Source organism: Vulpes vulpes, chromosome 1 (assembly GCF_048418805.1).
Source record: "Vulpes vulpes isolate BD-2025 chromosome 1, VulVul3, whole genome shotgun sequence".
In the NCBI taxonomy this organism is placed as follows: Eukaryota; Metazoa; Chordata; class Mammalia; order Carnivora; family Canidae; genus Vulpes; species Vulpes vulpes.
Genome location: NC_132780.1, coordinates 1,994,254 through 2,066,342, shown reverse-complemented (window position 1 = coordinate 2,066,342; position 72,089 = coordinate 1,994,254).

Genomic DNA, 72,089 nt, shown 5'->3' with positions numbered 1-72,089 from the left:
CAGGCTCCACGGAGGGAGCCCGACGAGGGCCTTGATCCCAGGATCCCGGGGTCACTCCCTGGGCTGAAGGCAGATGCTCAACCACTGAGCCACCCAGACGCCCCTAGTTCTTAATTTTTCTACTGAATATTTGCCTTCCTACTTTTGGTTTATAAACTTTCTCTCTCTCTCTCTCTCTTTGCAAGTTAGGGTTCTTCTTTTCTGTTAGGTTGGCGACATTATCTTTTGCACAGTTCATGATTTAGTTTCACTTTTACGTAGTCAAATCATCACATTTCTCCTTCATGTAAAGTTTCTGTTTTTCCTAGAAAGCTGAAGGGCTTACTGCATCTACCACATTATAGATTAGTCAGTCCCGTTTCTGTTCAAAATCAGTGAATTAAATAAATAAATAAATAAATAAATAAATAAATAAATAAAACAAAAAAAAAACAAAATCAGTGAATTCACGATCCAGCTTAACTGTCAGATGGCCGGTCAGTTACATCAACACTCTCCATATATTTTTCCTCTAGTATTTTATACTTAGGTCTATCTCAGGACTGTTTCCCACCAGTGGTTCAGAAACGTCTGTATGTGTTGTGCACCTTCCTTTTTTTTTTTTTTTTTTTAAGATTTTATGTCTTTATTCATGAGAGATGCAGAGAGGCAGAGACACAGGCAGAGGGAGAAGCAGGCTCCATGCAGGGATCCCGACGTGGGACTCGATCCCAGGACCCCGGGGTCACACCCTGAGCTGAAGGCAGATGCTCAACCACTGAGCCCCCCAGATGTCCCCTTATCTTCCGTTTTATTAATCCAGTGCTTCTCAATCCTTGGCGCTCATTAAAATCCCCTAGGAAGCACTTATGCGCCTCGAAGCTCAGGTCACACCTCGTCTAAACCACTGAGATCAGCATCTCTGTATTTTTTCCCTTAAACTCCAAGATGATGCCAAAGTACAGTTAAAACCATAATTTTAACTTGCGACCCTGTACCGACCGGCACTAGTGCGACCCCGTGTTAGTCACCGTAGCTTTATCGTGTATTTTACTGGCAGAGAGGACGAGCTTCTTACCACTCTTTTTCGTTCGTTCTGTTACTGTTATACGTCGGGTTGGTCTTGTAATCACCATAGCTGTTTCTGGTGTTTATTCTTGCAAAGAATGTTCACAATTACCAGTTTCCTAAGGGAAAATGAAAGTCCGACCTGGATTGTGCAGAGTTTATATCGTGAAGTGTAACTTCCTGGCTTCGGCAGGTTTACTCAACACCCTGGCTCAGCTTCTTCATCCGTTAATTAGGGAAGCCACAGCTCCCAGAACCTTCGATCCGTCGTTGTCCCTGGGCCACCGCGAGACTCAGGGAGCACCAGACACCCATGTGGTAAGCCTCACGCCGCGTGATGTGATGTTGGGGCGAGGCACGTACCCGGAGGTCCTTTATTCAATAGGACAGAAAAATCTGCTCTAGAAACGAAGCTCCGGCCGTCACTGAGCTAGGCCCGGGTGGTCGGCGGAGCCTGGAGAGAGAACTTGGAAGTTTGGGACGTTTGTAGAAAGAGCCTTTATACAAAAGGCATGTGCGTGTGCGTGTGTCTTTGGGTGACGTCGCTCTTGCACGTGCTTACGGCGGTAGATCTGTGCACGAAGGAGCGCTGGGCCTGCTCTGGCTCAGAGATGAGCCACCAGCGGCTTCCGTGGCCGTGACCACCGGGCGGAGGAGCCCGAGCCACTCCCGGGCTCCAGGGGGCTTTGAAGGCCTTTCAGGGAGGGAAGTCACTGTGGGCAGAGCTGAAGGCAGGTGGCCGTGGAGGCTGGGACAGGCAGAGCTGGGCTAGGCTGCGGGCGGGGAAGGGGAGGCAGCGGGGTCCCGCTGGGGCAAGGACAGGATGCAGGCAAGCCAAGCCGTGGTGACGTGCGGAGCGGCAGGGACAGCCAGGCCCGGCTGGGGGCTCACCTGCAGCAACACCAGGGGCCGAGCTGCCCACATCTGCTCCCGCTCTCGGGTGGGCGCCGGGATGGCTGGAACGCTGAGGCCGAGGCCAGGGCGAGGGCGAGGGCGTGCTTCCAGGGCCTCGGTCCTCCATCAGGGACCAGGTCTCCCCTCTGGGCCACAGCACAGGTCCCCCTTGTCCTCCGGGCTTCCGTGCCTGGGCTCCTCGTCGCTGCTCTTACCGTATGAACCTGCGTGCACGGCGTGGGGGGTCGCTCCTGGACACCCCCGGGCACTAGGAGCCTCGATGACCTGGACAGCCGTGCACGGCCCCAGGCCGGAGGGGGAAGCCATGTGGCACAGACTTGAGAGTTGTGACACAGCGACAGTCACGATGACACCTAGGAGCCTGCGTGTTGCAGGAAAAAAAAAATCTCGATTTTTAAAGTTTATCTCATGCTTTTGGTTTCTTTTCAAATTTTATTTATTTATTTATTTATTTATTTATTTATTTATTTATGGATTTTATTTACTTATTCATGAGAGACACACAGAGAGAGGCAGAGACCCAGGCAGAGGGAGAAGCAGGCTCCTCGATCCCGGGACCCCGGGGTCACGCCCTGAGCCGAAGGCAGCTGCTTTACCGCTGAGCCACCCAGGGGCCCTTATTTTTAATCAATTTTAAAAGGTATTATTTATTTATTTATTTGAGAGAGAGCAAAAGAGCGCGAGCAGGGGTGGGGGCGAGGGGCAGAGGGAGAGGGAGAAGCAGACTCCCCCGGTTTTGTATTTTTGAAGTGTGTGTGCACAGACACAGACACACGCAGGTACATGCGTGCAGGGGCGTGTACACACCCACACGCACAGGCCTCACACCGCAGGCCGCAGCTGTGCTCCCGAGCCAGGCCCTGGCATCCTCCAGACCCTCTGTCCTCAGGGCCCGTGGGCAGGGCCTGGCTGCTGGCCGTGCGCCCAAGGAGCTGCTGCCTCTGCTCCGAGTGGCAGGGAAGCAGGTCACGTTGATGGCCCTCGGGCGTCCTTGCTGGCACGGCTTCCCCCGCCCGGCTGACCCCCTGTGGCCTTGGGGCACGACACCCGTCTCTCTCTGGACCACTGTCTTCCTTTCTTCCTTTTACCCCTAACGCTCCTGTCCAGCCCGAAGCAGGGACCTTTGCCTTCTCCGAATACCTGGGTGGGGGCTGCTCTCCGCTGCCCCGTTTCCAGGGACAGGTGTCACACAGAGGAAAGGTGCAGCGACCCTGCTAGGACGGCGAGGCTCGGTCCCTGGCAATCTCCTCTGCAAGGCTCACGGTGGAAGGCACTCGGCCCTCCCCTGGGGCTAGCCAGGCCCTGGGCCTGCAGATGGTGGCCAGGGAGCCCCCCACCCTGTGCGCCCCGAGGCTGAGATGTGGGGGTGGGTGTGTGGAAGCCCACTGTGGCCATGCAGCTGAACCACGACCTCTCCTCCAGCTGCACCATCAGGGCCCCCGTGTCCTGTCCAGAAGCCCTTTGAGCGGCCTGGCCCGCCACTGGGCCCACGGGGCCCTGGGAGCTCAGACACACCTTCCTCTAGACAGGGCAGGGGTGGGAGGTGGGGGGGGTCCCCTGCAGGTGATGGATGTGCAGGCCTAGAAGCTGTGCCCCTCACCTGGACGAGGAACATCCCTGTGGGCCCTGCAACCCCCCAGAGCGCCCCCACGTGCTCGTGCTCCCGCTAATGCCAGGCGTCAGCCCAAACCAGATCTTGACGCGGCCCCTTCCCCTGCCCTGATCTGCATCCCTCCGCGGCTCACTGGCTTTCCCCGAGAGCATCCTTCCAGTGCAGCTCCAGCACCAGAATCCCCACCTCAGGCTCCACTTCTGGGACCCTGACCTGATGCACCAAGGGGAGTTTCTGGGTCCATCCTTCTCTGACGTTTGTACGTCCTGGCTCAGGACTTGGATTTGAACCCTCACAAATCCTTACTACTCACGTCCTCCGTTCCACCTCGGACTAGTCGCCGGGGATGTCATGGGGGAAGGTATGGGGCCGTCTTCTGGCTGAACGTGGGGCCCTTGTCCAGGCAGGCAGGCTGCGAGCAGCCAGGACGGAGGGCTCAATGTCCACGCAGCACAGCCCTGCTCACGTACCAGACCCTAGAACTTCCCCACCCCTGGCTTTGGGCTTCAGGTTTTAGGGTAAGGCTTGGGGAGTCCCACCAGGCACAGAGGAAAGAAAGCATCTGCAGCTTGTTATACAGGAGGTGGCACAAGCTGGGCACCTCTCCAGGCGCAGAAGCTTGACGGGAAATTCCTGCCGTAGGGGTTTTACAGAAGTTGTGTCCCCAGGTGAGCCGCCCTGTTGCGCCCCAAGAGGTCCCTTGCGGTGTCCATCAGACACAGGCTGCTGTGCCGTAGCGATGCTTCTGACCTTGCTGAGGGACCTGATGAGAAGAATGGGGGCTGTCCAACCCGGGCCACCGGGGGACCCTGGCGATAACGAGTGAGCCTTCTGCGTCTGCATCCAGATTTAACTATGAAATCATTCTCCTGCAGGCTCCCAGGCCTGGCCAAGACAATTTTACTCCCCAGCGCTGAGTTGCTAACCCTCTTGCATTTTGCGGTAACTTCTTAAAGCCAAAGAGGCTCTCGACAACACAAAACACTTGACCCAGCGACTAGGAAAATGTCAGACGGGGAGGAAATACCCACACGTACATGCATCATTCTTGAAAACGCACCTTTGTCTTTTCATTGAGAAGAGGCGGGTCACCTTGGCAAAGGACATTCCAGAATCTCTCCAGGAGAATGGACTGCTTTTTTTATGGGCATGTTTCTTTGGCTATTTTGATTTGCATATTTGAAAACAACTGAAAAAGCAATTAATTCAAATCTAAATAACTTCCATGCTCAGAATTATGTTTATGGTCTTCCAGCAGACAAATTTATGGGGACGTCTGGGGACCAGGCCTCTGACACAGAATAAGCATCAATCTCTCCTGGAGACCGGTCGCGGGTTTATTTCTCAAACTTGTGCAGAATGAGGGAGCGAATCTAGAGTGTTAAAGACCTACCGATAATCACACACTTTAAAGCATTTAAATCATGATGTTGCAGGAGGCAGCAACCTTGGCTTTTCTTAGAGTTCTAAGCAGGACCGTTCCCAGAGGATGATCCTCCTTCAGAGAAAATAAGACACTGAGTTGGTTACAATCCCAAGGAGGATTTCTGCACTGGAAGGAATTTTTTTAATACAATTTACACAGAAGGGGCTGGCTGCCAACGTGATAATTGAGAAACACCTGGTGAAAATGTCTCTCTATTAATTGACAATGGCTTTCTCCTCCCCGATCCCCCTCCCTTGGAGAGAAAAAAAAAATAATAAAGTATGAAAGGGGAAAAAAAAAGGCAAAAAGAAGAAAAAATAAAGGAGCAACCAAGAGAGCTCGTGATGAAATATATTACCCTCAAGGCCGTAAGGAAATAAGGCGGGAGCTGGGTGGGCGAGCATGGCCATGTTGGAGCAGTAGAGAGGCTCTGAAGACAGATGTGCCCCCCAACCCCCACTCCCGAGGAGGATTTCTCTTGGGAAAGTGGAAAAGGCAAGGGAATCCAGAATCACCGTTTTCAAAGGTGATTCTCTGAATTTGCAGCCAGCTTTCTGGGCAAACTTGAGATGGTGGCTCCTCCTTGGAAAGGGAAACGAATGGGCTTCTCAAATCCCCAAGGCTGCTGCAGTCACCCACCCGCTGTTCTGGGGGGTTGGCCACATCCCAACATCTGCCCGGACTCTGTAGTCACGACTCCTGGGAAAGCAAATTCCCCCAGAGCATGTCAGTGGCCATCTGGGTGCATCGTGCCTCACGTGGGCCGGAGCAGGGGTGGCTCTCAGGATGGAGCCCCAGTGCTGTGGACATTGTAGTCAAGATGTGCCTGTGCGATCAGCATGTCCTCGCTCCTGCAAAGGGTTAACTCAACACAATGTGAACTTGAGTCCTCAAAAGAAAGCGCTTGGAGTGCTAGGTTTGTGGCCATCCTTTAATTGCTCCGGTGGCTAACTTAATGTCCTGTATACAGTTGGTGCTGAAAAACGTATTCAGGTGAGAGAGATGAATGGAAAATAATTATTTTTTTCTTCAAACGTATTTTGGGTTTTGTCATTGCTGTTTGTTTGTTTGTTTGTTTTATAATTCTGGTTAAAATCCTAGAGCTGATCTAGGATCAGTTGGATCTGATATGACCTGGGGAATTCACATCCTCTGGCTCTCATTTTCCTCAAAGACAATGTAAGTGAGGAAACCAGGCTGCTGGTTCGGACTGAGATCTTTGGAATCTCAGTGGTTCCTCAGAGACGCTTGGCCTCAGCTGCAGAAGAATGCACAGCCTGTGCCTGCCCCTTCCCCTTAATTAGCAAACGCAACTATCTCTTTGATGATGATGATGATGATGATGAATGTTTGTGGTCTCAGGACAGCCCTGTATTTCACATTCACTTGCTACTCGCTTCCCCATACTTTTATTTTATTTTATTTTATTTTATTTTATTTTATTTTATTTTATTTATTTTACTTTATTTTATTTTATTTATTTATTTATTTTATTTATTTTACTTTATTTTATTTATTTTTATTATTGCTATTTTCGCTGCAACATCTAGGCAACAATTAGTCATGACTCAGGGAGCTAGACACTAGTGTGGATAGAATGAGACCACCCCACAGTCAGTCCCGCTACTCCAGAAAGATGAGGGTTATTGGTTGGCCCTTAGCGAAAATGGAAGACTGGAGACCAAACAGAAGCTCCTTTACCTTTTCCATCCCCAGCTGAGACTCTCTCTTCTCTCTCTCCTTTCAGGTTTCTTCTGTTTCCGACGCTCAGTCCTCTACTACAGTCTCCACCTGTCTTTTCTCTTCAAACTCCAGTTTTATTTCTGAATTCTCACGTTTCATCCAGGATCTAACCTTCTTCTCACTCTTTTTGGTCCCTGTTCTGAAAATAATATCTTCATTACTTATTGAAAAATAGTTTTCCCCCATCTTATTATTTTAATCATATGTACTGAGTATTATTTATATATGGTAAAACTCACCAATTCCAAGTATACAGTGTAAACATTTTTGACAAATATATATGGTTTGTAACTATGACCATCAACAAGATGTAGAATATTCCTATCATGCTAAGAGTTTCCTCAGGCTTCTTTATGGTCAATCTCCTCCCCGCCATGGCCCCAGAAAGCAACCACCTCCATTAGTTTTGTTTCGTCTTCTAGAATTAATGACAACATAAAAACAATTTTATAATAGGAAGTTTTGTGTCTCTATTTTATAATAGGAAAGCAACCACCTCTGTTAGTTTTGTTTCATCTTCTAGAATTAATGACAACATAAAAATAATTTTATAATAGGAAGTTTTATAATAGGAAGTTTTGTAAGTATTATTTCCCTTTGCACAGTCCATCTGAGATTCTTTCTTATTATTGGGTAGTTACTTCCTTTTTTATCACCGAATCGTATTCCCTTGTATGGATATACTACAATTTGTTTATTCACCAGTGGCTGGACATTTGGATGGTTTCCAGCTTGGGGCTATTATGACTCAAATTGCTATGAACATGCATAAAAAAGTCTTTGTGTACACATTTATTTTGATTTATCTTGCATAAATACCTACAAGAGGAATTTCCCAGTTATACAGTAAGTAGGTGCTTGGCTTTATAAGAAGCTGACAAACTGTTTTCTCCAAGTGTCTCTACCACTTAGCATCGCCAACAGCACTGTACGAGAGTCCCAGTAACCACGCCTCGGTCAGCACTTGGTATTTTCAGGCTCTTTATGTTTAGCCATCCTCGTAGGCATGTAGTCCTATCTCATTGCAATTTCAAATTGCATTTCTCCAGAGAGCAGGATGGTAGCTGCTGAGGGTTGGTTGTGGGAGATATGGAGAGATACAAAGGGTACAAGCCTTCAGTTATAAGATAAGTAAGTCCTGAGGAGCAAATGTACAGAGAAGAGAGAGTGGGGTATAAGAAAATATTTATAGAGAGAATGATCAAAATAAAAAAAAAAAATAGTGATGAACAACAAACCAAAGATCCAGGAACCTCAGACCACTCGAGTTAAGCTGTTTCACTGTGAAACCATACAGAAACCAAAAATAAAAAATAAAAAAATAATAAAAAAAATAAAAAAATAAAAAGAAGAGAGAGAAAGAAAAAAAAAAGAAAGAAAAATAAAAAAAATCTTGAAAGCAAGAAGAAAAGGACCCATTGCACAGAAAAACAGAAAACAAATCTGCCAGAGCAGAATTCTTGCCAGAAACTACCAAGCCAGAAGACAACCCACTGGCATCTTTGAAACCATTAACTCACAATTCCATATCCAGATCAGCTAACTTGCAACCTATGAGGGTGAAAGAAAAGCTTTTAAGCAAACAAACAAACAAACAAGAACCCTTGGGAGAACTCGCTGTGAACGTGTTGGAGATACAAGAGACACTGCCTCTCTGAAGGCAGAGGGAGTATGACATCAGACGGGAGCTTGAGTTTGCATTAAAAAAAGAAGAAGAAGAAAAAGACCTCTAGAAATAGCAAGAATGAAGTAAGTATTAAAATGTCACCTTTCCTTATTTTTAATCACTTTAAATATACTCCACCAAGTTGGGAGATGTAAGAAAAAGAAAATGTCTGGCAGCAGTAGAACAGAGGGAGGGAGGGGGGGCCTAGCAGGGCTCTAGTGCGCGTTTCTTCATACACGAAGCAGTATACGGAATATTTGAGCGGGATAAATTAAAGATACGTATTGCAGAGCGCAGCCACTAAAATTTTTTTTCAGAATATGTATAACTAATAAGCCAATAGTGGAGACAAAATAGAATCATAAAAATACTCAATCTAAAAGTAGACATGATGAGGAAAAAGGAATAAAATAGCAGATGAAATAAAAAAAGAACACAACGAGCAAAACGATACATTTAAATCCGATTGTAACTGCATTAAATATAATTGATCTAATACCCCAATTAAAAAGCAAAAGAGATTGTCAGATTGGATAAAAAGCCAAACCCAACTATATGCTGTCTACGAGAAAGCCACTTTAAACATGAGGATAAGCATAGGTTAAAAAAAAAATTGGGGAACAAAAAAAGATTCAACATGCCTACATTAATCTTAAAAAAAAATAGAGTGGTTTCATTAATATCAGACAAAGTAGACTTCAAAACAAGGAGCATTCTCAGTCATAAAGAAATGCATTACAAAATAATAAAGGAATGAATTCACCAGGAAGACATAACAATTCTATATGTGTCTGTACATAACAATGGAGCTTTAAGATTGAGAACGGAGAATTCAAAAATACACCTGCACATGTATGGTAAATTGGTTTTTGACAAAGGTGCTAAGGTAATTCAATGGGGAAAGGATAGTCTTTTCAAAAATGATGTTTTTTTCAGCAAGAGATAATAGAACAATTGAGAGATTTTTCCCAACAACATGGGGGAAATTTTTTTTTTTAAACCCTCAGTGCTTTCCTCACACCACATACTCAAAATTGATCATAAACCTAAACGTAAGAGAAAAACTTGATGACCTAAAATTAGGTAAAGATGTATTAGATAGGACGCAAATATCATAAAACATAAAAGAGAAGTGGGTAAATTAGACTTAATCAAATGACGATATTTTGCTTTTCAAAAGACATGGTTAACAATGTGGGGGGGGGAAGATGGTGAGTGAAAAAGACAAATTCCTCATGAGATTGTGATTCCAATGTCGACTCAAGTCGATAAACCTGAGACTTTCACAAGAGTTAAGAATCCTAACGAATAATAGAAGGGGTGTGTGTGTGTGTGTGTGTGTGTGTGTGTGTCTAATAAAACTTGGCTACATGAGGCACAAAATGGTAAATCTTCTGATAGCTGTATGGATAATATATCTTTTTTTCCCCTTTAAGTTTTGCTTGAATTAAACCATAATTTTAGGAACTAGGAAAGAAATTAAACAGGATGCAGAGTTTGTGGGGGAAAAAGGATGTAAAAAAAAAAAAAGAACAAGCCTCACACTGGGTGAAAATATTTACAAAACATTTATCTGTGTCTGAATGTACAAAGAAGTCTTACTGTTCAGTAATAAAGAAAAGTATATACATTTTTTAAAAAGCGATAAAAGGTTTGAATGGACACTTAACCGAAGAAGACATACAAAGAGCAAGTAAGCGCGTGAGAAGATGCTAACCTAACTCGTCACTAGGAGAATGCAATTTAAAATCACAAAAAAGATATCACTATTCACTCCCTAGAATAGCTAAAGTTAAAAATCCTGAAAGCACTGTGTGTTGCCACGGAAGTGGAAAACCTAACCGTCAGGTATTGCTGGTGGGGATGCGAAGAGGTGCATCCGTGTTGGAAACTGGTTTGTCATTTCTTTTTTTTTTTTTTAAGATTTATTTATTTATTTATTTATTTATTTATTTATTTATTTATTTATGAGAGAGAGAGAGAGAGAGAGGCAGAGACACAGGCAGAGGGAGAAGCAGGCTCCACGCCGGGAGCCCGACATGGGACTTGATCCCGGGACTCCAGGATCGCGCCCTGGGCCAAAGGCAGGCGCCAAACCTCTGAGCCACCCAGGGATCCCCTGGTTTGTCATTTCTTAAAATGTTAAACATGACCTGCTACTCAGCCTGCCATTCCCCTCCGATGCGTTTTTACAAGACAAATAAAAACACACGTCTACACAAAGTCCTATAACTATATATATATGCTTATAGCACTTTATTCAGAATACCCCTAAACTGAAAACAACCAAAATGTCTATCAAAGAATGAACAAATTGTGCTTTATCCACCCCGTGGAATGCTACTCAGTAATGAAAAGGGATGAGCCACTGATAAAGACATTATGGTACGGATAAATTGCAAAACCATTATGCTAAGTGACAAAAGCCAGATGCAAAAAGACCACATTCTGTATGATTTTATCTATATGATGTTTAAAACAACAACAACAACAACAAAACTATAGGTACAGGAAACCAGTGAGTGGTTGCCAGGGACTGGGGTAGGGGAAGAAGATATGGGCTACAAAAGGTTGGAAGAAACTTGGGGATTAAAAAATTGCTCTCAGGGGCACCCAGGTGGCTCAATCCATTAAGTGTCTGCCTTTAGTTCAGGTCAAGATTTCAGGGTCCTGGGATGGAGCCCCTGGGCCTGCTCAGTAGGGAGCCTGCTTCTCCCTCTCCCCCTCCCCCTGCTCATGCTTTTTTTTTTTTCCCTCTCTCTCTCTTTCAAATAAATAAATAAAATATTTTTTTTAAAAAATAGCTCTATATCTTGATTGCTCAGTGGTTACCCAGCTGTATCCATGTATGTGATGTATTGCAATGAACTGTATACCTCAACGGTGACTTTTATGGAACACGAATTATTTCACCTGAATACACAGCAATAGGAAAATATACGTAATACAAAAGCACGCCAGTTGTAATAAGAATTGAAATAGTAACATGACAGCTATGATCAATATTTTAAAATGTGATGCAGAAGTGACCATGTCAAGCCGTTGTCTAACGCAGACCTCTAGCTCCTCGAATAGGCCGTGGTACGTGGTAGGTGTTAGACATTTGTTCACTGAATGGATGAATGAATGAATGAATCTTTGCTATATAAAAAGGGAACTAACAACAGAAAATCATATAAAACTGGTGCCATATCATCATGAAGCATCTGTAGCTAGAAGTGGGGATGTACATTACCGCAAGAGAATAGCACAGAGGCATTTGGCCGAATAATCCAGACTGCACAGCCCTTGTTGTCCTCCGTGTCGCCAAATAGAGAATCAGCTTTTGGATTTGCTGATAAGTGTCCTTTTTATAATGTTACCGTTCTACTTATTACTCTTTTATCTTTACATTCTGTCTTTTTTTTTTTTTTTACTTTCTTGGAATTTATTTTTCTGTTACTTCCTTGTTTACGTGTCTCTTTAAGATTTTTTTGTTTTGTTTTGTCTTTTGAGACTGTATTTACGACTCTAATTTTTTTTTCCGAGTGCTATTTTATCATATCTTATCTCTTTTCAAGTGGACCGTATTCACTGTTGTTCATTTAAAACTTGTTCATGAGTTGAGATTATTTTTTCTTTAGATCAAGAACTATTCAAGTGATTTTTTTCCAAGTTGTTCATTGCTTTTGTTTCCCAACCCACACCTTTCACACTTCTCTTCGTTTGATATCAATTTCTTATTCAATTTCGTTATAGTGAGAGGATAGGGCCTGATAGATTTCTGCTACTTCTTAATGTATATTATTTTGTTTTGTTTTGTTTTGAGACATGACACAAGTCTGTAAATGTTCTGAGGGTGCTAGAAAGTTTGAGGACATCCAAGCGTGTGTGAGGACGTGCATGTGGAATTAAGGCACATTTGTGCGGATCACACTTTCCAGATTTTGTGCATTTCAGTTGACTTGATTGGTACATTCTCAGAATTGTATTAAAGTCCCCCTCTCTAACCCTGGTTTTGTGCATTTCTCTGTTTTGACATCCATATTGCCGTATCTGGAGTGTGTGTGTCTGCGCATGTTTTGGTGGTGGTGGCTAGCACTCCTACCTGGATCTGCTTGCTTATTCTGCAAACTGCTACCTTATGCACTTTTTCCATCCCTTTATTTTTAGCCTTTCCCCTTCATTTTGTTTAGCTGTATCTCTGAGAACAGCTACACATACTGGATGTTACTTGATTGAATTTGGGAACTCTGTCTTCTGGTAGATGAGTTGGATCCTTCAAGAAGCAAACACAGAGATTAGACACGCACCCCATGTCCCATTGGGGGACTGCGGAGTAGAGAATAGAGAGTAGAAAGTAAGAGGAGGGACTTTAAATAGTAAAGCAGCTCTGATCCCTGTGGAAGCAGAGGGGAAGGAAGAGGGCTAGGAGGGAAAATCTCAGAAAGTTCCAGCCTGGCAGTGGGAGACCTGCAGCTCAAGTTGCCTGTTCCAGGGATCGCGTGTCCTGTAGAAACATCTGGGTGTGTGCCCCTAGGGAGCTGCCCCGGGCAGGTGTGGCCATGCAGGGAAGGTGGTGGTGAACCCAGAGAGGCCCCGGGTGGGGCTGTGAGCCACCCCGTGTCCCATCACAGGGGATCTGAGGGAGCCCCTTAGACTCCTGAGGCCATCACTGTTATTTAAATACTTAGTAATTCCTTCCTGTCACCTTATTTTATGTTTTCCATTTATTATGCTTTTTTGTTTGTATTTTTTTTTGTTTCATTTTATCGGATTACGTTTTCCTTGTTCAACTTCATCACAAAAGAGATTTACAAGTGAGACATTTATATTAGTCGCTCGTCCACGTATTTTTGACGAGAAAAATTGCCAGAGCAACGCACGCCCGTGGCTGAAGAATCGAACGGTTCAGAAGAGCGGAATATTCTAAGTGAGTGCTCCAGCCTCCGTGCTCCCTAATCCTAGACCAGCTTTCCAGCAGCCAAGCCTTTATCTCCATAAATCTTACTGCCATACCTGTGACCATTTTTCATTTACTCGATGTAGATGTTCTCCACCGACTTATTGTTACGTTCGAATGGGGTTTTTGCTCGATTGTATCACGTCTCATATTCCCATACTTTTCTTCCCAGCATACTTTTGTCTGTTGTTCTTCTCTGAGTTTATAGGAAACATGAATATAATGCTCTGTGCCAGACACTGTTCTGTGTTTTAGACAGATTAACTCATTGAAGATGGGTACAATCCACACCCCCGTTTTACAGATGGGACCCTTGAGGCACAGAAGTTATGTAAGGCGTCCAAACCCACACAGCTTATAAGTGTCAGAGCTGGGCCTCCAACCTAGGGAGTCAGGCTTCGGGTTCTTAACCACCATACCATACTCCCTCTCTCTATTTTTTCTTCAGTCAATTATAGGTTAAATACTTGAATTAAATTTCTTGAATTCTAACTTTATAAAACAAGCATAATAGTACTCAGAATCTCCCTGTTGTCACCTCCCAACCTCTTTCAAATATACTTTTATTTTGCCAAGATTCATAACATTTACATTTTGCAATGTAATAAAATCTGGATCTTCTGTGATTCATCAATGGGGTAATTCTACAAGTCAAAAGCTATTGAATAGTGTTCACTTTCTTAGGATTATACAAATGCTGCATACGGCAGAACGAAGTAAAATATTAGGATTCATTTCTTTCACCCGGAGACCAACATCTTGACCACAAAGCTGCTTAAAGAAGAATGTGCCCTGAGTCATTTAAATTCATTCTCAAACAACTAACTTCATGACTGTCTTTAGAATATCCCACAGTTTTTCCGACGTCTCCATGTCTCAGTCATTCTACATAATTTTTCTGTTGTCATTTTCTTCCTGGAGTCGTCTGTCTTTCCACCTTGATCTGGACCAGTGGCTCACTGGTCTTTGGCATTTGCAGGAATTCTGAAACAGAATATCGTTATTTCTCATTTTGGATCTACTCTTTTCTGAGTCCCACATCTTTCTCTTTCTTGGTTCTGGGTTTATGTTCTTTTCCTAGAACCATCAAATAACTGTCAAAGAAAACATGTTTTTGAGGTAAATTTTCAGACTCTCTATATAGTTTGAAAATATCTTAATCCTTCCCTGTCACTGGATTCGTAGTTTGCTGGGCTTCCAGTTTGGAGATCGTTTCCCAACACCCCCGCTCCTAGAACTTTGAGGATCTCAATTCATTTATTTTTCTAGCATCTAGGGTAGAAGGTTAGACATGCAATACCAGTCTGATGCCTGCTCCTTTGCAGGTGTATATTTTCACTTATACAAAATCCTTCAAACTGAGGATTCAATTCTGGGAAATTTATTATTATATTTTAATGTAATTTCATTTCCTCTGTTTTCTCAGTTCTCTGTTTCTAGAATTTTCAGTTTCAGGCCGAATCCACTATGCCTTTCTTTCCTTTTCATTTTTTTTTTTTTATTCGGGGAATTAAATTTGAGTAAAATTGACTTTTTGATTTACATTTCTAAGAAAATTAGCACGTATAGATTTATGTAACCACCACCATAATACGTATACAGAAGAGTTCCATCGTGCAAAAACTTGTTCTCTTTGTAGTCACATCCATCCCCCAGCCTGAGTCCCTAGCTACCATAGATCTCTCCCCTGTCATTATACCTCTGACTTCTTGAAAATATGACTTAAATGGAATTATACACATGTCACCTTTTGAGACTGACTCCTTTCACTGAGCATAATGCCTTTGAAAGCCATCTAAGCTCTTACATGAATTAATAGTTTATTCCTTTTTATTGCTGAATGGTATTCCACTGTTCAGATATACCAATGTTTATTTGTCCGCTGATAAGCTGAGTATCATTTAGTCTGTTTGCGATTTGTTTGGCAATTCTGAATAGAGTTGGTATAAACATTTATTAACAAGTTTTTGTATGAAGTAAAGCTGTTCATTTTTTTATGGTAAATATTTAGGCATGGGATTGACAGGTCATATTTTAAGTATATGTCTAAATGTATAATAAACTGCTAAGCATTTTTCAGAGTGGATGTATAATTTTGGATACTTACCAACAATGTACAAAATTTTATATTGTGTCTCATCTTCATCAATACTTGGTTTTTATCTGGACTGTTCTAATAAGATGTATAGTGCTACGTGATCGCGGCCACTTCCCTCACGGCCAATGATGCGGAATAGCTTTTTGTGTGTTTATTGCTACCCATGTGTTTTCTTCAGTGAAGTTCATTTTCAAGATTTTGCCCATTTAAAAAATTGGGTTCTTGTCTTATTGTCCAATTTCCAGAGAAATGGAGAACATCTACATTTATATATTTATATATTCTGGATATAAGTAATATATTGATATGTGGTTTTCAAATATTGTCTCCCATTATGTCACTTTTTAGGTGCTTAGCAATATTTTTCTTGGAGTAAAGGTTTTAATTTCAATGACCTGCAACTTATCAGCATTTTGAATGGATCGTGCATAAGGTTTCAAAGGAACGCTTTGCCTAACCCCGAGTTATTAAGGCTTTCTTCTTTCCCTCCTCCTCCCCCTCCTCCTCCTCCTCCTCCTCCTCCTCCTCCTCCTCCTCCTCCTTCTTCTTCTTCTTCTTCTTCTTCTTCTTCTTCTTCTTCTTCTTCTTCTTCTTTTCTCCTTCTTCTTCTCCTTCTTCTTCTAATTATTCTTTTTTTTCTTCTTATCTTTCTTTTTTAGAGATTTGTTTATTAAGGCACCTGGGTGCTTCAGTCAGTTAAGCATCCCACTCTTGGTTTTGGTTCAGGTTATGATCTTGCAGCTGTGGGATCAAGCCCTGCATCAGGCTCTGTGCTCAGCATGAAGTCTGTTTTAGACTATCTCTCCTTCTCCCTCCCTCTCTCTCTGTCTCTCTCAAATAAATAAATAAATAAAAATCTCTCTCTCAAGAGGGTGAACAGGGAAGGGAGGTGCAGAGGGGGAGGTAGAGAATCTCCAGCAGACTCCATGCTGAGCATGGACCCCAATGCGGGGTTCAGTCTCATGACCCTGAGATCACGACCTGAGCCCAAACCAAGAGTGGGATGCTTAACTGACTGTACAACCCAGACACCCCTGAAGAATTTCTTCTATGTTGTCTGAACAAATTTCACATAAACAGTGTCAGATGACATCTTCATTAGTCCCTCCATGGAACAATTGCTTGGTTATATATTTTTAGATTCAAATTTCTTTTCCTACAGAACCTGTGGACCTTGTTTCTGCAGTATTGCTGACATTTTAGAATGTCCTGGCCAATGTTGTGAAGGGGATTCTAGTAAATCCAATTCCCTTCTTCCTCTACTATCCAGGCCGAGCTACTACTAACCTCTCCTAAATCGCAGGGCTGCTGGGCCTACAAGAGTTGGCTTGATGGAATGAGTCTTTTGAATTTATGGACCTGCAGGGAGCAGAGGTGCTGAACAAATGACCAAACAGCAGTGATGAGGTTCAGAAGAAGGACAAGAGTGTAATGTGACCTGGGGACAGCTGGTCTATGGACGTTCCTGAAAGACAGCTAGTAAGCTGGATGAGTAAACTGAGATTTTTCTTATATGATGCTGTAGGGATCAAAAAGTGATGTAGGGACATCAAAAAGCAAGAGTTCTCCAGCTTCCTTAGTGGCAGTTGACTTTTGCCTTTACTCACCAGTCTCTTGGGGCCAGGGACACCGCATCTTTTACCATCAATACAACCTCCACTGTTCAGAATACTCCACAGCTCTAGCTAAGTCAAATCTATTAATCCAGAAAGAATAATAATATTTCAGTGAAAAGAGCCCAGAAACTTGATGAACATTAGACAGTATAGTTACTATACAAGCCCAGTAAAAGATACTGCTAGAGGATGCTGCTGAATATTTTGATATAAAGATTAATATGATATTTAAGAAAATTAATATTCATGATACAATACTTTGGGGGATTAAAATATTATTTTAAAGTAAAAAAGTAAATAAATAAGAGATTTATCACTATTATGATTGAACTAATGCTGCCAAAATCATGAGCAAGAAATATTTGAAACAATAGAGAAAAAATAGTAGAGAGATGATGAACCTGATGGAAAAGATAAGAAGATTAAGGGATAAGTCTTAAAAAAGGGATAAGTCTTGGAGATCTAATATGCAAATGACAGAATTTATGGGAAAAGAAAAGCAGATATGTTCAGAGACAATTACTAAACTTGAAATAGAATACATAAATTCCACAAACTGAGATGAGACTGCAGATTTGGATTTAAAGTGCTTAAACAAGTTTGGATAAATTGTCAAGTAAACACATGTACACACAAACCCATATCTAGACCTGCTTGGTAATATTCTCGAATCTTACAGAAAAATTAGAATTGCGCATGGTTCCAGGTAGAAAGTGCAAATTAGTGATACTAGACTTTTCGTCTGCAATACTGGAAACTACAGAGCAGTGGAATCATGTCTACATGAGTGAGAAAAGGTCTATAACCTAGAGTTTCCTTGCCTGTGAAATATCATAAATCCAATAGTGTGAAAATAACATATTCAGGAATGTAGTACACCACCCAAATGTCCCATCTGAGGAGAACATTTATGAAATGACTGTACTGAAAAAACAAACATGAGGGAAGATGAAAGAAGAAAGCAGTGAGCAATGAAATAGCTAATATATGGAATGTCATATCTAATGTGTAACATATACATGCATTTATGACAAGCTTAATTATATTTATAGAAGCACAAAAATTGGAGAAATGCTAATAAGTAAAATATTTCAACAAAATCTACAGGTAAGAGTGATAGAGAAGAGGGAAAAAAGAGAAAATCAGAGCAGCCCGGGTGGCTCAGAGGTTTAGCGTTGCCTGCAGCCCAGGGCATGATCCTGGAGACCCTGGATCGAGTCCCACATCGGGCTCCCTGCATGGAGCCTGCTTCTCCCCTCTGCCTGTGTCTCTGCCTCTCTCTCTCTCTCTCTGTGTCTCTCATGAATAAATAAATAAAATATTTTTTTTAAAAAAAGAGAAAATCAAAGATCACATAAGAAAGCAAGAAGAAAGCATGGGAAGATTGAGGGAGCAAAATTAGTCTACAGCTCTCATCGTATTAAGGAATTCTGAGATGGGGAAAATTAGGGTTTGATGGGGAAATAATTGGTAATTTACTTTCAAATAATGGTAGGGTGTTATGTGTAGAAATTAAAGAGCAAAGGAAGGGAAATTAGCCATGAACGTAAAGGAAAAGTAAAATAAAACTTCTTAATAGCAGAGGCAAAGTAGAACGAATGGCAACACACTCGAAACAGCAAAACAAGGAAAAGGAAACGACACCACAGTGGCAACAAGCAAGGAGTAGAAAGATCCATGGAGGCACTGGAACCGAGCATGTCCCTGAGGGCCCTAACTGGCTGTGACTGAGCTCCTGCCGTTGCTGGGGCTGCCGGGGAAGGTGTGCCACTCTCGGCGCTAACAAACAAAATCCACCTGCACTCTGTTTGCTAAACTGTACTTTAAAAAGAGTAATAACATCTAAACAATAGGCATAATGTTTGTGGTTTTGAAAACTCATTATGTTTATTTTTTAAGATTTTATTTATTTATTCATGAGAGACACACACAGAGAGAGGCAGAGACACAGGCAGAGGGAGAAGCAGGCTCCCTGCGGGGGGCCCGATGCGGGACTCGATCCCAGGACCCTGGGGTCACACTCTGAGTCGAAGGCAGGCACTCAACCACTGAGCCACCCAGGGGTCCCCAAAACTCACTGTGTTTAAAGTGTCATTCTCCCCTCACCATTTGATCTTGTGGAATTCGACAACATGGTTTGAAATTATATGGAGAAAGAGAGTGCCGAGTGTGGCCAGACGCTCGTGAAGAAGATGGTGAGGAGACTTGACATATTTACCCATCTGTGGTCAATATCACACTAGGTTTAGAAAATGTCTTTGCTATCCAGAAGATAACACAATAAAATGAAAATATCCACAAACAGAGGTATTGCTATAAAGCATTGGGGGAAACGTGTTTAATTTTAAGTACGTAGATGATTCTGGAACAATATGTATTCCCATGAGAGCAAATATTGGAATTAACTCCCTACCTCACCAACCCTGGGGTCATGAGTGGCCAGATCACACCAAACAGGTGTGTCCTTTATGCGAAGCACATCAGAATCTCAGAGGAAAAGTGCTGGCTCAAGAGTCAAGAAATACCCCCAAAATATGCTTATTTCAATAGTTTTCCCTAAATGCCTCTGTAAAGCACACCCACAGAAATGAACTTCAGGTAGACTCTAGAGCTAACTATGAAAAGCAAAACTATAATACTTTCAGAAAACAATGTGGCAGCCTTTGTTCATGACCGTCGGTGTAGGAAAAGTTTTCTTTTTCTTTTTTTTTTTTTGTTGTTGTTTTTTTTTTTTTTTAGGAAAAGTTTTCTTAAGTAGAATCCTTTATACCAACGGCAAAATATGCTCATGCCAAAGGATAGACACTGATAAAGCTCACCACTCCAAAATTTAAAAAAATTAAACGTGTCATCTAGAACTTAGAAGACCCAAAGTGGGAGGCCGCATTTGCACAAGATCAAACGACGTCTACCCAGAATATGCAAAGGTGTCTTTCAAGTATATACATGAGAAACGGCCTAATAACGAACAAAACATCTGGACAGAAATTTTATAGAGAAATCAGCGTCCCTCTGCCACTTGCATGAGCCCCGACTAACCCCCTACCAGAAGGTTCCCCTTCTTGGGAGGGCAGTTGTCAGATTCAGCTGCTGGACGCTCAGTGTACGGGTGTGTAGGGGGTGCAGCAGGTGTGTAGGGGGTGCAGCAGGTATGTAGGGGATGCAGCAGGTGTGTAGGGGATGCAGTAGGGCAGGGAACCAACCTCCTGGCGGCTGCTGGGAAGGTGTGAATGAATGCTGGCCTCTAAGTCCCTTCCCCGGCGTTTGCCCTGGGTCACTCTGCCTGGACTTTGGAGCTTCTCAGGATTTGTTTTTATCCTCAGAGCAATCATGGGTCGCATGAGATTTTCAGCTACAGATTCATCTCCTCTTGTCGCTCCAGCCCCATCTGGTTTCTCTCTTCTAGGAATTCCCCACATGTTCTGGTCTCCTAAGTCACATTTTCTTGGTTTACAGTACCCAAATGTACTTATTCGCTGTTAATTTTTTTTAGAAAAATTTTTGTTATTTGTACTTTAAGGGAGTTTGGGCAGAGTGGATTGTTCTTACTCTGTTACCTTAATGTATTCACGCACAAAGCCTCAATCACTGAAGAGCATTCACAGGACACGTGAGCATTTGTCATACTCTGATTCTTATTTTTCTGCTGGAGTCATTTGCATCTTTTTTTTTTCATATTTTACGGACTTTTTTTTTTTTTTTTAAAAAAAGGTGTATTTATGCACTAGCATAAGGAAACACAATAGGCTTTGGGGTTAAAATGATGCATATACATTTCTATTTATAAGTTACATTATGTTTATTTTAATAGTTTCTGAGGCTTATTTATGGAACAGCATCTCTCGAGATCTTTCACAACTATTTCTTTAAGGTGTAATAGTCAGGATCAGGTTGGAGGTTACTTCCAAACCAATAAATATTGTTGTTCTGCTGGTGGCCACAGGAAAGAGAGGGGGATCTTGTTCATTGGATCCTGGAGAAGAGATGGGAGAAAAAGAGAAGCCAGTTTAGCAATGTGCTGGGCTGAAGGGAAGGCCGCAGGAAGAGGATTTCAGTGCAGGGCACCTACATCTACCTTCTCCCCGCTTGAGAAAGGGGACTGACTCGTCATGGGAGCGGAGGGCTGGGCTTTCAGGGTCTGTATTTATCTATTAGATGGGGTTAGTGTGCTCGAGGACCTGCCCTTGTGTGTTTTCTGCAACTGGCCTCTCCTAAGAAATAGGTCATAATTCTCCACGTACCCGTCTGGGTAAGGAACCCCAAATTCTAAACTTGGGCATGAGTACCAGAATGATGACTTTGGCTTGAGAGGAAGCTTTTCTCTCCAGTAATCTAACTGCCCTCTACCTACCTTACTGATTCTCACATGACTTAAAACTGGCAGGTAGGCCAGCCTGGGTGGCTCAGTGGTTTAGCGAGGCCTTCAGCCCAGGGCCTGATCCTGGGGACTTGGGATCGAGTCCCCCGTCAGGCTCCCTGCATGGAGCCTGCTTCTCCCTCTGCCTGTGTCTCTGCCTCTCTGTCTCATCAATAAATAAAATCTAAAAACAAAAAACAAACAAACAAACAAACAAAACTGGCAGGCAGGAAGGGTATGACTGGGCTTTCCCTGCAGACTCTGAGTGTCCCCCACAATACATCATGCCTGTGAACTTTCACAGCCGTGATACCTGAAATGCACTTCGAGGTTGTACTCAGTTCCATGCAGTGGCTTACTTTTCCTTTATTTTATGACCAAAACTGTCATAAAATCCTATTGCCTGCAAATGCCTTGAGCAAGAAGTCACTTGGGAAGTAAGCGAAGAGAGGAGATACGCCCATGGAAAGTGGTGAGGAAAGAGCAGCAGCAGAGGTGCCTGGGACGATGGCAGGACGGCCAGCTGAAGGGCATAATTCTAGCCATGGCTCTGAGTAGGACGTGGGCGTCTGAGCATCTCTTGCTTATCTTCTAGAGATCCACAAAAAAAAATCCCAGGGAAGGCACTAGACTTCTCACAGCCAACTAGGTATCTTTAAAAAAATATTTCTTTTGTCCAAGAAAAAAAAATGCCTTTAGAAGGTCAAAGGGCTTCAGGTATGTAGACGGTGTCATTAAATAAAATTAAACAAAGCTGCCATCAAAATTATTCATGGGGATGTGTCATACCCATGGGAAATAGTGAAACAGTAAATAAATGAGCAATAAAATGGCTAAAATGAATAAGTGAATGGATGTCACGCATAGAAATGCCAATGAGGAAACACACGAAAAGGATGAATGTGGTCGTCAGTGTTTCTCAGTGAAGAGGGGACACTAGAGGTCATCTTGAAACGTGTGCTGTGCTGGTCGGGGACGGGGGTGCGATTGCTTGGAAGAATTACTGGTGTTGAATGTGCAAGAGCCAAAGATGCGAGCGTCCTGCAATGCATGCAGCAGCCTCCCCGACGAGGCAGCTGTGTCTCACAAACGCTGCTGATGTTCTTGGTGAAAAACACCAAGGATGGTGTTTGGATCCATCCATTTGGATGGATTCCCCCCCCCCATTTTTCTCTATTTTCCAAATTATCGTTGCGAGTCTATTCCCTTCATGAACAAATGATAAACTGCAGGTATTCTATAATTTGAAGATGTAAAATAAAATGATAACATACAGACAAAGCACGGATAAAAAGAATCACCTGTGGTCCAGGTGTAACCACTAGTTCCATCTTGGATGGTGCCACTGTCGAATTGGTGATAGATGGATTGTGTGAATGGCTCGAAGTTTCACTCCTTTCTCTCTCCTGCCTCCACGTGCCCTCCCCGTGACTTTGGAGTTCTGCTCATAAAAGTCAGAGTGAATCTCTCCACTCCATGTGATGTGCTATGGCCCAGACTCAAGACAGATGTGGTTGGCACAGCCATTTGGAGCCTCCGCCTCACGCCTTGCGTACTTTGGCCTGTACTCTTTCTCCTCTGCCTTCACCATGAGAAGGGGCCCAAGCCAGTCAGCTGGAGGAAGCGAGGCATGAGGAACAGAGCCAAGTCGCCCCAGAGTCCCTGTCCCACAGGGCTGAGGGGTGCTTCCTACAGGGAAGAGTAGGGAAGAGTAGATGGCGATTCTTCACACAAGCCCCACGAAAATGAGACTCCTTGGAAATGGGCTCCTGGGTCAAGAAGAAGACTTGTAGCACAGAGTCAGCTTCTTGTCAAGCTCCTTTGGTTTATCTGGACCCTTGCTTGTTGCCTGGAGTGTGGGGGAGAGGGGCGTGCTACGCCTACCTCCAAGGATCGGAAGCCACACAGACCACAGGGCTGCTACCTACGGTTGGGCGGGCTGCGTACACCGCAGCGTCTGTGGGGTGCCTGCCCTGTACCTGACACAGTAGATTTGCCGGTTATCACATCACTTGCCCACAAACGAGGGAAGCATGTCTTCAGGAAGAGCCCTTTAGCCCGCGCCTATCTGCACGTCAGGGAGTGGAACAGACTGGTACCAGACACAGAAGTAAAGAGTTTGAAACCAGCTGTGCCGTTTGCTCTGTAAGCCCTGAAGCCGAACCGGGCCAGAGAAATTGGTGGTCTGGGGGAGCCAGCTCCAGCCCAGATTCATCAAAGAACGACTGGCCGTGGAGTAGCCGAGGCATCTATGCGCTGTCTGCTATGGCTACCACTAGCTATAAATGGACGTTTAGAATTTAAAGTTAAAAATTAAATAGAATAAGGATCCAGGTCTTGAGTTTCACTGGAAATATTTCTTTTTTTCTAAAGAATTTATTTATTTATGGGATCCCTGGGTGGCGCAGCGGTTTAGCACCTGCCTTTGGCCCAGGGCGCGATCCTGGAGACCCAGGATCGAATCCCACATCGGGCTCCCGGTGCATGGAGCCTGGTTCTCCCTCTGCCTGTGTCTCTGCCTCTCTCTCTCTCTATGTGTGACTATCATAAATAAATAAAAATTAAAAAAAAGAATTTATTTATTTATTCATAAGAAACACAGAGAGAGGCAGAGACATAGGCAGAGGGAGAAGCAGGGTCCCTGCAGGAAGCCCGATGTGGGACTCGATCCTGGGACCCTGGGGTCACGCCATGAGCCAAAGGCAGATGCTCAACCGCTGAGCCACCCAGATGTCCCTCACTGGCCATATTTCAAGCACTCCATAGCCACCTGGGGCTAGTGGCAACACGACCCTGCACGGTGCATCTACAGAACATTTCCATTAGGGGAGAAAATCCTGCTGGACAGTGTGGTTGTATGTAAATGACCAGGCAAGACTCCCTCTCTCTTCTGGAAGCAGGTGGATGAACTTGGAGCATCCCTGTCCCTGTCGGCCCTAAAGGAGCAAATTCAAGGGAGCACCCTTTCGTGTACTGTGCTCCACACAGAAACCGAGACACCAGTAAACTAGTCCCACACTTGAGTGCCTTTGACAACATTATTTTACACATGTGCTCCATTGAGCTCTACCATTATTCTGTGTTGCCCACCAAAACCCAGAGCGAATGTCTCACCATTCGGAAAAATTAGACGCAAGCAGAGCCCCAGATGTACACGCAGGGCTTCCGTGAAATCCAGTCTTAGTACATTGAGTTTAATCCAAATGCATTTTGAAAACAGTGGTTTCAATTGTTGTAAACTACAGAACACATGGAGAATCCCTGGAGAAACAGATGTTAGATCTTCTGATAGCAGTAAAACATCCAAAAAAAAAATCTTGTAAATATGAACAAACTTGACTAATAGAGTATTTGGCAGTTAAAGAGATAGGAATGCACGGTGGGTGTCATTCGGCTTTATAAAATAGTGGCATGAGTGTCATTAAAAAAGAAATATTCTTTTAAATGTCTGTTATTTAGTTTTAAAATGAAAAATATTGAATAGTTAAACTTTATTAAGTGTAAAATTGGTTTTTAGAGTGCTTTGGAATGTTAGCTACCAGGAAGCAAAACTTGAAAAGTCACTGAAAGCAGCTGCTCTTTAAAAAAGGAAAAAAAATAATAATTCAAAAAGCTAATATTTAGGACCAGGTCCAAGGTGGAGCCCATGGGTCTATTTTAAAGGCTGTAGTTGGTGAGGGCCTCACCTCCCGGGGAGCCCAGCAGCTGTGGGCAGGCCCAAGCTGGGCCTGAGAACTTCTGTCTTGTAAGGAGATCAAGCCAGATTTGGGGTGGGTGGGGTCAAAACCATTGGCCTGGTCAGCCTCCTCCAAGATCTCTCTCCCTTCATCTCTCCCGATCTTGCTTTTTAAGTATACAGGAATCTGTTCCTAGAAAGTAAAGAGGAAGCATAAGGTGTGTGATGCAATGGTGAGGACAGCAAAGCCTTCAGGAGACACAGAGGGTTCCACAGTAGAGAAGGTACAATCAGTCTCTTTCCCTAAGTTCTCTAGGGAACTAGAGAACTTTTTTTTTTTTTTGGTACTTTTGCAAATATAAGGACATTGGGAGACACGGAGTTCAGTACACAAACGGGCAGGACTTGGTATTCATTTCCACTGGATTCAAAGGGAAGTATGCAGGCAACTGGGTTCCTGAGTTACAACCGGACCCGTGAAACCGATGCAATTGTTATAACTCCCGTCACTCTGTCTCTACTTGTGTTCCTTGCACAAGGCTGCACCTAGTAAGCCCAGGACCAGCTCGTGGGACAAGACTCCAAGGTCTTTAAAGCTCCTCTTCCTTTGCTCTCTTGCAGTCATCGGTTCGGATTCTGGGGGCATCCTTAACACTTTCCAGTGCCAGGTTCCTTTGGGTTATCCCTAAGCCCTGGGTTATCCCTTAGCCCTGGGTTATCCCTAAGCCCTAGGTTATCCCTAAGCCTTGGGTTATCCCTAAACCCTGGGTCTCTAGGAGACAAGGTTATCTATCAGTCTTTGCCTCCAACACCCAGTCCCGCAGCTGATTCCATCTGAATACGTGAATGAATGAATGAATGAATGAATGAAGTATCTTTCCAGGTACATACCCCAGAGTGAGAAGCCCAGATACGAGAGCTGTGGTTGCTCATTCCGCTTGGAGGTATTTTTCTTACGATGCTCTGCAGTATTTGCCATCCGTCCTGCAAACTCCTCTCTGTAAATGATTCTACTCAAGATGTCACCAAATTAAAGATGTGTGGTCAAGTGACTACAGGCTCGGCTTTGTCATCTGGCACCAACGCACTGCCGATGCCTGTGGTGCGAACTTCCACGGAGTGACATCGGCCCCGCCCAGGGAATGTTAGGACCAAGCCGATTGTCAGCAGCTTTCCCAAACCAATACACATTTGTCAAAGTGTTTTTACTGATCAACTGCCGTTCGCCAAGAGTGGTCTACCTTCCGCCCAGTCATCCCGATAGGGCTGAGATTTCCAAAATTCAAAGAGCCGGGATTCCCAAAGAGAAGCCGGCTATTTATTTTTTTTTCTGGGACACAAAATAAATGGCCTATCAATTTATTACTTAGCTACTTTCACATTTTAATGAATAGTCATAATAATAATTACCGAATTTCTATATTAAAGAAAAACGCATCAGCACTTTATACTGTAAATACTGAATTGTGCCATCATCAACACATGTGCTGGTTTTCTGTAAATACAGAAATTTGATATTTGTCACTAAAACTATTCACTGCAATAGAAAGGAGATAAATAATGGATGGTAATGCCACTTGTTCATTAAAATTCTACAAAAGCAAAACACACACCAGTTACGGCTTTCATGAATGTGGCTACTTGTGTTCCACATTTACTCTTAATTAGCTGTGAACTCGGTCCAGGTGACCCGGAGCCCAGAGCAAAGGGACTTGGCTCTTCTTTAGGTCTGGCTCTGGGGGGAAGAAGCTGGAGTCCAGCGGTCACCTGAACGCAGGCCGGGCCTCGAGGTGCCTGGTTCCTGCAGGGCGGCGCCGTCGAAGGGCAGCGAGCTCATGTCTCATGGCAGAGGCCTAGCTGCTGGCCTGTGCGGCCTGCACACCGCCTGCCACCCACCGGGCTCCAGCCGTTCATCCGGGCAGCTGTTGGTGTCGGCCTCCAGGGTGCGGCGTCTACATAGCCAAGAGCCCCTCGGGCCCACTCCGGAAGCCACCTGAAGACGGACATCCTGTGGCCCTAGGTTCCCTCCTGAGGGTGCTCTCCAGCTTGGGAAGGGGGAGCACAGAGCTGGGAGGTTGCAGCCGCCCCCCCACGAGCGACCCAGAGCTCGGCTGCTGGCTTCTCAGCGGGACCACCAGGCGCCCGGGGGTGCTGAGACTCCAGCGCCCACAGCACCGACCCCCAGGCACAGACTCTTTCTGGCTTCCCTTTCTCCCCTGTCCCGCTTCGGCCCGACCTCTCTGTGCTTCCTGGGGCCGCCTCCCACAGATCCCACGTGTCCCCCAAAGCCCTGTCTAGGTGTCTGCTTTAGAGGAGACCCAAACCAAGGCACCTGTCCCCTGCCAAAGCTCGCCGTGCCAGGAAGCTGTGTGGCCGTCCCTCGGGGAGCCCGGGACTGGAAGCCCGGCCCCATGCACCTGCCCGACCCGGGGCCCAGTGACCTCCCGCCCTTGCCCTGGCGCCCATGATCCGGAGCCTCTCCTGCTGATGGCCGGGGGAGGGGGGGATCAAACAGCAGAGGAGGTCTGTCCTGGTTCAGGAAATCTTCCCCCCAAACTGCTTCCCACGTTTTCTGTAGTGCGCCCCACGCAAGGGGCGTTTCTGGGAATGCCTGCTGCCAGCCACACTGCTTTAGAGTGGCAGCGCTGCCTGGGGTCGGGCCAGCTGTGGATCTTGGTCTGCCTTCCCCCTCCCTCCCCTCCCTCCCTCTTCCCTCCCTCCTTGCCTCTCCCCCTCTTCCCCTCTTCCCCTCTCTCCCTCCATCCTCCCTCCCCTCCCTCTTCCCTACCTTCCCTCCTCCCTCCCCTCTTTCTTCCTTCCCTTATCCCTCACCCAACTTCCTTTTGCCCTATTTCCCTTTCTTCTTTATTTCTCTTTCTTCTTTCTTTCTCTGGTGCATTCCCGTCTCCTTAGGACCTCTGTCTGCCTCCCCTCTTTCTACACCACAAACGTGGGGTTCCGGGTGCCCCTGGATCACATCGTGGAATGAATCCCATTGGAACACGGGGAAAAGGGGGACAAATCTCCCCAGAGTATGTGCCAGGTCTCTTGTGCGACACCAAATGGCTATTTGTCAGGGGACAGGAAGGGGGTGGGCAGGGTGCAGCCAGCCGTGCAGACAGGTGGGAGCCGGTGGGGCCCGGGGGTGGGGGTCGGGGTGCTGTGCCCGGAGACCTGGGGAGCCCTCCTCTGGGCAGGCGAGTGAGGCCCTGGAGCAGGTCCTGACCTCCGACCGCCCTGCCCTTGCTCTGGGGCCCTGGGGTCCCTCTGCCCGTCCTCGCCAGGGTCGCGGCCCCGCGGTAGCCAGTGCTGCAGCCTCACTGTGTGGTGAGTGCGAGCCTGGTGGGAGAGCCAGAGGGAAAGGGTGACTTCGCCTCAAATTCGCTAAACATCTTAAACCACTTCAGGGGGTTGAGGAAACCCGGGTTGTATTTTGCCAAGCACGTTTCCCCTTCATTTTCATACCCAAGTGTATTCTGAAGGAAATGAAAGCCACATGTTTCTGATCATTTATACTTAAATCATCAAAATATTGCCTTTTAGGGGCTTTGTGTGTCAGGAAGCCCTTTGAACCTTTTTCACAGCAGTGTTGGCTGCCTGGTGGAAAGATCTACAGGAAGCGGCGACCCGCGGAGGGCAGGGTGCCGACCCCAGGGTGGGTCCTGGGAGCGCAGGTCGGACCCTCCGGAGCAGCCGGTAGGCTGGGGCGGGAGGCTCAAGGCCCAGCATCTGGGCTCCATCCCCAGGCTGCTGCCTGAACCAGCTCTGGGACACTGCACACAACCAGTAAACCTAGTCTACGGGGCCTCAGTTTCCTCCTGAGTCAATGGGAACCATTAAAGAACTACTAGATTCAAACAATGTCTTGGGGCGGGGGATACCGAAGTGAACAGAAACATAGGAGGTACGTCCCCAAACACAGCGTGTGGACCTTATTTCGACCCTGATTCAAACAAACTGGGATTTGCCCGGTTGCACTTTACGGGGATGCGTGTCGTACGTGAGCTGAATCTTTGATGATACTAAGAAACTGTCGTTCGTTTATTTTTAAATATTTTCGTTTTTTGTTTTTGTTTTCTTTTTTAAGATTCCTTTTCCCTTGGAAAGGCATGCTGAATATTTTTCCAATAACTTGATCGTTGCTTGACAATAAGCCTGTGGGGAAGGTGGTCCTGGGTGGGGGCGGAGATGAAGTAAGCCCCCCCCCCCCCAAAAGGATGAGAATGTTGAAGCCAAGAGGGGCCATCACATCACGATGCTCTTCCCCTGACTTTAGTGAATGGCTTTCACTTTTTAAGATGGGAAACCAAAGGTAAAACCTACGCTTCCCTGATCACGGGATGCCGTGGTTTAGGAAATCTGTCGGACAGACAAAATCAGCATATCGAGTTCAGAGTGTTTCTTGGTCAGTCATCAACCCCAAGAAAGGCGGGCACATTTATTTAGGTTGACTCACATGCAATTGCAGTTTTTGTGGGTTAAAAAATGATCAGTGGGACGCCTGGGTGGCTCAGCGGTTGAGCATCTGCCTTTGGCTCAGGGCGTGACCCCGGGGTCGTGGGATCGAGTCCCACATTGGGCTTCCTGCAGGGAGCCTGCTTCTCCCTTTGCCTGGGTCTCTGCCTCTCTGTGTGTCTCTTATGAATAAATAAAATCTTTATTAAAAATGATCAGTTAACATCAATTTCAAATGGTTCGACCTCAATCGAACAGCTCAGTTCAACCACAGTTACTGAGCTGTGTGACTCGTGTGGCCCCGGGATAAATGGGGGAACATGGCACCCACGTCTGTGGACCTCAGGGGCCCAGGGTGAGGGGACAGCGAATCAAGATTCTCACACCAGGTGCATGGGGATGGTGCCAGAGAAGCTCAAACTGAGACTGTAAAAAGGGAAAGTCATCTTCCACCGAAGAAGGTGCCCTGGGACCTTGGTCTACAAAGATGGGTTGGGTTTCAGCTCAGTGGGGATGAGATGGGGGTGCTCCCCGGGGATGACCTTGAGCAAAGGCACACAAGAAGGCAAGTCTAAAGGATACTTGGTGCTCAGCAAAGCACGAGTGAATTGATTATTTAATACATAAACGCCTCTTAGAATTCTGTTTGGGAAGAACTTGAGAAGAACCTTGATCCAGTATCTGAACCCATTAGCTGTGTGAGCTGGAATGTGCCGCTTAACCTCTCCTGCATCTCAAGTTTTCTTACCCCGGAAGTGGGGAAATATAAGCCTGCCTCATCGGACTCTCATAAGGATCAAAGTGACCTGAGCAGAGCACCTGGTACATGGTCGGCATGAGAATGTCAGGCTTAGACACAGGCCCGATGCTGACACTTGATCTAGAACACGCGAGTAGTCTCGACCCAGGGCTAAAAAAATATATTGTGGGGCCAGGTTGTGTGGAAGCCACACTCAGAGGGCAGAGGGACTTTTTATTGGGCTGTTCAATGTTTAAACCAGCTTTTTTGGGCAGCCCAGGTGGCTCAGCGGTTTAACCCCACCTACAGCCCAGGGACTGATCCTCCACATTGGGCTCCCTGCATGGAGCCTGCTTCTCCCTCTGCCTGTGTCTCTGCTTCTCTCTCTCCTCTCTATGTTTCTCATGAATAAATAAACAAAATCTTAAAAAAAGAGAAAATAAATAAATAAATAAATCAGCTTTTTTTTTTGCAAAAGTGCACGGTTTGTCTTTGGAGACGACCTCTACCCTCGTAGCTGCGGTCGGATGGACTGTACACTGAGGTGTCTGACCCCCACCAGCCAAGTGGCAGGATGTGGCCCCAGGCAGGCCAGCTACACTGGCACGGCCACTTGATGAAAGCCAATTGGCCTCTTGGGGTGTCGGTCTTCAGGATTGCATTTTAGAGAGGGTGACTCCCGCCTGCCTCTTTGGGAGTTGCCAGGAGACCCGCCGAGAGAGGGTACAGACCCACCTCTGTCCTGTCAAAGCACATCCCGGAGACGTCACAACACAAATGAAGGAAACCACTTCGAGGGGCTTCCAGGAACGTGGTGTTGCCAGGGATCCTGAGGCCGGAACTGGGCTTCTCGAGGAGGAGGACTTGTGACGGCTGTGCCCTGCGTCCTGGGCGTGGAAGAGCGGAGGAGCGGTTGCCGGCCGAGCGCTTGATGTCTCTTCTTGTGTCTTCTGGCTTCGTTGTGTGCAATACAGATGCTCTAGTTCCTACAGGAAGCCGAACCCCTTCGGGGAAAGATGTGCTGCTTCCAGGGCTCGTGCGATGGGGCACGACGTTGGTGAACCGCTTTGGACGGGGCCTGTCCTAACTGGCATGTTTCCTGGAAGAGGAAAAGCTCATCTCTGTTCGGCCAAAGCGTCTCCTTCTGTGGATAATAACTCACCTCATTCTGGGTGTTGTTGGGGGATTTTGTGAGTTAATGAGCACCCAGTGCTTAAAAGAGGGCCCCGCCCAGAGCAGGGGCTACATGATACCCATCAGCTGCTCCAAGATCTCGCTGTGTGTGGGACACAGGTCCCGCCGCTGCCTGGGACTTGTCTTCCAGGACCCCATAGAACCTAAAACAGGAAGCCCCACAAGGCTTGGCCAAGAATCTCTGCTTTCTCCTCTAAGATGTTCTCAGTAAATCCGCAGAAATCCCTGCCTGCGTGAACTCTCTCCCCCCAGCAAAGCGAGATGCACACCGAGGGAGCAGCGTGGGCTGGGTGAGGGAAAGCCTCGCAAATACCCTGGGGTATTTCCATCCCATACACCTGAAACGCAGCCCAGGCCAAAGCGGGTTTTTTGGACCATTTGTCTATGCAGGTTAAATTTTCGATGATTATGGGAAGAAGGGGCTTCTGGAAAACACACTGGCAGGCTGCCTCTGAGATTTCAGCCAGACTGTCAGCTCGGCCATCTGATCGTGTGGCCAGCTGGACAGGAGGATGCTACCCAGGCCCGGGGCTCCCTCTGTGAAAGAGGCACCGGTGCCCTCTGGGTGACTGTAGGGACATGAGTGTGCAGGTGGCTTCTGCACAGAAGTGGATTCCAGGCCGAGGGGCTGGGGCTGTTTTACACACTAACAGCCTCTGACCCCACCTTGCCCTTGGCCGTCTCCTGTGCACACCAGCCACAGCGAGGGTGGGAGACTGGTTCTCCGGGCAGCTCAGTCTCTTTCCCGCAGGGTTAGTAGAGCCCGCCTCCTATGCCAAGTGGGCCCCTGGGCTACCGTGTGGAGAGAGCTAGAAGTCCAGTCCTGCCAATGGCTGTGGCCTCTCTGATCTGACCCCTTGGTGATAGGTGTCCTCTGGTCTGGCTCCTCTGGCCTGGTGGGGACATGCTTCAGAGGGAGGGGTATATGACACAGTTCAGACTCCTGCTGGGGGATATGACCCCGACACCTTCATCCTCATAGGATACAACCGCAGACCCATCATTTCTTCCACAGAAAACCTGCCAAAGAATGGTTGTCCGAGCCATCGGGCCTCCAGTCCCCCAATGAGCCCTGCTGGACATAGAAGGTGGTTGGGTGAGGGCCCTGGGAGGGACGACACATGACCCTTCCCAGCCTGGCTCCACAGCGGTCCCTTTGGTCATCATGCCTTTTAGTGCTGACAACAATCCACGGAGGTAGAGGTCCCATTGCCCGCGGCATGGACAGGCCACCTGACGCTTTGAGGTGTGAAGGCACTTGATGGAAGTCTTGCTTTGCATCATGGGGGGCCGGGGATGCTGCTGGGTGCCCCCTGGAGCTCTTTGGCCTCTCCCATTGCAGTGGACAGGGACACAGGCCAGGGGCCATGGTGGGGGCAGGGCTGCGGGATGGGGACTCTCAGGGGTGGGGAAAAGAGAGCATCAGTGGAGGCAGGAAGGTGCAAACGTCCAAACTGTCCCTTACCGACATCCTGGTCTCTGCCTGTGACACTGTACGAAGGAAGACTCCTCCTTTCCTCATCAAAAATGATGCACTTTTCCGAAAAAGAGAGAGAGCAGGAGAGCAGAAAAGTGAGAGGCAGACCGAGAAGGGCAAAATCCTAAATCTGGGCTCATTTTAGGACATGAGGTTGTATAATTTAAGGCAGACCCAAAGAGTCTGCTCACTAGACAATGTCTGTCTCGTGGCTTCAGCTCAACAATTTTAACATAAACCATAGGGTGCTTAATCCGTTTCTTCTTGTCTGTTTTTTTGTTTTGTTTTATTTTGTTTTGTTTTTATCTGAGGATGGCAAATCCCACCCCCAGCCTGTATCTGGGCTCCAGCTAAACCTAGCACCCGTGGGGCTCTGGCTCAGTACACACAGGACCCTGTGCCTTCCGAGGGCTCAAAGTCACGGCGCAGGCAGCCCTAAGGGGCCTCGGCTTTCCAGGGAGAGAACGGCCCTTTGGGTACATGCTTCCCTTCCTACTCATGACACCCATGAGAAAGGGGCTCCCGTTGTTTGATCAATTAATTTATTTTATTTATGATAAAGCGGGTGCCCAATGTTACATTAGTTTCAGGTGTGGACGTGATATAGTGATTCGACAAGTCTCTACGTGATGCTGTGCTCACCACCAGTGTAGCTGCCATCTGTCACCACGCAACACTGTTACTATAGCACTGACTAGCTTCCCCACGCTCTACCTTCATCCCCCGTGACTGACTGATCCCACACCTGGAAGCAGGTACCTCCCACTCCCCTTCAACCCATCCTGCCCATCCCCCACCAGCATTTTAAATGTTTAACTCCTAGTGACTTCAAGGAACTTTGATGCAGCAGTGAAGGGCTTGCAAGGCCAGAAATAGTCACAGAACAATAGAGCAAACCTCCCCCCGACCACAACCGCTCACACCCCCCAATATTGCAAAACAAAAGGATCGTCAGGGGAGGGATGAGCATTTTGTGTCAGATCCGCATGGTACCACACTGGATAACGCCCAATTTTCCAAACTGTCGCAGCTGAGTTTACAGGGCCAGATGAAATGGATATATGCAAATCGTTCTGTTAATTGGAACAGCAAATTTCCTTGCTCTTCTTTGTTGGCCCCTTGCTCTTCCCGCTGCGCCGTTAGGGTCGGTGGCGGTGGCGGTGGCGGTGAGCGCGTGCATGCGGCTCCCCCGGGCAGGCACCACCTCTCTGTTCCCTGCGGTGACTTCCGTGCCTTGGAAGCTCTGCCAGGGTCTGCTGATGACATAACCGGGTGAGTGGGTAAACCACAGGGCTAAAACCCTATCGATGGCCGAGCCAATTTTTAATTCTGTTTTATATCAAAAGCCATAATTACTGTTGTGGGATATTTCTTATAAATGATTATACAGCTCTTGACAACTGCATTGTATGACGTTGCATAGAAGATCATGCGTTTGTTTGTCTGCTTTTAGCCTAAGAGACCCAGGAAGAGAATCTCGAGTCGCCTGTTTTCTTCACTGCGTCCGTCAGGATTGTGGAAATTCCCACTGCCCGGGTGTGGCCCTGAGGACAATTTAAGAATCTCTGAGCTCTGCACTTTGCTAATTCGAGTGCTAGGGAGTGCTAACGGCAGCAATATTTATCAGTTTCTCTTCTGATGTGGTTGTGGTCTGTGTGGTGGGAGGTCTCAAGGAGAGGCGGCAGCAGGATGAAGCGTCCCCCTCACCCCCGCAGGAGCACACCTTGGCAGTGCAGAGCAGGGGCTGCAAGGGCACAGGAAGGCGAGGGATGAGCCCTGGGCCCAGGCCCTGCTGGGGTCCTCCCAAGAGCTGGGCACGGCGTCCCAGATCTCACCTATGTCTGGGGAAAGTCAGTTTTGTGGAGTAGGGGTGACTATTGAAACTTTCAGCATTGCGGATTCTTCCTCCAATTGTCGAGAACCAAATCACATGATCTGGGCTGTTCCTACTTGCGGGTCTGTTCCCAAGGAAGCGTGAGTTCTGGTAGCAGAGAAAGCAGATTGGAAATTACAGGTTTTAAACAACAAAACCCATAGTCTTCTTCAGAATCAATTGCTTAACAGTAGATTTCAGAAAACCCATTTTAAGTGATTGTTGTTTCAATGCATCTTATGAGATGAGAAAACCCTCCAAAATCAAGGAGAAAAGCATAGTTTGTGGATCAGTGAGGCTATGCAGGAAGCTGGCACCCCTGTCTCTTGCTGTTTCATAACTACGTACCCAACAGCCTGATTTCTTACACAATCTGCCCAAATGTGCTGTCGTGGGGGATTCCAAGGGACCATAAGAATTTGTGTTTGTAGATGTCCCATGTGCACAGACACTTGCACCACGATGACCACACAGACCAGCAAGACCAGTTGCCCAGACCACCCCAGTGAGCGTGTTCGGACTGTGGGGCCATGGGCCAGAGCTCTGACAAATCAGATCAGGGTCCACACCTAGAGGTCTTGTAGTTTCCACTACAGAGATGTGACTTGGAAGGGCTGTTCCCAGAGGACCCGTCCTGTGAGGTGCCATAGTTCTCTTCCTCTGTAGGGCAGATCCATCCTGATCAAGAAGAGAGTCCAGACCAAGATTTCTGATCGGGATCCACATTGCCGTAATTACACATTAGGCGTGGACTACAATTTGCAACTGGCATTTGATTTTACTCAAATCACTTGAGGACTGTATGTTACAGCATCTTTCCTATAGTGGTTTAAAGCTCCCAGAAAACTTATAGACAAATTTGCCCCTTGCCTTGCCATGGCTTTCTCATCTACAGAAGTTGGATAATGAATGGTCTCTACTCAACTATTAGCATTTGGGGGGAAGGTTGATAGAGCTGGCCACTGCTATACAGATAATGGGTGTCAGCCTGGGAGTGGGAGCCACGAGATGCTTTGTAGGTCGACTACATCCCCCCCAAACCAATGTTCCCTTAAATAATCCGAGGTTCAAGGAGCAGCGATCCCTCTTCCTTCTCCAAGGTAGATATCAGAGTAATTACAAGTAAGCAAGAGCAAATCCCAGTTGTTCTATTGCTCTGGTAGACCAGGTGCCCAGTGAGAGCCACCCCCTGTGGTCCCAAATCTCCCCACAGCCCTGAGGGTTGGTGGGGACAGGGAAGGAGAGCAGGAACCCGACCAGGCAGGAAGGCCATGGCTCAGGTAGCAGTGTCAGGGCTAGTGGATTGACAGGGCGCAGCGCCCTGCTCTGAGCACTGGTGCATCGGACCCACTGTGAAGCATCCGGTCACACCACCTCGGTTGCTTTGTCATTAGCTTATTCCTTTGGCATCTTCTAGGCCATTTCAAATTTTCATTTTGAAACAAAACCAAAACTTGTAATTACTACTTGAGTGAGAGAGACCGACTTTCCGATCATTTTTAGAACCTGAATTAAAAACATCAACAAATCATCTTGAGGACAACCTACACCCCCCCACACCCCCAACACATATGTGGGAATTCTAGAATCGGGATTATCATCAAATCTGGTGGTTTTCAAATTTTAACAATAGAATTCATCTAAAAAGGAAAGTCTTATCTCAAATCTTAATGTGTGAGACAATTAATATTGGGTCTACTCTGATTTAAGCAGGGACAGAGACTGGGAAGTCCAACCTCTCACCTCTGCCTCTTTCTTCCCCTAAGTGTCTTCTGGGGCTCTGAGATCCTCTGGCTTCATTGTTCCTTCGATTTCTTTCCTTCCCCACCCCTCCCTGTGGCTGGATGTGAGAGACTCCAAGATGGCAAAGACAAAATATGGGAGGAGCCTGAGGCCTGGAGTCACTGCTTGGAATAAGACTCCCACCAGAGTCTATAATTCACACTGGATTTTGAGCAAAAAATGAACTTTGGTTAATAACCATCTTCCCGGCTAGGCAGCAACTTCCTTCAAGTCAGGAGGCTTGTCTGTGTCGTATAGTGCTTTTATTGGGGGAATTCGTGCTGGCCTCTGTGACCAACAACCCTCAAGTCAATGGCTAAACACAACAAGAGAATCATTCTCAACTGCTCTCTCCCTAAATACACAGCATCATTGTTTCCGATACGGATTTTCTTTTTTTTTTTTTTTAAGATTTTATTTATTCATTCATGAGAGACACAGAGAGAGAGGGAGGCAGAGACACAGGCAGAGGGAGAAGCAGGCTCCATGTAGGGAGCCCGACACCGGACTCAATCCCTGGATCTCCAGGATCACACCCTGGGCCAAAGGCAGACGCCTAACTGCTGAGCCACCCAGGGATCCCTGATATGGATTTTTTTTGATGGCCTCCCAGCTAGTGTTCTCAATACTGAAGCCACATGATTGATCCCTTGAAGCCTGAGGTGAGACCATAGCACTTCTCTGTCAGAATCCTCCATGGCTCCCATCTCATTCAGAGCAGAATCCTATGAGGCCCCCAATGCCCTGGGTTGCAGGTACCTCTCTCAGCTTCCACCTACTGGCCTCTTTGCTCCTTCTGAGACATGCCCAAAGGATCCCATCTCAAGACTTTTGCACTTTCTCTTTTGTCTGTCTAGAATATTCCTTCCCCAGATGCCCTCAGAATGCACATCCTCAGGTCTCTGCTGCAAGGTCACCTTGTCAGGCCCGTGCTGAACATTTTATACGTAAGAGAGCACTTTCTTCCTTGGCCCTCCTATGCACCCCCCAGCTCCCAGCCCCACACTGGGTGCTTGGGGCTTCTATCTTCACTCTTCCCTCCATTACAAGCTCCATGAGGGCAGTGACTTTATCTTGTAGTTCTTATTTTTAAGATTTTATTTGAGAGAGATAGAGATAGCGAGAGAGAGAGAGCATGAGCAGGGAGGAGAGGGAGAAGCAGAGTCCCCACGGAGCAGGGAGCCTGATGGGGGACTCCATCCCAGGACCCTGGGATCGTGACCTGAGCTGAAGGCAGATGCTCAACCGCGGAGCCATCCAGGGGCCGTATCTTGTGGTTCATTGTTCTTTGGGACAACACAAGTCATAGGCCCTCAATAAATATTGTTGAATGAAAAGTGGAATAAAGTATAAATAAGTATTAAAGAAGGATTGTGGTATAAGGCAGCTTATGATGCAAAATAGAACCTGTGAATAGAATAAAACTTCACTGGGGTCTCTGAGCTTGTGGCCACCATGTTGACCCTGACAAACGGCTTCCAAGAGCTGTGGGACCGGAGGGCGTGCTGTGTGCTCAGGAGCCTCGAACCTTCTAGACCTTGAAGCAGGGGTAGGATTGTGGAGCACCTTTGCCTGCGCGTGGCCGACGTTACACCGTGTACCGGCACTTTTTTTTCAAGCTTTGATGAAGGAGTATTTTCCTTCTTCATGTGAAAAAGATAAATGTTAAGGAAAGGGCTTGCAGCAGAGCCAGAGAGACCCCCCTGCGGACTCAGGATGCCCTTCCTGCCAGCTCCCCCGCACCCCCCAGAGTCCGGCTCCCAGGGAGGTAGCCTCTTTGGTTCTGTGGAGCTCTCCCCTTTCCCAGCCTGGCTGAGGGACCTGGGGCCAGCCTCCCAACACGGGAGGTGAGCCAACCTGATTTCCTGCCTTGGGAATATCAAGTCAAAAACACGAAAATTGCTGAATGTATAGAATTGTTCAGAGAGAGGATTCTGGGGTGGAATAGATTATAAAGCAGTTTTCGCTGCTAATTATAATTGAAATCAGTGCCTTCAAGGGAATAAGCACAGGTCCCCAAAAGACGGTGCAGACACTGAGGAAGAGCAGGGAAGGAAGAGGAAGTTGCGCCGTGTGTGTTCTCCCGCCGGGGCAGGGAGGAGCCGGGGACACATCCTTGGGCCACCAGACAGCTGGACTGGACACCGCCAGACTGGGCAAAGCGATGTGCGATTGACTACACCCCTGGGTCCACCTGTGAGGAGGTCTGGGCAGAGCCTGGGAGGTCTTGGAAGGCTCTGGACATGAGGTCATCGAGAACTTGAGGATAGACAAGTGTTCAACGTCACCTTTATCCCTGAGAGAGGCCCCCTGGCCCGTTGCCTGACCTCCTGAGTCCATCCATGCCTTCTGGAAGGAGCTGTGTCTGGACAAGGTTGCTGCTTTCTCTGTTCAGCCTCAGGATGAGTTGGCCTGGGGGAAAGTTCTCTAGGAGCCGCTGAGCCCTGCCAGGACGTGGAACAAGAAGGAAAGAAATCCGATTCCTGGCGGCGGCGACCCCGAGGCCCAGAGCGCTCCAAGGCTGAGCTGGAACCCGAGCAAACCAACGGCAAAGCGCGCTTAATAGGGGAGGATCAAAACACAGACCAGAGGGCTGAGCCCGTTTGTTGATGATAATGGTGATTTTGATGACATTAAATAATTAATACATTGTGTTCTGATTCCTGGCCGCGCGCTTCCAAATTTCATGGACCTTCTACACCGTCTTGGCTCTCAGCATGGAGAAGGGAGCAAGGAAGCAGGTGTGTAGACAGTAACACCAATTCTACTGGTTGTAGCCAAGGGTCTCTGCGGGGTCGCCACGCGGCCCACTGTCTCCTCCGTGGCTTACACGGTGACCCTGCCGGCAGCCCTCGTGCATGCGGTGCTCTTCTTATCAACCCTCCTTTTTGCAGATAAGGAATCATGGCAGGGCAGGGGGGATGGAAGAAAGAAGAGAGGATGGAGGATATAAATAAAGAAAGGAAAGATGGGAAGAAGGAAGGAAGGGAGGAGGGAAAAAGGAAGGAGAGAAAGTACTCGCTCATGGTTGCACAGCTAACAAATAAAGGAATTGAAAGTTAAGCCCACAAATGGCCAACAGACACATGCTCCACATCGCTCGGCATCAGGGAAATACAAATCAAAACCACAATGAGGTACCACCTCACACCAGTCAGAGTGGCTAAAATTAACAACTCCGGGAACGACAGATGTTGGCGAGGATGCGGGGAAAAGGGAGCCGTCTTGCGCTGCTGGTGGGAATGCGAAGTGGGGCAGGATGGAGAGCCCTGGAGGATGGAGAGCAGGATGGAGGTTCCTCAGAAAGTTAGAAATAGAGCTACCCTACGGCCCAGCATTGCATTCCTAGATATTTATCCGAAGGATACGCACATAGTGACCCGAAGGGGCACCCGCAACCCCCTGTTCACGGCAGCGACGTCCACAACAGCCACGCTATGGAAAGAGCCCAGATGTCCATCGACAGGCGAGTGGATAACGAAGACGTGGTGTGTATGCGATGGAATATTACTCGACCGTCAAAGAGAAGGCGACCTTGCCGTTTGCAACGGCGTGGATGGAACCAGAAGGTATTATTACGCTAAATGAAATAAGTCAGTCCGAGAAAGACAACTATATGATCCCACTCATATTTCACTCATTCCATTCCACTCGTGGAATTTAAGAAACAAAACAGATGAACATAGGGGAAGGGAAGGAAAAATAAAATAAGGTAAAAGCAGAGAGGGACGCAAGCCGTAAGAGACTCTTAACCCTAGGAAACATATTGAGGGTTGTTGGGAGGGTGGGGGGGGCAAAAGGACAATTGGGTGATGGGCATTGAGGGGGGCGCGTGATGTGATGAGCACTGGGTGTGGTATACAACTGATGAATCAGTAAATTCTCCCCCGAAACTAATTTAAAAAGAAAAGAGAGGAGAGGAGAGGAGGGGAGGGGAGAGGAGAGGAGGGGAGGGGAGAGGAGAGGAGGGGAGGGGAGGGGAGAGGAGAAAAGAGAAGGGGAAGGGAGGGGAGAGGAGAGGAGAGGAGGGGAGGGGAGAGGAGGGGATAGGAGGGGAGGGGAGAGGAGGTCAGGGCAGGGGCGAGGCCAAGCAGCCTGAGCCCTGGGGTGCATGTGAGCGGCTCAGAAGCGCCCCGAAGCGGCCGTTCCAGGGCTCCAGCCGCAGCCCTTCTCCAGCCTCAGTGCTGTGCCCTGATGGGACTAACCACAGAGCCGCACCCCACACTCCTCCTGCTGAACCCCCGTGATCCACCACCAGCTCCAGCCCCCTCTCCCCGGCTCTTGTGTTTTTCTGGGCTTTCCCGTGACCCCCGACCCCGCCAAGCCCCTGTAGGTGTGCGGATCCGCAGCTCCAGGCTCAGTGTGCCCGACGCACCCACTCCTCAATATCACCCCATCTCTCCACTCGAGATGCCAGAGCCTCCATTTACGAGCGCTTCGTGCAACAGAAGGCCACGTTGCGGGCCTGTACGTGCCCCCCTAACCCGCCGGGTCAGATGTTCCCCAAAGCAAAGTGTCCCAGGAAGGGGCCTCCTCTCTTTCCCCATGTCTACCCCCAAGTCACCTGCAATGGCTTGAGGTCTGTAAATTCAGCGGCTTCCCTGGCCCATTGCCAAGGCTGGGGGACCCCGGGGCTTGGACGTGTCCACACCACGTGCCCCACGAAGCCATCCGGCCCCAGGATCTCCCCGGCTCCAGGCACTGCCAGCGGGCAAGGGGGCCGCGCCCACCTGCTGTCCCACCTAGGGGGCCCTCGGTCCCCCTACTATTTCCCCAGGCTCCTCCCTCTGGGGCCACTGCCACCTGCTTCCTTAGAACAAAGGCAGAGGGATCACCCCCAGGCTTTGCTTTGTGTCCTGCCCATGGCTAGACCAGAGGGAGCGCAGAGGTGAGGTGCGGCAGGGACAGAAAGGGACAAAGGGTAGAAGTCACATTCCGCCCCGGGAAGTTGCCTTTCCTGGGGTGGGGCTCATTGGGTTTTTGTTTGTTTGTGGGGTTTTTTCTTTTTCTTTCTTTCTTTTTTTTTTTTTTTTTTTTTTTTTTTGAGTTGGGGGCCCGGGGACCTTCCGAGGCACCAAAACCAAAATGTCCCTTTAGTGTCGTTTCAGGGACTCCTCCCTTCTCTAGAACTCTCCTCCAGCTTCCTCCTTCTGGATCTAAGACACCCCCTGGCCTGACGCGGCCTCTTGCCTTGGGCTGCGTGGAAACCCGCGTGTCCTGCCTCCAAGCACCACCCGGTGCACAGCCAGTGTTTATTTTACGGACCCACGTAACTGCCCGACTCCTCCAGCCCGGGTACCTGGAGGCCGCCGGCTGGGTGTCCGGTTACCCTTTTTGCTTCTTCAGATTACATCAGAGCATTGTTTCCTTCCTTTCAGAGGGAGAAAAAAAAGGAAAAAAAAAAAAAAAAACACCCAGAACTCCTACCGAATTCTCTTCTTCTTGCCCAACCAATGAAAAGGCGGATGAGCCCCTCTGGCTCAAGCGGGACTCGGATCTGCTTGGCATCCCCTCTGTATGGAGGCGTCGTGACCTTGCCGGGCTCTGGCTCCTGGCACCCTCCCAAACCTGGATGCGCTGCACAACCCTAAATAACCCCGCTTCTGTGCTGTCTGACACAGAGAGCATTTCCCTGATGAATCACCCATGCACAGATAATCAAATAAATCTTTGTCTCACTACCTGCAGCCGGATGGCCTGCAGAGTGTCCCAGGTCACAGCACCGATCAAATTAAGGGCCAGAATCATGGGTGCGACGGGCCGCTCGGGCATGGCCCTCTGGGGGCCCCCCCCCGACAGACACAGCCCGTTCTCCCGGCCAGGACGAGGTTTTGGGGGACGTAACCACCCCCGAGGCTGGTACCCAGGTAAGCCCCGAGGCAGTGGCAAAGCACCAAGGGGGTGGGGACAGAAGAGATGAGAAGATAAATTAGCTCCCCATCCCCCCCGGGGGGGGGCAAAATTAAAGATACCAAAAAGGGCAGGATGAGGGGCTGCGGGGTGCCCGCCCAGCCCGGCGAAGCCCTGGATGCCCCTTCCCCCTTCCCTGACGGAGGGTGCGATCACAAGGCGGGAACCAGATGGCCGCCTTTATATTTCTTTTTTCTTTCTCCTTCTTCTTCTTCCTTTTTTCCCCCCCTTTACTGCAATACTAAAGCCACCATAAAAAAGCAAAGTTGAACAGACAGAGCTAATAATATAATCATTCAAAACACCTGCAAACAGTGCAGATGGGCAATTTCTGTCTGCAGAATCATCGGTGAAAGACCGCCTCCCCATATGGGCAGTTCCAGAAGCTCCGCGTTGCCCAGGCTCTGTCCCTTACCTTAAGAAAACCTGCACAGAGCATATGCATGCTTTTTATAGTCGCGCTGAAGAATTGGTGGCTGATTATTTATGTCCTTCTGGTGTGTGTTGGAGTCAGGCAACCTGCACGGGCCTGTCCACCGCGGCTCCCCAGCTGCGGGGGGGCCACCTCTGCAGCCTGGACACGAGGGCTCTCGTCCCAGGACCGACCGGTCCCCAACACCATCATGTCCCTGCTCCCGGGAAATCAACAGCCCTTGAGCCACACAGCCTCACCCCCGGCTCCTTGCTGGACGCACAAACCCGGGGGATGCACGCAGAAAGCCAAGACTGTGCTGCACGAGCGTGGTTTGGTCCTGGCGCAGAGCCACCCCCCCACCCCGGTGCCCCCCGATCCCCCCTGGTGCTCCCTGGTTTGGTGCCGTGGCAGCCCCTTCCCAGGAGGACAGGGAGGCCCGAGAGCCTGGGCAGCAAGCAGGCCAGCCCTGCACCCCAGGCTCGGGTCTTGAAACCATGTGCCCCTCCATGGCCCCTCTTTTACCCGGGGGGTGGGGAAACTGAGGCACAGAGGGGCAAGGCCATGCTGTCCCGGTGGGCAGAGGCAGAGCCGGGCTCTCCGTTTGGACCCAGGACTGAGAGCCTCCCGCTGCGGGAGTTGGGTTCCCTGGGGTTGGGCACAGGTGGGTGCGGGTGGGGGTGCCGGAGGTGCAGGTGCAGGTGGAGCTTGCCTGCCACCCCGAGAAGCAGCCTCAGGACGTGTCTCAGGGCCTCAGTGAAGGGCCCCCGTGTGTCACCCCACCTGGGTCTGAGGCCCCAGGGAGCTCCTGGGTCACTGGGGGCGGGTTGCACAACCTAAGACATGACGGGCAGTAAGAGGAGGCTGTGTAACCCTCATCCAAGGGCTTGGAGGATGGAGAGTTTAAAACCAGGATTCAGTTGAGAAAACTACAGAAGGCTTTCTGGCGGAGGCAGCAGAGGAGTGTTTTTCATTTTTTGTTTTCTTCCTAAATATAAGTGAGTCCATTCACTTCTCTCTACCACCGCCTTCGCCATCAGGGTCCTGCATGTCCTCATCTTTCATCCCTCCTCCTCATTCTCTCTTCTTGTTGCCCCCCGCCCCCGATCCATTCCTCACCCTGCAGGTGGAGTGACCGTGTTCGACCACAACCTGAGCATGTCCACCCCATCCCTCGCTGAACATTGTCCATGAGGTCTCATTGGTTGAATCAAGTAAGTACTCAAATCCTAATTATGGGGAATTATTAGGGTATTTTGGGCAGCGAGTGACAGTAACAGCAATAACGTAAAATGACTCAAACAACAAGATACTTCATGATCTTACGTAAAAGTCTGGTGGTGACAAATGTTCAGATCGGGTTAATCTGGTGGTTCAACACTAGCATCAAGCATGGGACTTCATTGTAGCTTTCCCGGCGTCCTGCACGATGGCTTTTCCCTCCAGACTGGGCCCCAAGGGACGAAGATGTCTGCAGGAACTCCAAGTATCACATTCGCAGAACGCAGTGCCCAAAGCCAGAGGACTGAATGTCCCTTCTCTTTGTCCCTTTATGAAGTCTAGATGTTTCCCTCCGCACCTCCCGCTCCTCCACTGGCACAATCCTTTCACCTCCCATTGGCTGGAATTGTGCAACCATCCTTAGAACCAACTGAGAGTAGGAGGATGGCACTTCCATGAGTCAAAGACTCATCTTCTGAGTTTGGGGTGGGGCCTCACGTTCCCTGAAACTCAAGGTTGCCTTCTACCCAAGCAAAATAAGGATTTCATGAGCAGGAAAGAAGGGACATTGGGGGAACGTGACCCTCTGGTAGTCAACCAACGATGTCTGCCACGGATGCTTCCACAACCTGCCACATATGGCCCCAGCTGTCCTCCAGCCTCACTCCGTCCACACTCTCCCTCCCCTGGCGATGGTCCATGAGCCTTCCTACCCCACAGCCAGCCAACACACCAAGGTGCAGGCGACTCCTGGTGCCGGCGTGGTGGAAAATCCCCCCGTCCTGTGGAATCAGCAAGACTGAAGGCATCATCCCCTGGAGTGTTGTGGTGCGGGGCTGTTTGTTTGCTAGTTGTGTGTATGCATGAGCATGTACACGTGTGTACAGATATTTAACCACTAACTCACTTTCCTTCTATTTTACTCAGCCAGTTTTTAAGATATTTTTATTGAGGTATAATTTATATATTGTGAAATGCATGGCTCTTAAGTATATGGTTTGATGAGTTTTGACAAATGCTCACACCCACACAACCCACATCCCCATGAAGATACAGAATATTTCCATCACTCCAGAAAAATCCTTTATGTATCCGTTCAGCCCATGCTCCTCACTATCTCCCCAGACAACCAACGCTATTATTTCTTTCATCATAAATTAGTTTTGCCTCTTCTAGAACATCATTTAAATGAAATCATACGTTATGCATTATTTTGTGTCTGGCTTCTTTCACTCAAAATAATTTTTTGTTGAGATTTATCCGTGTTACTGGTGTATCCGTAGTTTATTCTCTAATACCGGGTGGTGTTGCATTGTGTAAAGATGCACAATTTGTTTATCCATTCCCCTATTGATGAATATTTAAGGTGTTTCAGTTTGGGGCTATTCTAAATATTTCTACTATAAACACCGGTGTATAACTCTTTGGAAAAAAATATCTCAAGTGGAATTGCTTAGTCTTATGATATGCACATGATTAGTTTTATAAAAAAAAAATAAAACTGCCAAAGAGTTTTCTGAAGTGATTTATCATTTTACATTCCACCAGCAATTATAAGACTTCTGGTTGTTCCATATCCTCGCCAGTATCTGGTGCTTTGAGAATTTTAATTTTAGCCATTCTTCTGTGTATAAGATGGTATTTCATTGTTGCATCAAAGATTACCGATACTGGGAATTTTGCATGTGATCATTGGCCTCTACATCTTTCTATGTGAAGCGTCTTTTTAAATGTCTTGCTTGATTTTTTTAAGAATTAGGTTTTCTTGCTTTTTCATAATAGTTGTAAGAGTTATTCATACATTCTTTACACAAGTCTTTTGAAAGATACATAAATAGGTAGATTTAAAATAGATATCTAGCTAGATGGATAGATGGATGGATAGAAGGATGGATGGAGGATGGATAGATGATTGATAGATGATAGATAGCAGGCAATCGATCAAGACAGATGGGAATCTGTCAAAGGACTTATGTAAGGAATGTGTGAATAATTGTTACAACTATTATTAAGTAAGAAGAAAACCTAATAAAAAAATAAAGCAAGAGATTTGAATAGATACAGTTGTAGATATAGATACATAGGGGAGTTTTTCTCCCATTCTGAGTCAGTTTTCAGAAGTCACTTTTTTTCTACAAGATGGGGATTTTTTTGTTCAAGTTTTCAAATTCAGAGCCATAAAATGCCCAAGTATTCTCTACCTTTTACATCTCTACAATATCTGTGGTTATGTCTCCCTTTTCAGTCCTAAAATTATTTGTACCTGAACATTTGTGCCTTGCTCAGTCTTGCAAGAGATTTGTCTATCTTTACAGTCTTTTCAGGAAAAAAAAAAAAAAACAACAGATAAGGTTTGATCCTTTTTATTGTTTCTTTGTTTTCTGTTTCATTAATCTTTTCTCTCACCTTTACTGTTTCTTCTCTCTATATTCTTTAATTTACTCTACTGTCCGCTTTCTAGCTTTCTTTTAGCTTCTCATCAGTTTTCAGGGGTTTTTTTCTCTAACACAGATATTTAAAAGTCTATATTTTTCTCTTTCTTGATCTGTGACATTTTCATTTTGTTAAATTTTCTACATTTTCAAATTCCTATTTTTACTTTTCCTTGACTCATTATTTAGAAACAGTGTTTTTTTCTAAAACTGCAGGGGTTTTTAAACATTATTTTTGTTACTGATTTTTAGACCGATTGCCTTATAGTCAGAGAATATCATATATCCTTAATATCCCTTTTTTTTTGCAATTATTGGCAATTGAATTAAATAACTTACTATAATTACCCATTTGTGAACCACTTGTAAACAATTGCTCGTGTTTTTACTTTGTGTGGTTTAGAGCAGTTTCTAGGATACACTGGCTGCCCAGCCATGGAGGAACCTGGGGCCATTTAGGCAAAGAGAAGTTGAGTTTGAACGCAGCCCCTTTTGCTGGGAAGTAGCTCAGTCCATTACCAGGTGGCTCACTAGCAGGCAGGCAGGTCATTAGACTAGCTTTTTGGTCTCTATGTACTGTTTGCATTTAAATATACACTTAGCTATGTGATTATTTGATTTTTAATTCTTTAGCTAGCTCAATACCTGGCACATAATAGGTTTAAATTTCTGTCTCTATCTCTATCTCTTTCTCTACCTACCTATACCTATACCTATATATCTGTATCTATACCTGTATATTATTTTTCTAGGAATGAGGGGGATAGAGAATAAAGAATCGATGAATTAAATGAATCTTAACAGCAGAAGAGGGCATCCATAGTCAGAGAGAACACAGTTTGATTGCCACATAGACTTCAGTCACCTTTACTTGCACTGTGTCACTTGTGCATCTGAAAGCAACATTCCGCTTTCTCTGGAGGTGTCTCTTCTCTTTTCCTTGATCCATACAGTTTGAGGGTGGCTGACCCCATCTCTTCCCTCTAGGAATGGACACAAACCCAGTCCTGTGCAATCAGACCACAGCCCCCTTGACTATCACGGTTGGTGCAGGAAAACCACATGACCTGAGCCAGGCCAAGGTGACTTAATAGTTGCCTTTAGTTGGAATTCATAAGAAAGATGTTCTTGCAGTTAAGGCTGATGGGCTTGTAGCAACTAGTTCTAGACTTGCAGGGAAGACCATAGGAGGAAGCCCTGCCTGGGAATGAAGCCCATACCTAAGAAGCAGAACTGAGAAAGGAAGAGAGGCTGGGTGTCAGTGACTTTGCTCATGAGTCAGCCTAGAGCATCTCTTGAACTTTCCAATGGAATGCACCAATAGATTCCCTTTGCTTTTAGGTGAGCTTGGGTTAAGGCTGTTTATAAAAGAGCTCAGATGAATACCATGAGTGGCTCCCCAGGGGACCTATTTTCTTAAGAGATTAGAAAAGCCTGGGCTCCCACTTGTCTCCATCCTCACCCCAGTGGCAGGGACACAGCACTTGGACTTGGTTTATTACCGTCTTTTCTTTTCTAGTCCTAAATATGGCCCCAGACCAACAGTTGCCAACTACAGAGGAGGGATATGGACATATTTATATCCCCTTGGTAAATTCTACAAATATATAGAGCCCTCATTCTTTTCCTGGCCCCAGACAAAATGCAAAGCGGTTGGAAGGGGGGCTTGAAAAGAAATGGTTTCTTTCCCTAGAGGCTTAAAGTTTGTTGCAAAGTATGCTCATCTGAACAATTGAAACTACATTATACTTTAAATCCATTGAAAAGCCAGCTGGTTAAGGGGACCCAGAGAGGACTACTGAATGAAAATCATCTCCATAGCAGATGGCGTATCCCCTCAGCACTTCTAGTTCCCAAACATGAATAGGGCTTTCCACTGTCAGCTCTGGCTCTGCAGGAGGCTTTCACTGGCCACAGGAGCATGGTGGGATTCACAAAAGACAAGCCTGATGTGTGTGCCCAGCCCATCTCAACTCAAGTGGTCATGGAGGATGAACACCACAGCTTCCTTGACCCTCAGATGGACAGCACAGAGGTATGTTTTACAGTCTCCTGGTATCTTCAGTTTCTTGGTAACATTCTAGCTTGCATATTGACACACTCTGCATTGGCTTCCTCCTCTTCCCTGCCTCACTTCTTCTTTCCACTGCTGGTACTTCCTAGGATCAACTCCCAAAAAAATGACTTGCATTCAGATCTTTATTTCATGATCTGCTTTTGGGGGAACCCAAATTTTAAAAAAATCACCCAATTCCTTTGCTCATGATCATTCATTTTTTAAAATAGTACATTTCCTTACCCTGACACTACTTCTTCTTTGGTTCCATGGAAAGTATGGTATAATTCTCAAACTCATGAATAACTGCTGCTCCCCTCTCTCCTTCTACTTCACAGGTTGTCTGGTTGCCTTGGATCAGTGTGAAAATTCTAAGCTTGGAACTCCCCACAACAAAATCAGATAGTTCAGATTCCTCTCTCATGTCTGCCCCACCCCAACCCCTATTTTTATTAGCTGCTACAATTTGGGTCATTTGATTTTTTTCCTTACTAACTTTTAGACTGCAAGTGTGATTTGTACATTGTAGACATTTTAACAGATATATACAAAGGAAGAAAAAATATTAGAAAATCAGCAATATCAAAATGTAATGTTGAAAGATGAAATGTTTCCTCTGCTAATATCAAAAATAAGATAAAGAGAGGAAGATGGAGGAAGAGGATGAGGAGAAGGGGAGGAGAAAGAGAAGGAGAAGAAGAAGAAAAGAAAATGATAAGGATGTACTCTTTTGCTACTTGTACATAACATAATCTACCCGGAGTCTAGAAAGGATAATTAGGTTTAAATAAATAAATAGAACCCAGATTGTAAAGGAAGATGTATAGATATAATCTCTTGTATAGAAATTCCTAAGGAACATCCACACCCACACAGCCTATTGGATTAATAAGTATGTTCAGGAACATTGTCGGATATAAGATCAATATACAAAAAGCCTATTTAATTTCTATGTGTTAGCAATAAACAATCTGAAAATAATATTAAGAAAACAGTTTCATTTACAATAGCACCAGAAAGACTAGAATACTTCAAAATAGATTTAACAGAAAAGTGTAAAACCTGTATAGTGAAAAGCTACAAAACACTGCTGAAAAAAATTAAAGAAGTCCAAATATTTCTATAAGTAAAAAGATATTCCATAGTCATAGATAAGAAGACTCAATATTGTTAATGTGGCAATACTGTCTAAATTAACCTTCAAACTCCACATACTTGCTATCAAAATCCAGGACATTTTTGTGGAAATTACAGAGATTTACAAGAAATAATTTTAAAAAATCAAATGATAATGCAAGATCCTGGAAGAGCCAGAGAAATCTTAGAAAACAACTCATACTTCTCATAACTTATTACATAGGTACGAATTTTATAACTTATTACAAAATTATAGTATTCAAAGTGGTGTGGTGCTGGTACAAGGAATACAATTGATTCAAATCAGTAAGCCATTATGTATAAATTCCAGGGTCAACTGAGTTTTGAAAGGGGAGCCAAGATCATTCAACAGGGGGAAGAAGACTTTTCAGTAAATGGTGCTGGGAAAACTGGATACCCACATGCAGAAGAATGAAGTTGGACCTGTATCACACATAATAAACAAAAGTTAACATGGGCAATACATTTAAATAGAAGAGTTAATACTATAAAATTCTTAGAAGAAAACATAAGAGTAAACCTTTGTGATTTGTGTAGAAAATATGACACCAAAAAAATAAAAGGCAAAAGAAAAAAGTAGATAGATTAGATTTCACCAAAATTTAGAAATTTTGTGATGCAAAATCAAGAAAGTGAAAAGACAACTTGCAGAACGTGGGAGAAAATATTTTAAAATCATATCTTATTGACCTATCAAGAATATAAAAAGAACACATACAGCTTAATAAAAATGATAAATAATCCAACTAAAAATTGGACACATAATCTGAATAGACAATTTTCTAAAGAAGATATACAAATGGCCAATAAGCACATGTAAAGATGCTCAACGTTATTAATCTTTAAGGATACACAAACCCAAAACTTAAAGATGTCACTTCACATACATGACAGTGACTATTTTTTAAAAATAAAGACAATAACAAGTGTTGATGATAATGTGAAGAAATTGAAACCCTCATCCATTTTAGGTGGAAATGTAAAATGATGCAGTCATTTTATAAAATACTGAGGTATCTCCTGAAAAAAATGAACAAGGAATTATTATATGTCCCATAATTTCACTTAGGTATATATCCAAGAATTGAAAATATATAAGCACAAAATAAACACAATCTTGTACACAGATAAGTGTCCATAGCAGCATTACTCATAATAGCCATAAAATCGAAACAATTCACATGTCTATCAAAGGATGAATGAAAAAATAAGATGTGGCATATTCAGACAGTGTAATCTTATAATCCAGCAGTAAAAAAGGAGCGGAGTACTTGATAGATGCTACAACACAGAAGAACCTTAGGAACATTATGCTAAGTGAAAGAAGCCAATCACAAAAGGTCACAAAAGGTCCCATATTGTGTATTACACAGTACACATAAACATTCTGTTTATATGAAACATCAAGAACAAGCAAAACTATAAGGACAGTAGGTAGGTTAGTGGGTGTCAGGAACTGGAAAAAGGGCATAATAGGATGTAACATTAACTGCTTTAGGGTTTCTTTTTGGGGTGAAGACAGTTTTTCCAGGTTGGATTGTGATAAGTGTAGAACTCTGTAAATGCACAGAAATCTGACTTACACACCTTAAATGAGAGAATTGCATGCTATGTGAGAATATCTCAATAAAGCTGGTTTAAAAAAATCCCCATGGATGCAAAAATCTTCAACAAGATACTAGAAAATTGAATCCAACAGTACATTAACAGAATTATTCACCAAGATCAAGTGGGATTTATTCTTGTCTGTAAGAGTGATTCAATATTTGCAAATCAGTCAATGTGATATACCACATTAATAAAAGAATGGAGAGCCATATGATCCTCTCAATAGATGAAGAAAAAGCATTTGACAAAGTGTAGCATCCATTTTGATTAAAAAAACCCTCAACAAAGTAAGGTTAGAAGGAACATACTTCAAAGTCATAATGGTCAAATGGAAAAGCTAGTATCATTCTCAATGGGGAAAAACTAAGAGGTTTTCTTCTATGGTCAGGAACAAGACGGGCATGTCCACTCTCATCATTGTTATTTAACATAGTATTGGAAGTCCTAGCCACAGAATTCAGAAAACAAAAAGAACTAAAAGTCATCAAAATCAGCAATAAAGAAGTCAAACTTCCACTATTCACAGATGACATGATACTTGATGTAGAAAACCCAAGAGACTCCACCAAAAATTGCTAGAACTGATAAAAGAATTCAGTAGAGTTACAGGATACAAAATCATTGTACAGAAATATTTTTTAAAAAAGATTTTATTTATTTACTCATGAGAGACAGAGAGAGAGAGAGAGAGAGAGAGAGAGAGAGAGGCAGAGACACAGGCAGAGGGAGAAGCAGGCTCCATGCAGAGAGCCTGACGTGGGACTTGATCCTGGGACCCCACAATCACGCCTTGGGCTGAAGGCAGGGGCTAAACCTCTGAGCCACCCAGGGATCCCCCATTGTACAGAAATCTGTTGCATTTCTATGCACCAGTAATGAAGCAGCAGAAAGAGAAATTGAGGAATTGATCCCACTCAAAACTAAACCCAAAAACATAAGATACCTAGGGATAAACCTAAACAAAGAGGTAAAAAAGCCTGTACTCTAGAACACTCAAGAAAGAAATTAAAGAAGACACAAAGAAATGAAAAAAAATATCCCATGCTCATGGATTGGAAAGACAAACATTGTTAAAATGTCCATACTGGGGATCCCTGGATGGCTCAGCGGTTTAGCACTTGCCTTTGGCCCAGGGCGCAATCCTGGAGACCCGGGATCGAGTCCCACATAAGGGCTCCCGGTGCATGGAGCCTGCTTCTCTCTCCTCCTGTGTCTCTGCCTCTCTCTCTCTCTCTCTCTCTCTCTCTCTCTTTATGTCCATCATAAATAAATAAATCTTTAAAAAAATAAATAAAATAAAATGTCCATACTACCAAAGCAATCTACACTTGTAATGCAATCCCTAGCAAAATACCACCAGCATTGTTCACAGAGCTACAACAAACAATCCTAAAACTTGCATGGAACCGCAAAATACCCCAAATAGCCAAACTAATCTTGAAAAAGAAAGGCAAAGCTGGAAGCATCATTATTCTGGACTTCAAGTTGTATTACAAAGCTGTCGTCATCAGAACAGTATGGTGCGAGCAGCCCAGGTGGCTCAGCGGTTTAGCGCTGCCTTCAGCCCAGGGCGTGATCCTGGAGTCCTGGGATGGAGTCCCACATCGGGCTCCCTGCATGGAGCCTGCTTCTCTCTCTGCCTGTATCTCTGCCTCTCTCTATCTCTGTGTCTTTTGTGAATAAATAAAATCTTTTAAAAAGAAACAGTATGGTGCTGGCACAAAACCAGACAGATAGATCAATGGAACAGAATAAAAATCCCACAAATGGACCCACAACTATATGGTCAACTCATCTTCGACAAAGCAGGGAAGAACATTCATTGGAATAAAGATAGTCTCTTCAATAAATGATGCTGGGAAAACTGGACAGTAACATACAGAAGAATGAAACTGGACCACTCTCTTACAAAAGCAAAAAAATGAACTACCAGGGCCTCATCAAGATAAACAGCTTCTGCAAAATGAAAGAAAAAGTCAACAAAACTAAAAGGCAACCTATGAAATGGGAGAGGATATTTGCAAATGACATATCAGATAAAGGCTTAGTATCCAAAACCTATGAAGAAGTCCTCGACCTCAACGCCCCAAAACCAAATGATCCAGTTTAAAAAAAAAAATGAATAGACATTTTTCCAAAGAAGACATACAAATGGCTAACAGATACATGAGAAGATGCTCAATATCACTCATTATAAGGGAAATACAAATCAAAACTATAATAAGTTATCACCTCACACTCATCAGAAAGGCTAAAATTACCAACAATGGAAACAGCAGATGTTGGCAAGGATATGGAGAAAGGGGAACCCTCAGTGCTGTTGGTGGGAATGCAAGCTGGTGCAGGCAGTCTGGAAATCAGTGTGGCGGTTCCTCAAAAAGTTAAAAATAGAGCTATCCTATGACCCAGCAATTGCACAACTAAATATATACCCCAAATATTAAAAAAAAACAGATTTAAAGAGGCACATGCACCCCGAAGTTTATAGCTGCATTATCAACAACAGCAAACTATGGAAAGAGCTCAATGGTCCATCAACTGATGAATAGACAAAGAAGATGTGGTCTATAGACACAATAGAATATTACGCGGCCAACAAAAAGAATGAAGTCTTGCCATTTGCATGTGGATGGAGCTAGTGTATTATGCTAAATGAAATGTTAGTCAGAGAAAGACAAACACCACTTGATTTCATTCACATGTGGAATTTAAGAAACAAAACAGATGAACATGGGGAAAGTAAAAAAAAAAGAGAGAAAGAGAGAGAGATAGAAGTAAACCATAAGAGACCCTTAACTATGGAGAACAAACTGAGGGATGATGCAGGGAGAGGGATGGGGAGATAAGCTCTATGGGGGATGACTATTAAGGAGGGCACTTGTTGTGATGAGCACTGAGTGTTGTATGTAAGTGATGAATCACTAAGTTCTATTCCTGAAATTAATATTACACCATGTGTTAATTAATTAAAATGTTAAGTAAAAACTTGAAACATTAAACAAGTGAACATTAAATAAATAAATAAATAAATAAATAAATAAATAAACTTAAAAAAAATCCCCACGTCCCAGAGGTAACCACTATCAATATATTTAATAAAAATAACTTTCAATATATAAATAGACATAAACAAAAACAAATTATACTGTACACAACTGTACGTAAGGTATTTTCTTTGTAGCAATATTATGTAATCATTTGTGTCATTACATACTATTTTACAATATTATTTTTTTAAGTCGTGTTTTAGTTTTATATGTATGTTCTATAATTTGCCTAAATAACAATCTTGGCTAAGTACTATGTTGCTTCTAATTTACTGTTATTATAAACAAAAATATGCTGAGCATATTTTGGCTACCTGGGTCAATAAGTATGCATTTTTGATGACATGAACTGCAAATTCCCTGATAATCTGGAAGGATATATCAGTTCATTCTCTCAGTGACAGATCAATGGAATACCCATTTTTCCCCATCTTCATCACAGCAGATATTAACCATTTAAAAAGTTTTGTCGGGCAGCCTGGGTGGTTCAGTGGTTTAGCATCTGCCTTTGGCCCAGGGAGTGATCCTGGAGACCCGGGATCGAGTCCCACATCAGGCTCCCTGCATGGAGCCTGATTCTCCCTCTGCCTGTGTCTCTGCCTCTCTCTGTGTATCTCTCATGAATAAATAAAATCTTAAAAAAAAAAAAAAGTTTTGTCAATTTTATTTGGGTTATTCTTTCTGACAATGAATAAGTATCTATACGCCTCATGTTGAGTCTGAATAATGCCAAAGAAGCAGAAAAAAATAAAGTATCAGATATTTGATGAAAAGGAACTTTTTAAAATCTGTTTTTCAGTAATTTGTTTTACTGACACACCCAAAAGACTTGCTTGTCCTTGTCAGAGCATCCTAAGAAACCTACTACGCACCATATACCCTGAGGTGTATGAGGTATATTTCAGCACATGGCGCTTAGCTGGCTAGGTCAACTGACCTGCCCCCAAACCTCATGCATCATGTTTAGAAGATCCCAGGACAAGGACACATGAACTTTTATGCTCATATAGTTTTGTCTCCCAAGCTCATGTGCTTCTAGAAAGAAGAGGCCATGGATTATTCTGTGACTTATAATTACACTCAACCAATACCTGCCATAGAAATTTGCACACACACACACACACACACACACACACACACAAAGAAATTTGCACACAAAAATAAATATTTTCTGAATGCAATGTAGTATCCTGGATTGGATGCCAGAACAGTAAAAAGACATTAGTTCACCAGGGAAAACTGGTGAAATTCAAATAAAGTTTGGACTAGTTAATAACAATGAACCAATGTTTTAAAAAAATATATCATAGTTATGTAAAAGATAAACATTAATGGAAACAGAATGAAAGGGATTTGGAACTACTTTTGCGATTTTTCTTACCTTTTTTTATCGAAGTTCAATTTGCCAACATATCGCATAACACCCAGTGCCAAGTGCCCCCCTTAGTGCCCGTCACCCAGTCACCCCAACTCCCCACCCACCTCTCCTTCCCCTACCCCTTGTTCGTTTCCCAGAGTTAGGAGGCTCTCATGTTTTGTCTCCCTCACTGATATTTTCACTCATTTTCTCTCCTTTCCCATTTATTCCCTTTCACTAATTTTTATATTCCCCAAATGAATGAGACCATAAAATGTTTGTCCTTCTCCTATTGACTTACTTCACTCAGCATAATACCCTCCAGTTCCATCCACATCGAAGCAAAAGGTGGGTATTTGTCCTTTCTAATGGCTGAGGAATATTCCAGTGTATACATAGACCACATCTTCTCTATCCGTTCACTGAGGCTCCTTCCAGTTTGGCTACTGTGGACATTGCTGCTGTGAACATCGGGGTGCAGGTGTCCCGGCGTTTCACTGCATCTGTATCTTTGGGGTAAATCCCCAACAGTGCAATTGCTGGGTCGTAGGGCAGGTCTATTTTTAACTCTTTGAGGAACCTCCACACAGTTTTCCAGAGTGGCTGCACCAGTTCACATTCCCACCAACAGTGCAGGAGGGTTCCCCTTTCTCCGCATCCTCTCCAACATTGGTGGTTTCCTGCCTTGTTAATTTTCACCATTCTCACAGGTGGGAGGTGGGATCTCATGGTAGTTTTGATTTGTATTTCCCTGATGGCAGGTGATGCGGAGCATTTTCTCATGTGCGTGTTGGCCACGTCTGTGTCTTCCTCTGTGAGATTTCTGTTTGTGTCTTTTGCCCATTTCATGATTGGATTGTTTGTTTCTTTGCTGTTGAGTTTAATAAGTTCTTTATAGATCTTGGAAACTAGCCCTTTATCTGATACGTCATTTGCAAATATCTTCTCCCATTCTGTAGGTTGTCTTTGAGTTTTGTTGACTGTTTCTTTTGCTGTGCGGAAGCTTTTTATCTTGATGAAGTCCCAATAGTTCATTTTTGCTTTTGTTTCCCTTGCCTTCATGGATGTATCTTGCAAGGAGTAGCTGTGGCCAAATTCAAAAAGGGTGTTTCCTGTGTTCTCCTCTAGGATTCTGATGGATTCTTGTCTCACATTTAGACCTTTCATCCATTTTGAGGTTATCTTTGTGTCTGGTCTAGTTTCATTCTTCTGCACATGGATGTCCAATTTTCCCAGCACCATTTATTGAAGAGACTGTCTTTTATCCAGTGGATAGTCCTTCCTGCTTTGTTGAATAGTAGTTGACCATAGAGTTGAGGGTCCACTTCTGGATTCACTATTCTGTTCCATTGATGTACGTGTCTGTTTTTGTGCCAGTACCACACTGTCTTGATGACCACAGCTTTGAAGTAGAACCTGAAATCTGGCATTGTGATGACCCAAGCTATGGTTTTCTTTTTTAATATTCCCCTGGCTATTCAGGGTCTTTTCTGATTCCACACAAATCTTAAGATGATTTGTTCCAACTCTCTGAAGTACAGCATACATTCCTGATCAAAACTCTTCAGAGTGTAGAGATAGAGGGAACATTCCTCAGCATCTTAAAAGCCATCTACAAAAAGCCCACAGCAAATATCATTCTCAATGGGGAAGCACTGGGAGCCTTTCCCCTAAGATCAGGAACAAGACAGGGATGTCCACTCTCACCACTGCTGTTCAACATAGTACAAGAAGTCCTAGCCTCAGCAATCAGGCAACAAAAAGAAATGAAAGGCATTCAAATTGGCATAGAAGAAGTCAAACTCTCCCTCTTTGCAATTTTTCTATAAACCTAAGATTATTCCAAGATTTTTGAAGAATACTTCAAAGTAAAATAATAAATAAATAAATAAATAAATAAATAAATAAATATTTTATGCATAAATGTCAGACATTTATCCATTTATTCATCTATCAAGTGGTATCAGCTAATTATCAAATTAAGGAATTCTAGAGTTTACAGAACAATTAGCCCAGTATACTGATTTTTAGCCCTTTTATGCCTCAACCTACCAGAAGATTGCAATATATCCCCATTAGTAAAAGGGGCTCATCTGAACATATGTAATTGGAAAACAGTCCCACCATAACCCTGTAGCTAGCTCTCCTTTACACCTTAGGGATCAGTAAAGAGGGGACCACGATCTTCATGTAGAATTCTGGAGCTAACCCAATATGTTCTTTTTCTAGATAGAAAAATGGAAGCTCGTGGAGAACATGAAATTGTCTTCCTTCTTTTTCCAATCACTATTTTAAATGGTCTTACAGTAGTATTTATTCATTATGTGCATGCCACTGTCTTTCTTCCAACCTGAGTGTTAGCACACTAGAAGCCAAAGGACACCAGGCAGCTTTGGTGTGCTTGCTTTTGGCTCGTTCCTCCTGGGTTGATTCATGCAGAAGGAAGCATGGTCCTACCACCTTTTGTTTGCCTAACGAGGCCACTGCATAACTCTCAGGGAGGTTGTTCCTTAATTGGAGATTATAGTTTTTAACAATGTTTGCTGAAAGAGAAAGAAGAGGGTCCTAGTGGTTTTGCAGTGCCTTCCTGCCATGCAGTTGTGTTATTGCTAAGTATCCTCCTGCCCTCTCAAAGTCTTCTGAATTTTTCTAAAAAGCAACAACAATTTGAATAATTATAAAACTAGAAATAGTTTATTTTCTATGTATTCTATTTTCCTCCAAGCAAAAGCTGTGCTTTCATCTGATACATAAAAGAGCAATAGTTTTCTGATGAACTAAGACACATGGAATATCTAATTAACATTAAAATATTGTCTCTCATCATTAGCTTCATTTGCACTGGATATGTCAGTTCTCAAGAAAGTAGTGCAGAGGCGATGACCCACTCTCACTTAAAAAAAAAAAGCAAATTAAAGTAAAAAAAAAAATGTATTCCACTTGTAGGACACTGGCTCACTTAAGCCCACTGCCTGGAGATGGCTTTCCTACTCCAAGACCTTGATTATCTTGAATGTGTCTGCTACCATTCCTGTGTATTTCAATTATCTCTTGGTTTCCACAGAAGTACCCACCAACCCCAGGTGTCTAGAGCCATTACATAAAGCTTCATAATTCAAGCCAGTGGCACAGAAACTGGGGAACTCATTAGGACCAAGCATTCCAGCTGTCATGTTCAGCTTCATGCAGCTTCCAGATAGTCCCTGGTGAACTATCAAGGGTCACAGAAGACTAAATAAATGGGTTCTAACAGCCTCTTCAAAATAGATTAGAATATTTGAATGAATAATTTTTCACCAAGAGAAGTCTAGAAGAATCTAGAATGGTTTTCCATAACGAGTAAGATGATCTCTAAGATTTTGGGACTCCCTGGGGCCAGGAGACATAATATCTATGCCCTTTTTGTGTATCTTCCAATAAAGGAACTATTGTTGTAAACCCAATAATGTCTTCTTTACATCACCTCTGGCTGACTGTGTAGCTGACTACAGACACATTATTAGACCCCACTAAGATCCACTAAGCAAAATCACTCAGCCAAACCCTAAATTCTTAAGAAACTATAAGTGGTTGTTGTTTTAAGACACTTACTTTTGGAGTGATTATGCCTCAGAAGTAGATGGATACAGAAATCAATATCTAAAAGTGGGGTGCTGCTGTAACAAAACCCTGAAACCCTGGCATCAGTTTCAGGACTGGGTAGAGATGGGGGATTGAAAAGCAGATGTGAAACCTTTAACAAAAGCGGGATGAATAGTGAAGAAATAATTATAGGAGATCGGAAATGGCAACTTATGTTATGAAATGGCCAAACAATGATTAAAAATGGATTCCTGTAGTAGCATGAAAGATAAAAATTGACTTGCTGACATTGGATAGATGATTTCCATTGAGAGTTTTGAAAGTGCTAGCTGATTACACCTAGCTGTATATGATAAGATCATGGAGCACTGGCCCTATGTACAATCATAATTTAGATAGAATATAGAGTGTCAAGAACTTCTTGAATTAGAAAATAAAATTATTTTTCCTCTCCAGACTTCATGACTGAAAAAAGATGTTCAAAATAAAATGAAGAGGTTCTCATTCTGCATAAAATAAAGTAAGCACATCCCAATTGGCTTATTCCATTGATTATATGTATAAAATGTATACAAAATGCTCAGAGCAGAACTTTCACAAACTCTGAAAGAAAATGTATCCAGCATAAAGGGAAATAAGACTAGATTCCAACATTGCACCAACTGGTGAGTAGGACTATAACAGAAGTCCTTGGAGTGTCAGAAAGAGAGAAGAAAGAAAGAAGTGCTGAAAACATATTAGGAAAAATAATGGCTGAAAAAAATTCCAGATTTGACAACAAACATAAACCTACAGACTCAGAAAGATAATCCCAAATAGGATAAACCCAAAGAAATTCATGCCAAGACACATTATAATTAACCACCCGAAAACTACAGACAGAGCACAAATTTTGAAAGCAGCTAGAAAGAAACAATGCATTACTTAAGGGGGAAACGGCCTCATCTGTTAGCAGATTTCTTATCAGAAACCGTGAAGGCCAGAAGGAAAGGTCACAATATATTTCATTGTGCTGAAATAAAATCATTGCTAACCCAGAAGTCTATAGCCAGTGAAAATATTATTTAGGAATAAAAAAGAAATAGCCCATTAGACCTACCATTAAAGAATGTTAAAGGAAATTCTTCAAATAGTAAGAAGATAATAATAGAAGGAATCTTGGAACATCAAGGGAGAAGAAAGAACATAGTAAGGCAAAAATATAGGTCAACGCAATAGAATTTATTTCTCTTCTTGGGTTCTCTAGATAATGCTTTATGACTTAAGAACCCCAAAATTTTACAGTCTAATGTGACTATCAATGTAAAGGATAACTTAAGATAATCATAATATGAATTTAAGATAAAATAATTATAATACAATTCAAGATCATTGTAATATAAATGAAATGGATAAAGAAATGTAAAAGGAGGTAAAATTTCTATACGTCATTTGAAATGATCAAAATCTAGACAACACAAACTTGAATAAGTATGTTACCAAGAACAGCTACCTAAAAGATTAATCAAAAGTACACTCAACAGTACCATTGATCAAAATGGAATTCTAAAATAGGTCTAAGTACCCCCATAGGAAGACAAGGAGAAGAAAACAAGAAATGTAGAAACAAAAACAAAATGAAAGGGCACCTGGGTGGCTCAGTGGTTGAGCATCTGCCTTTGGCTTAGGTCATGATCCCAGGGTCCTGGGATCGAGTCCCACATCAGGCTCCCTGCAGGGAGCCAGCTTCTCCCTCTGCCTATGTCACTGCCTCTTTCTGTGCCTCTCAGGAATAAATAAATAAAATCCTTTAAGAAACCAGAATAAGAAGGAAAATAAATGAAAAGGAAGATTTAAACATAACAGGTCAGTACTTACATTATATGCAAATGGTTGAAATGGTCTAAAGATACCAGTAAAAAGATGGAGACCAGCAGAATGGATAAAATATTGTGCCCTAATTATATGCTGTCTACAATAACTCACTTTAAATATAATAATAAATGTAGGTTGAATGTAAAATGATGGGGAAAAATTTATTATTCAAACGTTATTTTTAAAAAAACTCTGGCTATATTAATATCAGATAAAGTGGATTTCAAAATGAAGAAAATTACCAGAGACAGAAAGGGACATTAAATAATGACAAGAATTACTCTACCAAAAATTCATGGCAGTACTAAATATGTAGATAACAAACAACAGAACTGCAAAATATCTGAAGCAAAAATCAATAGAAAAAAATGTAGAGTTAGAACCTCTAAAAATTAAGTCCTATGTAAAACCCAATGAAAAAAAAAAGCAAAAGAAAAGGGGGGTCAGAATTAACTTTTTTGGAACTTTGAAAAATTTACCAAAGGCTTAAAAACAATCCAGGATGATTTTTTAAGTGGTTGATGATTTTTTAAGTGATTTTTAAGTGGTTCTTTCACAGAAAGAAAAGCAAACTTTGTGGTGTTTAAATTTACTCTGGTTCTATCCCTTTACTCTCTGGTTCATCAGTTGCCTTGAAAAGTAAAAGCCCACATTTCTGGTACCAGAGGGAGCAAATGATAGAAGAATTGCCATTTGACTTACCTAGTTGGTCTCCATAAGACTCTATTATCAAGTCTTTATTTAACCAGACTTGGAGTTCAGCATTGTTAAGTCTTTTCCCAGGGGGAGTTTGTAAAACAAAACAAAACAAAACAAAACAAAACAAAACACAAACAGGCAAGTGTTTTAATACTGCAGTCATCTGAGGCAATGGATAATATTTGAGGCAAAAAAAATAGACTCACTTAAGAGGGAAAGCAATGAAGGAAAAGTTGAGAAATGAGATAGATATCCATAGGCAATTTGAAAAGCTGCAACATATTCCTGGGAATCTAGAGAGGTGAGCACATGTATACCACTGTCTACATGCTCAAGGGAGATTGGAGAATGCTCTAAACTAATTCCTGCTGTCTTCAAGCCTCTGCACAAGCAGGAAGTGGAAGCTAAAGCAGAACTATCAACTCTCTGGATGAGTTTTGAAGGTATGCCTCAAAATTCATGCATGCCCCTCAACAAAAACAGGGAGATTATTTATTCAAGATGTTTAGGAAATCTCTAATTATTAGCTGACCACTAAACTAATCAAGAAGAGACTTTAGTGGCTATGTACATTAAAAATATAGACTTTACAATCGATTTAGAAAACACTAAACAAACAGCAGCAACTACAATAAGCAGCAAAAACACAAGCCGTAGGAGAGAGAGAAGAATCTGATTTCCAGAGTTTTCACATTATAATATTTAAGCTACTCTATTTTTTACATAAATTAGAAGACATGCGAAGAAGCAAGAAAGTATGGATTATGCACATAAAAAATTAATCAATAAAAACACCCTCAGGAAACCGAGGCATCAAACTTGCTATCAAATACTCTGAATTATCAATTCTAAATATTTTTAATTAGCTAAAGTAATCTAAGTCTAAAGAAGCAAAGGAAAGTATGACAAGAAACTCAACAAATATAGGATATCAATAAAGAGATATCAATTATTTCAAAAAACAACCAAACAGAATTGCTGAAGCTGAAAAATACAATAACTGGGGGGAAGAAAACCATTGGAAAAACTAACCAGCATATTTGAACAGGCAGAAAAAAAAAACGCAACAAACTTGATGATAGGTCAATTGAGATTATTCAGTCTGAGGAACAGAAAGATAAAAGAATGAATAAAAAATGAATAGAACATCAAAGACTTGTGAAGCAACATCAGCATACCAATATATGCATAAGAGTAGTTCAAAATAAGCATAAAAGAGAAGAATTAAGAGAATAACAAGTATTTTAAGAAATAATGGCAAAAATTTGAGTAAAAAAAATCTACATATCCAAGAAGCTCAACAAACTCCAAATAATATAAATTCAGATATGCACACCTAGCACATTATAATCAAAATATTATAGTCCAAAGACAATCTTGAAAGCAGCAGAGAAAAACAACTCATGATGTACAAGGAATCTTCAATAAAATTAACAGGACATTTCTCATCAAAACCCACAAAGGCAAGATAGTATTTGGATGATATATTCAAAGTGCTGAAAGAAAAAAAAGGTCAACCAAGAATTTTATATATAAAACACATATTATACAATGCAAAAGCTACCTTCCAAAAAGTAGAAATTAAAATTTTACCAGATAAATAATAAATAAAACAGATCATCATTAGCAGATCTATTGTACAAAAAATGCTAAAGGGAGTAATTTGGGCTGAAGTAAAAAACATTAGACAGTAAATTGGATATATGTAAAGAATTAAAGAGCACTGGTAAGAGTTGCAGGGAGATAAGGTCCCATATGCCACTCCAGGAGACAGCCACATGTCACTTCAGCCCAGATCTGAGAATTCCTGGCTATATCCTAGGCAGTCAGTGGCAACAAGGAGGAAAGGCCTGGGCATCTAGAGCAGGACTAAGACAAAGCAGTTCTGGGGTGTGTGAGTAGACGGGAGCCAAATTATTAAAAAAAAAATTAGAAAGCAGTAGTAAAGGTAACTACATACATAAATAAAAATATAATAAATAAAATAATATGAATACTCTAGTTTGATTGTAATGCTTCCCCCTTCTATCTGACTGAAATAACACATAAAGCAATAATTAAAAATTAATGTTTATGTGCATGCAATTCATAAAGATGTGCTTTGTGACCATAACAGCATAAAAGAGGAGAGGAATAACATTATGCTGGGAATAACATTTTGCACATTAATGAAGTTGGAATTAATCCAAAATATAATGCTATAAATAAAGATCTTAATGGCAATCCCTAAGAAGCTACTAAGAAATAACTGAAAATATATATAGTAAAAAAAAAAATGACAAGGACATTAAAATGGTACAAGAAAATATTTAACACAAAAGAAAGAAATTAAGGAGCAAAAAAGATAAGACATAGAAACATAACTATAACATAACTGTAATATAATAACTATGCCAGTTATTACATTAAATGTAAATGGATTAAACTTTCCAATTATAGGGCAGACATTGGAAGAATGAATTTTTAAAAACATAACCAAACTATATGTTGTCTTTAGGAGGCTCCATTTATGTTCAAAGACAAAACAGTTTAAAAGAAAGAGAAGAGAAAAAGATATACCACAAAAACAGTAATCAAAAGAGAGCTGAAAATAACTATACGAATATCAGAAAAATAGTCTTTAAAACAAAAATTGGGACACCTGGATGGCTCAGCAGTTGAGCACTTGCCTTTGGCTCAGGTCATGATTCTGGGATCTAGGATTGATTCCCATATCAGTCTCCTTGTGAGGAGCCTGCTTCTCCCTCTGCCTATGTCTCTGCCTCTCTCTCTCAGTCTGTGTCTCTCATGAATAAATAAATATTTAAAAAATAAAAAATAAAACAAAAGTTATTCATAGAGATATTAAAAGACATAACAACAAAAGGGTTAATTCATCAAGAATACAAAGCAATTGTAAAAATAAACACAAAACAACAGAGACTTCAAACAAACAATATATAACAACAATAATAATTATATGCCTTGCCCAAGTATAGTTTGTCCAGGGACAAACAAATATTTGTTTAATATTTGAAAGTGGATCAATGTAATCCACCATGTTAATATGCTAAATAATAAAAATCACACGATCATATATCAATTGATGCAAAAATGGTTTCATAAAATTCAATATTATTCATGACAAAAACTCAGCCAACTAGAAATAATGAGGAACTTCCTCAAATTAATAAAAAGCATCAATTTTAAAAACTTACAATTACTATCATGCTTTATAATGAAAGATTGAATGTTTCCTCTCCAAACATTAGAAAAAGACCTAAGATTCCACAATCACCATTTCCATTCCACATGCTACTGAAAGATCTAGATAGAGCGATATGACAAGGCATGGAAATAATAGCTATGCAGATTAGACAGGGAGAAATATAACTACCTATTTATAGATGACATGATTGTCTACATGGAAAATAACAAAGAAGCTGGGGGATAGTAACCATATTGTTTATTTTCATTTTCATATTGTTTAAGCATATTGTTTGTTAACCCCAGACCATGAAGACTTTCAGGCCATTTTCTTAATCTGTAAAGCTGACTATATGTAGTCCTTTTTTCAATTGCACTTAGTTAATTTAATAATTGAAATAAATGTGTTGATATATTTTCAGATATTAAATTCTGTTGGCCTAGAAAAAAATAAAGACCCCACAAAAATTATGTAAGGAATTCTTAAGAGTTAAGCAAATTTACAGGATGTTGACTCAACATTCAAAAATCAATATTTTTGGACAAGTGAAAATGAACAAGAAATGAAATATCTTTTGTAATCAGTCAAAAATAAAATATTTATGAGCGAATCTAAAAATACATATGGGAAAAACTACAGAACTAAAAGAAATTGAAGAAGATATAAATTAATGGAGAGATATTTCATTTTCATGGATTGTAAAGACTCTACACGAGAAAGATATCACTTCTCCCCAGATTAAGATACAGGTTTCACACAATGCTTATCAAAATCCCAGAGAGATATTTTTCTCTTTATATGCAAGATTAATCTAAAATATAATAAAAAGTTAATCGAATAGCCAAAAATTCTGATAAAGAATAAAAAATGGGTAGAATCACTTTACCCTCTTCCCAGATTTATTATGTCACTACAATAATCAAGATTGTTCACTATCGGTGAAGAGAGACAGATCAGTGGAGCAGAATTGAGAACAGAAATAGCCACTCACATGTTCAGCCACCTGATTTGACAAAGGTGCAAACACAACCAAATGGATAAAGTGTAGTCCTCCCAACAACTACTGGTGGAGTAAAACCAAAACCAAACAAAATCTTGATCTAAACCACACTTGCTGTACCAAAATTGACTCAAAATAATATTTAAATGTAAAATGATAAAACATTTGGAAAATATAATGAAGAAATCTTCAGCACCAAAGGCTTGGTGAATAGTTCTTAGATATGACATCTAAAGCATGATTCATCCCAAATAAAAAATTAAAAAAAACTTAATAAATTGGTTTTCATTGGCATTTAAAGTGTTTTCTTTATAAAAGATCCTGTTAAGAGGATGAGGAATAAAAGTTACATCTTGTACTTTATTTGTGACCTCATTTTTTTTTGTAGGTAGTTTTTATTTACTTCATTCTTTTTTAAAAAAATTATTTTAGGGGCCCCTGGGTGGCTCTGTTGGTCGAGCGTCTGACTCTTCATTTCAGCTCGCATCATGATCTCAGGATTGTGAGATCAAGCCCCATGTCAGACTCTGTGCTCAGGGTGGGGTCTGTTTGAGGTTCTCTCCCTCCCTCTACCTCTGCTCCTCCCCCAACTCATGCTCTCTCTCTGTCTCTCTAATACATAAGTAAATAAATCTTTAAAATATTTAAATTCCAATTAGTTAACATACAATGTTATATTACTTACAGGTGTAAAATATAGTAATTTAACACTTCTATCCATCACCCAGGGCTCCTCGTGACAAGCGCACTCCTTAATCCCCATCACCTATTTCATCCATCCCCCCACCTACCTCCTCTCTGTGAATCATCCATTTGTTCTCTATGAGTCTGTGTCTTGATTTTTTTTCTCTCTCTTATTTTTTCCCGTTGCTTGCTTGTTTGTTTCTTAAATTCCACCTATGAGTAAAACACCATACTTTCTGATTTCCTATTTCTCTGACCAACTTTGCTGAGCATTGTACTCCCCAGCTCCATCCATGTCATTACGAATGGCAAGGTTTCATTCCTTTTTATGGCTAACCACTATTCCAGTGTGTGTGTGTGTATGTGCGTGTGTGCATCTGTGCGTGCGTGTGTGCACCACGTCTTCTTTATTCTGTCGTCAATTGGTGGACACTTCAGCTGCTTTCATATTTTGGATATTGTAAAGGATGTTGCTATAAACATAGGGGTGCATGTGTTCCTTTGAATGGGTGTCCTTGTATTCTTTGGGTAAATATCCGGTAGTGTGATTATTGGATCACAAAGTAGTTTTTAATTTTTTTGAGGAGCTCCCATACTGTTTTCACAATGGCTGTACCAGTTTGCATTCCTACCAACAGAGGACAAGCGTTCCCTTTTCTCCAAACCCTCACCAACACCTGATGTTTCCTGTGTTGTTGATTTTAGCCATTCTGACAGGTGTCAGAACGTTTTGATTTGAATTTCCCTGACAACAAGAAGCTTCCCATGTATCTGTTGTCCACCTGTATGTCATCTTGGGGAAAATGTCTGTTCATGTCTACTGCCCATTTTTTTAATTGGATATTTGTTTTTTGGGTTTTAAATTGTGTAGGTTTTCTTGTATACTTTGGATATTAACCCCTTATCTTATATGTCATTCACAAATATCTTCCCCCATTTCCATAGGTAGGTTGCCTTTTAGTTTTTTTGATTGTTTCCTTCACTGAGCAGAAGCTTTTTATTTTGATGCAATCCCAGTAGTTTATTTTTGCTTTTGTTTCACTTGCCTCAGGAGGTATATCTAGAAAGAAGTTGCTACAGTCAATGTCAAAGAAATTATATGTGTTGCCTGTATTCTCTCCTAGGATTTTTATGGTTTCAAGTCTCACATTTAGGTCATTTATCCATTAAATGTATGTATTATTTGGGGTAGTATAGACATTTTAACAATATTTGTTTTTCTAATCCATCAGCATGGAATGTCTTGCCACCTCTTTCATTATCTTCAATTTCATTCATCAGTATTTTATAGTTTTCAGAGTCCAGGTCTTTCACCTCTTTGGTTAGGATTTTTTCCCCAAGTATCTTATTATTCTTGGCGCAATTGTAAAAGGGATTGTTTTCTTAATTTCTCTTTCTGCTGATTCATTATTGTTGTATAGAAATGCAACAGATTTCTGGACATTGATTTTGTTTTCTGTGACTTTATTATATTCATTTATTATTTATTATTCATTTAACAGTTTTGGGTTTTTTTATTTTTGATCAAGTCTTTTGGGTTTTCTTTATACAGTATCAGTCATCTGTAAATAGTGAAAATTTTACTTCTTCTTTAGTTATTTGGATTTATTTTATTTCTTCTTTGTTATCTGAATTCTGTGTCTAGGACTTCCAGTACTATGTTAAATACCAGTGGTTACAGTGGACACCTTGTCTTATTCCTCACCTTAGGGGAAAAACTCTGTTTTTGCCTGTTAATGACGATGTTAGCTGTGGGCTTTCTATAGATGGCCATTATTACGTTGAGATATGTTCCATCTAAACCTACTTTTTCAAGGGTTTTTATCATGCTTGATGTTGTACTTTGTTAAATGCTTTTCTTGCATTTATTGAAATGATCTTTCGGTTCTTATCCTTTCCCTCATTGATGTGATGTATTAGACTGACTGATTTGTGAATATTGAACCACTCTTGCAAGTCAGGAATAAATCTCACTTGATCATGGTGAAATTTTTAATGTATTGCTAAATTCAGCTTGCTAGTATTTTGTGCTAGTGTTTTGCCTCTATGTTCATTAGGGATAATGGCCTGTAGTTCTCTTTTTTAGTGGTGTCTTATATGGTCTTGGTATCATGGTAATGCTAGCCTCATAGAATTAATTTGGAATTTGTCTTCATTTTTGATTTTTTGGAATTAATTCTTCTTTAAATGTTTGATAGAATTCACCTGCAAAGCCATCTGATCCTGGACTTTTGTTTGTTTGGGATTTTTTTTTTTTTTTTTTTTTTGTTACTGACTCAATTTATTTGCTGCTGACCAGTCTTTTAAAATCTTCTATTTCCTCCTTTTTGAGTTCTGGCCATTCATGTTTCTGAGGATGTATCCATTTCTTGTAGGCCAATTTGTTGGTATATAGTTTTTCATAATATTCCCTTATGGTTGTTTATATTTCTGTGGTGTTGCTTATTTCTCTTCTATTTTATTAATTTGAGTTCTTTCTCTTTTTTCTTGATAAGTCTGGCTAAAAATTTATCAATTTTATTGATTTTTTTCAATGAACTAGCTCCTGGTTTCAGTTATCTTATTTATTTATTTATTTATTTATTTATTTATTTATTTATTGTTTCTATATCATTTTATTTCTGCTCTGATTTTTATTACTTCCTTTCTTCAGCTAGTTTTAGGTTTTGTTTGTTGTTCTTTTTCTAGCTCCTTTAGGTACAAGGTTAAATTTTGTATTTGAAATTTTTCTTGCTTCTTGATGTAGGCCTGTGTTACTATACATTTTCCTCTTACAACTGCTTTTGCAGGATCACAGACATTTTGGCCCATTGTACTTTAATTTTCATTTTTTTCCATGTACTTTTTTATTTCTTCTTGTATTTCCTGGTTGAGCTATTCATTGTTTAGCAGCATGTTATTTAACCTCCATGTATTTGTGGTCTTTTCAGATTTTTTTCTTGTGATTGACTTCTGGTTTCATAGTTGTTATGGTCAGAAAATATACATGGTATGATTTCAATTTTCTTCAATTTGTTGAGATTTGTTTTGTGGGCTTATATGTGATCTATTCTGGAGAATATTCCATGTTCACTTGAAAAGAATGTGTATTCTGCTCTTTTAGGTTGGAATGTTCTGAATATATCTGTTAAATTCATGTGGCCCAGTGTGCCATTCAAGGCCGTTGTTTCCCGGTTGATTTTCTGCTAAGGTGATCTGTCTACTGATGTAGGTGGGGGTGTAAAAGCCCCCTAACATTATTGTATTATTACCGATTAGTTCCTTTATGTTTGTTATTAACTGTTTTATATACTTCGATGCTCCTATGTTGCATGCATAAATATTTACGATTCTTAGATCTTTTATTGAATTATTTCCTTTACTGTTACATATTGTCTTTCTTTGTCTCTTGTTATAGTCTTTGTTTTAAGCTCTATTTTGTCCAGTATAGGTATTGCTCCTCAGGCTTTCTCTTGACATCCATTTGCATAAGAGGTGTTTCTCCATCCTCTCACTTTCAATCTGCAGGTATCTTTAGGTCTAAAATGGGTCTTTTATAAGCAGCATATAGATGGATGTTGTTTTTTTTTTTATCCATTCTGTCATGAACTCACATACTTAGTAAAGGATTCACTTGTAGTATATATTTTAAAAACTACTCAAATTTAATATTAAAAATAAACAATTCAATTAGAAAATTATTAAAAGATATAGGCATTTCACTGAAGAAGATATATATGGGAAATAAGCCACAAAAAAATATGTTCATCACTAACCCTCAGAGAAATGCAAGATAAAGCTAAGATGAATACCAGTGCACATGTGTTAAATTGGCTAAAATATACTAACAATACTAAGTTTTGGTAATGATAAAAAGCAATTGGAGCTTTCATACATCATTGGCAGAAATGCAAAGTGGGACGAACAAGTAAAACAATGTGCAGTATTTTATAAAGGCAAACAGAACTATAAACCAGAAATCCCATTCTTAGTTGTTTATCGCAGAAAAAAAAATAAAACAAAAGTTATGTCCACATGGAGACCTATGCACAGATATTTGAAGACATTTTAATACTATATACCCCAAACTGGAAACAACCCAAGATCTTTCAATTGGTAAATGACTGTAAAAACTGTAATACTTGTATACACTGGAATCCTACTTAGCAGTAAAGTGAATTTATGATTGATGCAAATGGTAACTCAAAGTCATTATACTGAGTAAATCTAGTTTCAAAAATTTACTATTTGGTTCTGTTTACATGGCATTATGAAAAAGAAAATAGAAAATATAGTGATGGAAAACAGATCAGGAAGAAATCAAAGCAGAAATAAAAAATACATGGAAATAAATGAAAACACAAGGATCCAAAATCTTTGGGATGTAGCTAAAGGCATAAGCAACCTGCCAAAGTTAAACAAGCAGCTAAAGTCTGAGTTGGTCTAGCAACCTGGTCTTCCACCTCTGATTCCATTTCTTCCACATCATGGTCCATCCAAATGGATGCATGGTTCTTAGATGATGATGATGATGATGATGATGATGATGATGACTTATTAGGATCGTCATATAATGGAGAGCATCCACATATCTATTCTGTACAGCTTGAAAAATCTCAATTACTCTAGAACTAACATGCCTTACAACTCTCTCTTGGATAAAGGAGTTTATTATCCCTTTTGCCTGAAGTGGAGAAAGAACTAGAGCCTCTCCTTAGACATTTGCTGTCTTAGGCATGGTGCTGAGGTTTCCATGAAGCAACACTAGATCCTAAAAGACTAGGTTACTGTGATCTTAAGCTTGTTTTATCCTAAATGAATAGATAGAGGCCACAGCAGACCACCCTGAGTTTCCCACCTTACCCATTCAACTGCTGATGAAACATCCATATTTTCTATTTTGGAGCTAAATTCTCAGTCTGAGGAATTGATTTGTGTAATTAGGCAAGTGATTTTGTAGGAAGATTTTTGCATGAATTTGCAATATAATTTTCCTTTTCTGTAACTGTTAATTGAAATCATTTATCAGGTTTTTAAGCTGAAAAAAGTTAACTTTGAAAAAAAAGGTGTGAACTGCTCATTTTTAATGCAATCTAGACATTGTTTTTGATGCACTCATTAATTACTTATTTACAATCAGAGCTGCTGGCTTCCTCAGTATGGGTAAGAAATGGCCTGCCTTAACCCTTCATGGGAGGGCATTTTCAGACTTAACAAGTGGTAATATTTGTCTTTGCTCTTCCCTCTTCTCACGTTATCATCCTATGGAAGTCTGGGGATAAAAT